This window comes from Lineus longissimus, chromosome 6 (assembly GCF_910592395.1).
Source record: "Lineus longissimus chromosome 6, tnLinLong1.2, whole genome shotgun sequence".
NCBI classification, from domain to species: Eukaryota; Metazoa; Nemertea; class Pilidiophora; order Heteronemertea; family Lineidae; genus Lineus; species Lineus longissimus.
In genome coordinates this window covers 10,753,698-10,825,786 of record NC_088313.1, presented here as the reverse complement: position 1 = coordinate 10,825,786, position 72,089 = coordinate 10,753,698, and the positions used below count along the sequence as shown (strand labels likewise).

General features: G+C 36.6%; 1 protein-coding gene across 7 annotated transcripts; it reads right to left on the bottom strand.

Moving 5' to 3' along the window:
* Positions 1–25,797: 25,797 nt before the first annotated feature.
* LOC135489278 (uncharacterized) lies at positions 25,798–70,587 on the bottom strand. Of its 7 annotated transcripts, none has more exons than XR_010447124.1 (11): positions 70,511–70,587; positions 59,306–59,369; positions 58,879–58,954; positions 58,605–58,675; positions 55,034–55,095; positions 54,398–54,466; positions 52,811–53,492; positions 52,129–52,244; positions 29,406–29,506; positions 28,576–28,701; positions 25,798–25,896 (listed from the first exon to the last, which is right to left on the bottom strand). XR_010447124.1 is itself a non-coding variant. In XM_064774563.1 (9 exons), the coding sequence occupies exons 6-9, from the start codon at positions 53,003–53,005 to the stop codon at positions 28,682–28,684; spliced, it is 432 nt and encodes a 143-aa protein (XP_064630633.1). In that variant the 5' UTR covers positions 53,006–53,492; positions 54,398–54,466; positions 55,034–55,095; positions 58,605–58,675; positions 58,879–58,954; positions 59,306–59,584; the 3' UTR covers positions 28,252–28,681. The 7 variants fall into 7 exon arrangements, 1 of the variants encoding a protein (XP_064630633.1); XR_010447123.1 differs by lacking the exon at positions 70,511–70,587 and adding an exon at positions 69,219–69,666; XR_010447122.1 differs by lacking the exon at positions 70,511–70,587 and adding an exon at positions 68,996–69,018.
* Between the last annotated feature and the right edge of the window lie 1,502 nt (positions 70,588–72,089).

Here is a 72,089-nt window from a genome sequence, read left to right as displayed (position 1 = left end):
ATAATTTTAACACTGATAACAATAATGTATTTATGGTACAGGATGTTGAATAACGGATGTTGGTTATGACTTTTGAACACCGCATTCTTAAGTGTAAAAAAAATATTGATCAAATTGGAAGCAAAGAAATTTGACACTCATTGGAAAGACAATAATTATAAAATCGTTCATCATATCTCAATTTTATACACTTGTTGAGCAATTGAAATACCAGATAAATACATGAAATAGAAATAGAAAACCTAATTTTCGATTATTTCTGGTCAGGAAAAAATATTGTTGATACAGTCGAACTGTGATTTCATTAGTTTTAAACTTAAAGATAATCCTTCTCAAAGGACATATTGATCAAAATTATTCATCAAAATTAATCAAAGAATGATCTTTTATAAACATTGGAAGAAAGTAGTGATAAATTATCTTTCAGATTTACTAAGACCAGACAAAACAGTGATACCTTTTGAATCACTGGGACTAAAATCAACCGAATGGTTTCAATGGAGAGGGTTAATGGATTATAAGATTTGGGGTTATAATTTTAACACTGATAACAATAATGTATTTATGGTACAGGATGTTGAATAACGGATGTTGGTTATGACTTTTGAACACCGCATTCTTAAGTGTAAAAAAATATTGATTAATATGCAAGCAAAGAAATTTGACTCTCATTGGAAAGACAAAAATAATTATAAAATCGTTCATCATGTCTCAATTCTTATACACTTGTGGAGCAATTGAAATACCAGATGAATACATGAAATAGAAATACATGAAATAGAAAATCTAATTTTCGATTATTTCTGGTCAGGAAAAAATATTGATTTAGACATTTTGATACAGTCGAACTGTGATTTAATTAGTTTTAAACTTAAAGATAATCCTTCTCAAAAAACATATTTATGGAACAATAAATTAATCAAAATTAATCAAAGAATGATCTTTTATAAACATTGGAAGAAAGTAGGGATAAATTATATTTCAGGTTTACTAAGACCAGACAAAACAGTGATACCTTTTGAATCACTGGGACTGAAAGCAACCGAATGGTTCAAATGGAGAGGGTTAATGGATGCTATTATAAATAAGATTTGGGGTTATAATTTCAACACTGATAACAATAATGTATTCATGGTACAGGATGTTGAATAACGGATGTTGGTTATGACTTTTGAACACCGCATTCTTAAGTGTTTGACTCTCATTGGAAAGACAAATAATTATAAAATCGTTCATCATATCTCAATTCTTATACACTTGTGGAGCAATTGAAATACCAGATAAATACATGAAATAGAAATACATGAAATAGAAAATCTAATTTTCGATTATCTCTGGTCAGGAAAAAATATTTATTTAGACATTTTGATACAGTCGAACTGTGATTTAATTAGTTTTATAAACTGAAAGATAATCCTTCTCAAAGAACATATTTTTATCAAAATTATTAATCAAAATTAATCAAAGAATGATCTTTTATAAACATTGGAAGAAAGTAGTGATAAATTATATATTTCAGATTTACTGAGACCAGACAAAACAGTGATACCTTTTGAATCACTGGGACTAAAAGCAACCGAATGGTTCAAATGGAGAGAGTTAATGGATGCTATTATAAATAAGATTTGGGGTTATAATTTCAACACTGATAACAATAATGTATTCATGGTACAGGATGTTGAATAACGGATATTGGTTATGACTTTTGAACACCGCAAGTGTTTGACTCTCATTTGGAAAGACAATAATTATAAAATCGTTCATCATATCTCAATTCTTATACACTTGTGGAGCAATTGAAATACCAGATAAATACATGAAATAGAAATACATGAAATAGAAAATCTAATTTTCGATTATTTCTGGTCAGGAAAAAATATTGATTTAGACATTTTGATACAGTCGAACTGTGATTTAATTAGTTTTAAACTTAAAGATAATCCTTCTCAAAAAACATATTTATGGAACAATAAATTAATCAAAATTAATCAAAGAATGATCTTTTATAAACATTGGAAGAAAGTAGGGATAAATTATATTTCAGGTTTACTAAGACCAGACAAAACAGTGATACCTTTTGAATCACTGGGACTGAAAGCAACCGAATGGTTCAAATGGAGAGGGTTAATGGATGCTATTATAAATAAGATTTGGGGTTATAATTTCAACACTGATAACAATAATGTATTCATGGTACAGGATGTTGAATAACGGATGTTGGTTATGACTTTTGAACACCGCATTCTTAAGTGTTTGACTCTCATTGGAAAGACAAATAATTATAAAATCGTTCATCATATCTCAATTCTTATACACTTGTGGAGCAATTGAAATACCAGATAAATACATGAAATAGAAATACATGAAATAGAAAATCTAATTTTCGATTATCTCTGGTCAGGAAAAAATATTGATTTAGACATTTTGATACAGTTGAACTGTGATTTAATTAGTTTTATAAACTGAAAGATAATCCTTCTCAAAGAACATATTTTTATCAAAATTATTAATCAAAATTAATCAAAGAATGATCTTTTATAAACATTGGAAGAAAGTAGTGATAAATTATATATTTCAGATTTACTGAGACCAGACAAAACAGTGATACCTTTTGAATCACTGGGACTAAAAGCAACCGAATGGTTCAAATGGAGAGAGTTAATGGATGCTATTATAAATAAGATTTGGGGTTATAATTTCAACACTGATAACAATAATGTATTCATGGTACAGGATGTTGAATAACGGATATTGGTTATGACTTTTGAACACCGCAAGTGTTTGACTCTCATTTGGAAAGACAATAATTATAAAATCGTTCATCATATCTCAATTCTTATACACTTGTGGAGCAATTGAAATACCAGATAAATACATGAAATAGAAATACATGAAATAGAAAATCTAATTTTCGATTATCTCTGGTCAGGAAAAAATATTTATTTAGACATTTTGATACAGTCGAACTGTGATTTAATTAGTTTATAAACTGAAAGATAATCCTTCTGAAAGAACATATTTATCAAAATTATTAATAAAAATTAATCAAAGAATGATCTTTTATAAACATTGGAAGAAAGTAGTGATCAATTATATATTTCGGATTTACTGAGACCAGACAAAACAGTGATACCTTTTGAATCACTGGGACTAAAAGCAACCGAATGTTTCAAATGGAGAGGGTTAATGGATTATAAGATTTGGGGTTATAATTTTAACACTGATAACAATAATGTATTTATGGTACAGGATGTTGAATAACGGATGTTGGTTATGACTTTTGAACACCGCATTCTTAAGTGTAAAAAAAATATTGATCAAATTGGAAGCAAAGAAATTTGACACTCATTGGAAAGACAATAATTATAAAATCGTTCATCATATCTCAATTTTATACACTTGTTGAGCAATTGAAATACCAGATAAATACATGAAATAGAAATAGAAAACCTAATTTTCGATTATTTCTGGTCAGGAAAAAATATTGTTGATACAGTCGAACTGTGATTTCATTAGTTTTAAACTTAAAGATAATCCTTCTCAAAGGACATATTGATCAAAATTATTCATCAAAATTAATCAAAGAATGATCTTTTATAAACATTGGAAGAAAGTAGTGATAAATTATCTTTCAGATTTACTAAGACCAGACAAAACAGTGATACCTTTTGAATCACTGGGACTAAAATCAACCGAATGGTTTCAATGGAGAGGGTTAATGGATTATAAGATTTGGGGTTATAATTTTAACACTGATAACAATAATGTATTTATGGTACAGGATGTTGAATAACGGATGTTGGTTATGACTTTTGAACACCGCATTCTTAAGTGTAAAAAAATATTGATTAATATGCAAGCAAAGAAATTTGACTCTCATTGGAAAGACAAAAATAATTATAAAATCGTTCATCATGTCTCAATTCTTATACACTTGTGGAGCAATTGAAATACCAGATGAATACATGAAATAGAAATACATGAAATAGAAAATCTAATTTTCGATTATTTCTGGTCAGGAAAAAATATTGATTTAGACATTTTGATACAGTCGAACTGTGATTTAATTAGTTTTAAACTTAAAGATAATCCTTCTCAAAAAACATATTTATGGAACAATAAATTAATCAAAATTAATCAAAGAATGATCTTTTATAAACATTGGAAGAAAGTAGGGATAAATTATATTTCAGGTTTACTAAGACCAGACAAAACAGTGATACCTTTTGAATCACTGGGACTGAAAGCAACCGAATGGTTCAAATGGAGAGGGTTAATGGATGCTATTATAAATAAGATTTGGGGTTATAATTTCAACACTGATAACAATAATGTATTCATGGTACAGGATGTTGAATAACGGATGTTGGTTATGACTTTTGAACACCGCATTCTTAAGTGTTTGACTCTCATTGGAAAGACAAATAATTATAAAATCGTTCATCATATCTCAATTCTTATACACTTGTGGAGCAATTGAAATACCAGATAAATACATGAAATAGAAATACATGAAATAGAAAATCTAATTTTCGATTATCTCTGGTCAGGAAAAAATATTGATTTAGACATTTTGATACAGTCGAACTGTGATTTAATTAGTTTTATAAACTGAAAGATAATCCTTCTCAAAGAACATATTTTTATCAAAATTATTAATCAAAATTAATCAAAGAATGATCTTTTATAAACATTGGAAGAAAGTAGTGATAAATTATATATTTCAGATTTACTGAGACAAGACAAAACAGTGATACCTTTTGAATCACTGGGACTAAAAGCAACCGAATGGTTCAAATGGAGAGAGTTAATGGATGCTATTATAAATAAGATTTGGGGTTATAATTTCAACACTGATAACAATAATGTATTCATGGTACAGGATGTTGAATAACGGATATTGGTTATGACTTTTGAACACCGCAAGTGTTTGACTCTCATTTGGAAAGACAATAATTATAAAATCGTTCATCATATCTCAATTCTTATACACTTGTGGAGCAATTGAAATACCAGATAAATACATGAAATAGAAATACATGAAATAGAAAATCTAATTTTCGATTATTTCTGGTCAGGAAAAAATATTGATTTAGACATTTTGATACAGTCGAACTGTGATTTAATTAGTTTTAAACTTAAAGATAATCCTTCTCAAAAAACATATTTATGGAACAATAAATTAATCAAAATTAATCAAAGAATGATCTTTTATAAACATTGGAAGAAAGTAGGGATAAATTATATTTCAGGTTTACTAAGACCAGACAAAACAGTGATACCTTTTGAATCACTGGGACTGAAAGCAACCGAATGGTTCAAATGGAGAGGGTTAATGGATGCTATTATAAATAAGATTTGGGGTTATAATTTCAACACTGATAACAATAATGTATTCATGGTACAGGATGTTGAATAACGGATGTTGGTTATGACTTTTGAACACCGCATTCTTAAGTGTTTGACTCTCATTGGAAAGACAAATAATTATAAAATCGTTCATCATATCTCAATTCTTATACACTTGTGGAGCAATTGAAATACCAGATAAATACATGAAATAGAAATACATGAAATAGAAAATCTAATTTTCGATTATCTCTGGTCAGGAAAAAATATTGATTTAGACATTTTGATACAGTTGAACTGTGATTTAATTAGTTTTATAAACTGAAAGATAATCCTTCTCAAAGAACATATTTTTATCAAAATTATTAATCAAAATTAATCAAAGAATGATCTTTTATAAACATTGGAAGAAAGTAGTGATAAATTATATATTTCAGATTTACTGAGACCAGACAAAACAGTGATACCTTTTGAATCACTGGGACTAAAAGCAACCGAATGGTTCAAATGGAGAGAGTTAATGGATGCTATTATAAATAAGATTTGGGGTTATAATTTCAACACTGATAACAATAATGTATTCATGGTACAGGATGTTGAATAACGGATATTGGTTATGACTTTTGAACACCGCAAGTGTTTGACTCTCATTTGGAAAGACAATAATTATAAAATCGTTCATCATATCTCAATTCTTATACACTTGTGGAGCAATTGAAATACCAGATAAATACATGAAATAGAAATACATGAAATAGAAAATCTAATTTTCGATTATCTCTGGTCAGGAAAAAATATTTATTTAGACATTTTGATACAGTCGAACTGTGATTTAATTAGTTTATAAACTGAAAGATAATCCTTCTGAAAGAACATATTTATCAAAATTATTAATAAAAATTAATCAAAGAATGATCTTTTATAAACATTGGAAGAAAGTAGTGATCAATTATATATTTCGGATTTACTGAGACCAGACAAAACAGTGATACCTTTTGAATCACTGGGACTAAAAGCAACCGAATGTTTCAAATGGAGAGGGTTAATGGATTATAAGATTTGGGGTTATAATTTTAACACTGATAACAATAATGTATTTATGGTACAGGATGTTGAATAACGGATGTTGGTTATGACTTTTGAACACCGCATTCTTAAGTGTAAAAAAAATATTGATCAAATTGGAAGCAAAGAAATTTGACACTCATTGGAAAGACAATAATTATAAAATCGTTCATCATATCTCAATTTTATACACTTGTTGAGCAATTGAAATACCAGATAAATACATGAAATAGAAATAGAAAACCTAATTTTCGATTATTTCTGGTCAGGAAAAAATATTGTTGATACAGTCGAACTGTGATTTAATTAGTTTTAAACTTAAAGATAATCCTTCTCAAAGAACATATTGATCAAAATTATTCATCAAAATTAATCAAAGAATGATCTTTTATAAACATTGGAAGAAAGTAGTGATAAATTATCTTTCAGATTTACTAAGACCAGACAAAACAGTGATACCTTTTGAATCACTGGGACTAAAAGCAACCGAATGTTTCAAATGGAGAGGGTTAATGGATTATAAGATTTGGGGTTATAATTTTAACACTGATAACAATAATGTATTTATGGTACAGGATGTTGAATAACGGATGTTGGTTATGACTTTTGAACACCGCATTCTTAAGTGTAAAAAAAATATTGATTAAATTGGAAGCAAAGAAATTTGACACTCATTGGAAGGACAATAATTATAAAATCGTTCATCATATCTCAATTCTTATACACTTGTTGAACAATTGAAATACCAGATAAATACATGAAATAGAAATAGAAAACCTAATTTTCGATTATTTCTGGTCAGGAAAAAATATTGTTGATACAGTCGAACTGTGATTTAATTAGTTTTAAACTTAAAGATAATCCTTCTCAAAGAACATATTGATCAAAATTATTCATCAAAACTAATCAAAGAATGATCTTTTATAAACATTGGAAGAAAGTAGTGATAAATTATATTTCAGATTTACTAAGACCAGACAAAACAGTGATACCTTTTGAATCACTGGGACTGAAAGCAACCGAATGGTTAAAATGGAGAGGGTTAATGGATGCTATTATAAATAAGATTTGGGGTTATAATTTCAACACTGATAACAATAATGTATTTATGGTACAGGATGTTGAATAACGGATGTTGGTTATGACTTTTGAACACCGCATTCAAAATTAATCAAAGAATGATCTTTTATAAACATTGGAAGAAAGTAGGGATAAATTATATTTCAGGTTTACTAAGACCAGACAAAACAGTGATACCTTTTGAATCACTGGGACTGAAAGCAACTGAATGGTTAAAATGGAGAGGGTTAATGGATGCTATTATAAATAAGATTTGGGGTTATAATTTCAACACTGATAACAATAATGTATTCATGGTACAGGATGTTGAATAACGGATGTTGGTTATGACTTTTGAACACCGCATTCTTAAGTGTTTGACTCTCATTGGAAAGACAAATAATTATAAAATCGTTCATCATATCTCAATTCTTATACACTTGTGGAGCAATTGAAATACCAGATAAATACATGAAATAGAAATACATGAAATAGAAAATCTAATTTTCGATTATCTCTGGTCAGGAAAAAATATTGATTTAGACATTTTGATACAGTCGAACTGTGATTTAATTAGTTTTATAAACTGAAAGATAATCCTTCTCAAAGAACATATTTTTATCAAAATTATTAATCAAAATTAATCAAAGAATGATCTTTTATAAACATTGGAAGAAAGTAGTGATAAATTATATATTTCAGATTTACTGAGACCAGACAAAACAGTGATACCTTTTGAATCACTGGGACTAAAAGCAACCGAATGGTTCAAATGGAGAGAGTTAATGGATGCTATTATAAATAAGATTTGGGGTTATAATTTCAACACTGATAACAATAATGTATTCATGGTACAGGATGTTGAATAACGGATATTGGTTATGACTTTTGAACACCGCAAGTGTTTGACTCTCATTTGGAAAGACAATAATTATAAAATCGTTCATCATATCTCAATTCTTATACACTTGTGGAGCAATTGAAATACCAGATAAATACATGAAATAGAAATACATGAAATAGAAAATCTAATTTTCGATTATCTCTGGTCATGAAAAAATATTTATTTAGACATTTTGATACAGTCGAACTGTGATTTAATTAGTTTTATAAACTGAAAGATAATCCTTCTGAAAGAACATATTTATCAAAATTATTAATCAAAATTAATCAAAGAATGATCTTTTATAAACATTGGAAGAAAGTAGTGATCAATTATATATTTCGGATTTACTGAGACCAGACAAAACAGTGATACCTTTTGAATCACTGGGACTAAAAGCAACCGAATGTTTCAAATGGAGAGGGTTAATGGATTATAAGATTTGGGGTTATAATTTTAACACTGATAACAATAATGTATTTATGGTACAGGATGTTGAATAACGGATGTTGGTTATGACTTTTGAACACCGCATTCTTAAGTGTAAAAAAAATATTGATGAAATTGGAAGCAAAGAAATTTGACACTCATTGGAAAGACAATAATTATAAAATCGTTCATCATATCTCAATTCTTATACACTTGTTGAGCAATTGAAATACCAGATAAATACATGAAATAGAAATAGAAAACCTAATTTTCGATTATTTCTGGTCAGGAAAAAATATTGTTGATACAGTCGAACTGTGATTTAATTAGTTTTAAACTGAAAGATAATCCTTCTCAAAGAACATATTGATCAAAATTATTCATCAAAATTAATCAAAGAATGATCTTTTATAAACATTGGAAGAAAGTAGTGATAAATTATATTTCAGATTTACTAAGACCAGACAAAACAGTGATACCTTTTGAATCACTGGGACTAAAATCAACCGAATGGTTTCAATGGAGAGGGTTAATGGATTATAAGATTTGGGGTTATAATTTTAACACTGATAACAATAATGTATTTATGGTACAGGATGTTGAATAACGGATGTTGGTTATGACTTTTGAACACCGCAAGTGTTTGACTCTCATTTGGAAAGACAATAATTATAAAATCGTTCATCATGTCTCAATTCTTATACACTTGTGGAGCAATTGAAATACCAGATAAATACATGAAATAGAAATACATGAAATAGAAAATCTAATTTTCGATTATCTCTGGTCAGGAAAAAATATTGATTTAGACATTTTGATACAGTCGAACTGTGATTTAATTAGTTTTATAAACTGAAAGATAATCCTTCTCAAAGAACATATTTTTATCAAAATTATTAATCAAAATTATTAATCAAAATTAATCAAAGAATGATCTTTTATAAACATTGGAAGAAAGTAGTGATAAATTATATATTTCAGATTTACTGAGACCAGACAAAACAGTGATACCTTTTGAATCACTGGGACTAAAAGCAACCGAATGGTTCAAATGGAGAGAGTTAATGGATGCTATTATAAATAAGATTTGGGGTTATAATTTTAACACTGATAACAATAATGTATTCATGGTACAGGATGTTGAATAACGGATGTTGGTTAGGACTTTTGAACACCGCATTCTTAAGTGTTTGACTCTCATTGGAAAGACAAATAATTATAAAATCGTTCATCATATCTCAATTCTTATACACTTGTGGAGCAATTGAAATACCAGATAAATACATGAAATAGAAATACATGAAATAGAAAATCTAGTTTTCGATTATCTCTGGTCAGGAAAAAATATTGATTTAGACATTTTGATACAGTCGAACTGTGATTTAATTAGTTTTATAAACTGAAAGATAATCCTTCTGAAAGAACATATTTATCAAAATTATTAATCAAAATTAATCAAAGAATGATCTTTTATAAACATTGGAAGAAAGTAGTGATCAATTATATATTTCAGATTTACTGAGACCAGACAAAACAGTGATACCTTTTGAATCACTGGGACTAAAAGCAACCGAATGTTTCAAATGGAGAGGGTTAATGGATTATAAGATTTGGGGTTATAATTTTAACACTGATAACAATAATGTATTTATGGTACAGGATGTTGAATAACGGATGTTGGTTATGACTTTTGAACACCGCATTCTTAAGTGTAAAAAAAATATTGATTAAATTGGAAGTAAAGAAATTTGACACTCATTGGAAAGACAATAATTATAAAATCGTTCATCATATCTCAATTCTTATACACTTGTTGAGCAATTGAAATACCAGATAAATACATGAAATAGAAATAGAAAACCTAATTTTCGATTATTTCTGGTCAGGAAAAAATATTGTTGATACTGTCGAACTGTGATTTAATTAGTTTTAAACTTAAAGATAATCCTTCTCAAAGAACATATTGATCAAAATTATTCATCAAAATTAATCAAAGAATGATCTTTTATAAACATTGGAAGAAAGTAGTGATAAATTATATTTCAGATTTACTAAGACCAGACAAAACAGTGATACCTTTTGAATCACTGGGACTAAAATCAACCGAATGGTTTCAATGGAGAGGGTTAATGGATTATAAGATTTGGGGTTATAATTTTAACACTGATAACAATAATGTATTTATGGTACAGGATGTTGAATAACGGATGTTGGTTATGACTTTTGAACACCGCATTCTTAAGTGTAAAAAAATATTGATTAATATGGAAGCAAAGAAATTTGACTCTCATTGGAAAGACAAAAATAATTATAAAATCGTTCATCATGTCTCAATTCTTATACACTTGTGGAGCAATTGAAATACCAGATGAATACATGAAATAGAAATACATGAAATAGAAAATCTAATTTTCGATTATTTCTGGTCAGGAAAAAATATTGATTTAGACATTTTGATACAGTCGAACTGTGATTTAATTAGTTTTAAACTTAAAGATAATCCTTCTCAAAAAACATATTTATGGAACAATAAATTAATCAAAATTAATCAAAGAATGATCTTTTATAAACATTGGAAGAATGTAGGGATAAATTATATTTCAGGTTTACTAAGACCAGACAAAACAGTGATACCATTTGAATCACTGGGACTGAAAGCAACCGAATGGTTCAAATGGAGAGGGGGTTAATGGATGCTATTATAAATAAGATTTGGGGTTATAATTTCAACACTGATAACAATAATGTATTCATGGTACAGGATGTTGAATAACGGATGTTGGTTATGACTTTTGAACACCGCATTCTTAAGTGTTTGACTCTCATTGGAAAGACAAATAATTATAAAATCGTTCATCATATCTCAATTCTTATACACTTGTGGAGCAATTGAAATACCAGATAAATACATGAAATAGAAATACATGAAATAGAAAATCTAATTTTCGATTATCTCTGGTCAGGAAAAAATATTGATTTAGACATTTTGATACAGTCGAACTGTGATTTAATTAGTTTTATAAACTGAAAGATAATCCTTCTCAAAGAACATATTTTTATCAAAATTATTAATCAAAATTAATCAAAGAATGATCTTTTATAAACATTGGAAGAAAGTAGTGATAAATTATATATTTCAGATTTACTGAGACAAGACAAAACAGTGATACCTTTTGAATCACTGGGACTAAAAGCAACCGAATGTTTCAAATGGAGAGGGTTAATGGATTATAAGATTTGGGGTTATAATTTTAACACTGATAACAATAATGTATTTATGGTACAGGATGTTGAATAACGGATGTTGGTTATGACTTTTGAACACCGCATTCTTAAGTGTAAAAAAAATATTGATTAAATTGGAAGCAAAGAAATTTGACACTCATTGGAAGGACAATAATTATAAAATCGTTCATCATATCTCAATTCTTATACACTTGTTGAACAATTGAAATACCAGATAAATACATGAAATAGAAATAGAAAACCTAATTTTCGATTATTTCTGGTCAGGAAAAAATATTGTTGATACAGTCGAACTGTGATTTAATTAGTTTTAAACTTAAAGATAATCCTTCTCAAAGAACATATTGATCAAAATTATTCATCAAAACTAATCAAAGAATGATCTTTTATAAACATTGGAAGAAAGTAGTGATAAATTATATTTCAGATTTACTAAGACCAGACAAAACAGTGATACCTTTTGAATCACTGGGACTGAAAGCAACCGAATGGTTAAAATGGAGAGGGTTAATGGATGCTATTATAAATAAGATTTGGGGTTATAATTTCAACACTGATAACAATAATGTATTTATGGTACAGGATGTTGAATAACGGATGTTGGTTATGACTTTTGAACACCGCATTCAAAATTAATCAAAGAATGATCTTTTATAAACATTGGAAGAAAGTAGGGATAAATTATATTTCAGGTTTACTAAGACCAGACAAAACAGTGATACCTTTTGAATCACTGGGACTGAAAGCAACCGAATGGTTAAAATGGAGAGGGTTAATGGATGCTATTATAAATAAGATTTGGGGTTATAATTTCAACACTGATAACAATAATGTATTCATGGTACAGGATGTTGAATAACGGATGTTGGTTATGACTTTTGAACACCGCATTCTTAAGTGTTTGACTCTCATTGGAAAGACAAATAATTATAAAATCGTTCATCATATCTCAATTCTTATACACTTGTGGAGCAATTGAAATACCAGATAAATACATGAAATAGAAATACATGAAATAGAAAATCTAATTTTCGATTATCTCTGGTCAGGAAAAAATATTGATTTAGACATTTTGATACAGTCGAACTGTGATTTAATTAGTTTTATAAACTGAAAGATAATCCTTCTCAAAGAACATATTTTTATCAAAATTATTAATCAAAATTAATCAAAGAATGATCTTTTATAAACATTGGAAGAAAGTAGTGATAAATTATATATTTCAGATTTACTGAGACCAGACAAAACAGTGATACCTTTTGAATCACTGGGACTAAAAGCAACCGAATGGTTCAAATGGAGAGAGTTAATGGATGCTATTATAAATAAGATTTGGGGTTATAATTTCAACACTGATAACAATAATGTATTCATGGTACAGGATGTTGAATAACGGATATTGGTTATGACTTTTGAACACCGCAAGTGTTTGACTCTCATTTGGAAAGACAATAATTATAAAATCGTTCATCATATCTCAATTCTTATACACTTGTGGAGCAATTGAAATACCAGATAAATACATGAAATAGAAATACATGAAATAGAAAATCTAATTTTCGATTATCTCTGGTCATGAAAAAATATTTATTTAGACATTTTGATACAGTCGAACTGTGATTTAATTAGTTTTATAAACTGAAAGATAATCCTTCTGAAAGAACATATTTATCAAAATTATTAATCAAAATTAATCAAAGAATGATCTTTTATAAACATTGGAAGAAAGTAGTGATCAATTATATATTTCGGATTTACTGAGACCAGACAAAACAGTGATACCTTTTGAATCACTGGGACTAAAAGCAACCGAATGTTTCAAATGGAGAGGGTTAATGGATTATAAGATTTGGGGTTATAATTTTAACACTGATAACAATAATGTATTTATGGTACAGGATGTTGAATAACGGATGTTGGTTATGACTTTTGAACACCGCATTCTTAAGTGTAAAAAAAATATTGATGAAATTGGAAGCAAAGAAATTTGACACTCATTGGAAAGACAATAATTATAAAATCGTTCATCATATCTCAATTCTTATACACTTGTTGAGCAATTGAAATACCAGATAAATACATGAAATAGAAATAGAAAACCTAATTTTCGATTATTTCTGGTCAGGAAAAAATATTGTTGATACAGTCGAACTGTGATTTAATTAGTTTTAAACTTAAAGATAATCCTTCTCAAAGAACATATTGATCAAAATTATTCATCAAAATTAATCAAAGAATGATCTTTTATAAACATTGGAAGAAAGTAGTGATAAATTATATTTCAGATTTACTAAGACCAGACAAAACAGTGATACCTTTTGAATCACTGGGACTAAAATCAACCGAATGGTTTCAATGGAGAGGGTTAATGGATTATAAGATTTGGGGTTATAATTTTAACACTGATAACAATAATGTATTTATGGTACAGGATGTTGAATAACGGATGTTGGTTATGACTTTTGAACACCGCAAGTGTTTGACTCTCATTTGGAAAGACAATAATTATAAAATCGTTCATCATGTCTCAATTCTTATACACTTGTGGAGCAATTGAAATACCAGATAAATACATGAAATAGAAATACATGAAATAGAAAATCTAATTTTCGATTATCTCTGGTCAGGAAAAAATATTGATTTAGACATTTTGATACAGTCGAACTGTGATTTAATTAGTTTTATAAACTGAAAGATAATCCTTCTCAAAGAACATATTTTTATCAAAATTATTAATCAAAATTATTAATCAAAATTAATCAAAGAATGATCTTTTATAAACATTGGAAGAAAGTAGTGATAAATTATATATTTCAGATTTACTGAGACCAGACAAAACAGTGATACCTTTTGAATCACTGGGACTAAAAGCAACCGAATGGTTCAAATGGAGAGAGTTAATGGATGCTATTATAAATAAGATTTGGGGTTATAATTTTAACACTGATAACAATAATGTATTCATGGTACAGGATGTTGAATAACGGATGTTGGTTAGGACTTTTGAACACCGCATTCTTAAGTGTTTGACTCTCATTGGAAAGACAAATAATTATAAAATCGTTCATCATATCTCAATTCTTATACACTTGTGGAGCAATTGAAATACCAGATAAATACATGAAATAGAAATACATGAAATAGAAAATCTAGTTTTCGATTATCTCTGGTCAGGAAAAAATATTGATTTAGACATTTTGATACAGTCGAACTGTGATTTAATTAGTTTTATAAACTGAAAGATAATCCTTCTGAAAGAACATATTTATCAAAATTATTAATCAAAATTAATCAAAGAATGATCTTTTATAAACATTGGAAGAAAGTAGTGATCAATTATATATTTCAGATTTACTGAGACCAGACAAAACAGTGATACCTTTTGAATCACTGGGACTAAAAGCAACCGAATGTTTCAAATGGAGAGGGTTAATGGATTATAAGATTTGGGGTTATAATTTTAACACTGATAACAATAATGTATTTATGGTACAGGATGTTGAATAACGGATGTTGGTTATGACTTTTGAACACCGCATTCTTAAGTGTAAAAAAAATATTGATTAAATTGGAAGTAAAGAAATTTGACACTCATTGGAAAGACAATAATTATAAAATCGTTCATCATATCTCAATTCTTATACACTTGTTGAGCAATTGAAATACCAGATAAATACATGAAATAGAAATAGAAAACCTAATTTTCGATTATTTCTGGTCAGGAAAAAATATTGTTGATACTGTCGAACTGTGATTTAATTAGTTTTAAACTTAAAGATAATCCTTCTCAAAGAACATATTGATCAAAATTATTCATCAAAATTAATCAAAGAATGATCTTTTATAAACATTGGAAGAAAGTAGTGATAAATTATATTTCAGATTTACTAAGACCAGACAAAACAGTGATACCTTTTGAATCACTGGGACTAAAATCAACCGAATGGTTTCAATGGAGAGGGTTAATGGATTATAAGATTTGGGGTTATAATTTTAACACTGATAACAATAATGTATTTATGGTACAGGATGTTGAATAACGGATGTTGGTTATGACTTTTGAACACCGCATTCTTAAGTGTAAAAAAATATTGATTAATATGGAAGCAAAGAAATTTGACTCTCATTGGAAAGACAAAAATAATTATAAAATCGTTCATCATGTCTCAATTCTTATACACTTGTGGAGCAATTGAAATACCAGATGAATACATGAAATAGAAATACATGAAATAGAAAATCTAATTTTCGATTATTTCTGGTCAGGAAAAAATATTGATTTAGACATTTTGATACAGTCGAACTGTGATTTAATTAGTTTTAAACTTAAAGATAATCCTTCTCAAAAAACATATTTATGGAACAATAAATTAATCAAAATTAATCAAAGAATGATCTTTTATAAACATTGGAAGAATGTAGGGATAAATTATATTTCAGGTTTACTAAGACCAGACAAAACAGTGATACCATTTGAATCACTGGGACTGAAAGCAACCGAATGGTTCAAATGGAGAGGGGGTTAATGGATGCTATTATAAATAAGATTTGGGGTTATAATTTCAACACTGATAACAATAATGTATTCATGGTACAGGATGTTGAATAACGGATGTTGGTTATGACTTTTGAACACCGCATTCTTAAATGTTTGACTCTCATTGGAAAGACAAATAATTATAAAATCGTTCATCATATCTCAATTCTTATACACTTGTGGAGCAATTGAAATACCAGATAAATACATGAAATAAAAATACATGAAATAGAAAATCTAATTTTCGATTATCTCTGGTTAGGAAAAAATATTGATTTAGACATTTTGATACAGTCGAACTTTGATTTAATTAGTTTTATAAACTGAAAGATAATCCTTCTCAAAGAACATATTTTTATCAAAATTATTAATCAAAATTAATCAAAGAATGATCTTTTATAAACATTGGAAGAAAGTAGTGATAAATTATATATTTCAGATTTACTGAGACCAGACAAAACAGTGATACCTTTTGAATCACTGGGACTAAAAGCAACCGAATGGTTCAAATGGAGAGAGTTAATGGATGCTATTATAAATAAGATTTGGGGTTATAATTTTAACACTGATAACAATAATGTATTCATGGTACAGGATGTTGAATAACGGATGTTGGTTATGACTTTTGAACACCGCATTCTTAAGTGTTTGACTCTCATTGGAAAGACAAATAATTATAAAATCGTTCATCATATCTCAATTCTTATACACTTGTGGAGCAATTGAAATACCAGATAAATACATGAAATAGAAATACATGAAATAGAAAATCTAATTTTCGATTATCTCTGGTCAGGAAAAAATATTGATTTAGACATTTTGATACAGTCGAACTGTGATTTAATTAGTTTTATAAACTGAAAGATAATCCTTCTCAAAGAACATATTTTTATCAAAATTATTAATCAAAATTAATCAAAGAATGATCTTTTATAAACATTGGAAGAAAGTAGTGATAAATTATATATTTCAGATTTACTGAGGCCAGACAAAACAGTGATACCTTTTGAATCACTGGGACTAAAAGCAACCGAATGGTTCAAATGGAGAGAGTTAATGGATGCTATTATAAATAAGATTTGGGGTTATAATTTTAACACTGATAACAATAATGTATTCATGGTACAGGATGTTGAATAACGGATATTGGTTATGACTTTTGAACACCGCAAGTGTTTGACTCTCATTTGGAAAGACAATAATTATAAAATCGTTCATCATATCTCAATTCTTATACACTTGTGGAGCAATTGAAATACCAGATAAATACATGAAATAGAAATACATGAAATAGAAAATCTAATTTTCGATTATCTCTGGTCAGGAAAAAATATTTATTTAGACATTTTGATACAGTCGAACTGTGATTTAATTAGTTTTATAAACTGAAAGATAATCCTTCTGAAAGAACATATTTATCAAAATTATTAATCAAAATTAATCAAAGAATGATCTTTTATAAACATTGGAAGAAAGTAGTGATCAATTATATATTTCAGATTTACTGAGACCAGACAAAACAGTGATACCTTTTGAATCACTGGGACTAAAAGCAACCGAATGTTTCAAATGGAGAGGGTTAATGGATTATAAGATTTGGGGTTATAATTTTAACACTGATAACAATAATGTATTTATGGTACAGGATGTTGAATAACGGATGTTGGTTATGACTTTTGAACACTGCATTCTTAAGTGTAAAAAAAATATTGATTAAATTGGAAGCAAACAAATTTGACACTCATTGGAAAGACAATAATTATAAAATCGTTCATCATATCTCAATTCTTATACACTTGTTGAGCAATTGAAATACCAGATAAATACATGAAATAGAAATAGAAAACCTAATTTTCGATCATTTCTGGTCAGGAAAAAATATTGTTGATACAGTCGAACTGTGATTTAATTAGTTTTAAACTTAAAGATAATCCTTCTCAAAGAACATATTGTTCAAAATTATTCATCAAAATTAATCAAAGAATGATCTTTTATAAACATTGGAAGAAAGTAGTGATAAATTATCTTTCAGATTTACTAAGACCAGACAAAACAGTGATACCTTTTGAATCACTGGGACTAAAATCAACCGAATGGTTTCAATGGAGAGGGTTAATGGATTATAAGATTTGGGGTTATAATTTTAACACTGATAACAATAATGTATTTATGGTACAGGATGTTGAATAACGGATGTTGGTTATGACTTTTGAACACCGCATTCTTAAGTGTAAAAAAATATTGATTAATATGGAAGCAAAGAAATTTGACTCTCATTGGAAAGACAAAAATAATTATAAAATCGTTCATCATGTCTCAATTCTTATACACTTGTGGAGCAATTGAAATACCAGATGAATACATGAAATAGAAATACATGAAATAGAAAATCTAATTTTCGATTATTTCTGGTCAGGAAAAAATATTGATTTAGACATTTTGATACAGTCGAACTGTGATTTAATTAGTTTTAAACTTAAAGATAATCCTTCTCAAAAAACATATTTATGGAACAATAAATTAATCAAAATTATTTAAAGAATGATCTTTTATAAACATTGGAAGAAAGTAGGGATAAATTATATTTCAGGTTTACTTAGACCAGACAAAACAGTGATACCTTTTGAATCACTGGGACTGAAAGCAACCGAATGGTTCAAATGGAGAGAGTTAATGGATGCTATTATAAATAAGATTTGGGGTTATAATTTCAACACTGATAACAGTAATGTATTCATGGTACAGGATGTTGAATAACGGATGTTGGTTGTGACTTTTGAACACCGCATTCTTAAGTGTTTGACTCTCATTGGAAAGACAAATAATTATAAAATCGTTCATCATATCTCAATTCTTATACACTTGTGGAGCAATTGAAATACCAGATAAATACATGAAATAGAAATACATGAAATAGAAAATCTAATTTTCGATTATCTCTGGTCAGGAAAAAATATTGATTTAGACATTTTGATACAGTCGAACTGTGATTTAATTAGTTTGATAAACTGAAAGATAATCCTTCTCAAAGAACATATTTTTATCAAAATTATTAATCAAAATTAATCAAAGAATGATCTTTTATAAACATTGGAAGAAAGTAGTGATAAATTATATATTTCAGATTTACTGAGACCAGACAAAACAGTGATACCTTTTGAATCACTGGGACTAAAAGCAACCGAATGGTTCAAATGGAGAGAGTTAATGGATGCTATTATAAATAAGATTTGGGGTTATAATTTTAACACTGATAACAATAATGTATTCATGGTACAGGATGTTGAATAACGGATGTTGGTTATGACTTTTGAACACCGCATTCTTAAGTGTTTGACTCTCATTGGAAAGACAATAATTATAAAATCGTTAATCATATCTCAATTCTTATACACTTGTGGAGCAATTGAAATACCAGAAAAATACATGAAATAGAAATACATGAAATAGAAAATCTAATTTTCGATTATCTCTGGTCAGGAAAAAATATTGATTTAGACATTTTGATACAGTCACACTGTGATTTAATTAGTTTTATAAACTGAAAGATAATCCTTCTCAAAGAACATATTTATCAAAATTATTAACCAAAATTAATCAAAGATTGATCTTTTATAAACATAGGAAGGAAGTAGGGATAAATTATATTTCAGATTTACTAAGACCTGACAAAACAGTAATACCTTTTGAATCACTGGGACTGAAAGCAACCGAATGGTTCAAATGGAGAGGGTTAATGGATGTTATTATAAATCAGATTTGGGTTATAATTTTAACACTAATAACAATAATGTATTCATGGTAAAGGATGTTGAATAACGGATGTTGGTTATGACTTTTGAACACCGCATTCTTAAGTGCAAAAAAAATATTGATTAATTGGAAGCAAAGAAATTTGACTCTCATTGGAAAGACAATAATTATAAAATCGTTCATCATGTCTCAATTCTTATACACCGCATTTCTAAAGTGCAAAAATATATTAAATAATTGGAAGCAAAGAAATTCGACTCTCATTGGAAAGAAAATAATTATAAAATCGTTCATCATGTCTCAATTCTTATACACTTGTGGAGCAATTGAAATACCAGATAAATACATGAAATAGAAATACATGAAATAGAAAACCTAATTTTCGATTATTTCTGGTCAGGAAAAAATATTGATTTAGACATTTTGATACAGTCGAACTGTGATTAAACTAAAAGATAATCCTTTTCAAAGAACATATTTATCAAAATTATTAATCAAAATTAATCAAAGAATGATCTTTTATAAACATTGGAAGAAAGTAGTGATAAATTATATATTTCAGATTTACCGAGACCAGACAAAACAGTGATACCTTTTGAATCACTTGGACTAAAAGCAACCGAATGTTTCAAATGGAGAGGGTTAATGGATGCTATTATCAATAAGATTTGGGGTTATAATTTTAACACTGATAACAATAATGTATTCATGGTACAGGATGTTGAATAACGGATGTTGGTTATGACTTTTGAACACCGCATTTTTAAGTGAAAAAATATATTAAATAATTGGATGCAAAGAAATTTGACTCTCATTGGAAAGACAATAATTATAAAATCGTTCATCATGTCTCAATTCTTATACACTTGTGGAGCAATTGAAATACCAGATAAATACATGAAATAGAAATACATGAAATAGAAAATCTAATTTTTGATTATCTCTGGTCAGGAAAAAATATTGATTTAGACATTTTGATACAGTCGAACTGTGATTTAATTAGTTTTTTAAATTAAAGATAATCCTTCTCAAAAAACATATTTATGGAACAATAAATTAATCAAAATTAATCAAAGAATGATCTTTTATAAACATAGGAAGGAAGTAGGGATAAATTATATTTCAGATTTACTAAGACCAGAGAAAACAGTGATACCTTTTGAATCACTGGGACTAAAATCAACCGAATGGTTTCAATGGAGAGGGTTAATGGATGTTATTATAAATAAGATTTGGGGTTATAATTTTAACACTGATAACAATAATGTATTCATGGTACAGGATGTTGAATAACGGATGTTGGTTATGACTTTTGAACACGGCATTTCTTAAGTGTAAAAATATATTAAATAATTGGAAGCAAAGAAATTCGACTCTCATTGGAAAGAAAATAATTATAAAATCGTTCATCATGTCTCAATTCTTATACACTAGTGGAGCAATTGAAATACCAGATAAATACATGAAATAGAAATATATAAAATGGAAACCCTATTTTTCGATTATTTCTGGTCAGGAAAAAATATTGATTTAGACATTTTGATACAGTTGAACTGTGATTTAATTAGTTTTAAACTGAAAGATAATCCTTCTCAAAAAACATATTTATGGTACAATAAGTTAATCAAATTTAATCGAAGAATGATCTTTTATAAACATTGGAAGGAAGTAGGGATAAATTATATTTCAGATTTACTGATACCAGACAAAACAGTAATACCTTTTGAATCACTGGGACTAAAAGCAACCGAATGGTAGATAACATCATACATTCTTTTTGGGACTGTCGGGGTATTCAGGAGTTTTGGGGAAATATTAAGGGCTGGCTTCAGCCATTATCAAACCAAATTACAAAAATAAATATTTTTTGGGGGTGAGGGATGAACTATTGTGCACAGTCATTTTTTCGGCCAATATTCACAACAGAAGATTAGAAAATTCTCTTAAACATATAGAATTCGCAATAGCATGTAAAAATAACAAAGTAGATTTATTCAATGAGAAATGGGAACCAATTCAATACTTACTGTTAAATTTGGGGGGTGGGGTGGGGGGGGGGGCTCAGTTGTCTTGTTTCAATACCAAAAAACTCATCAAATGTATGTGAAGTATTAATATTATAGGTCAATTAATTGTAAAGGAGCATGGTGGTGTAATTTGCCAGCATGTTCCCAGCAAAAGTTCTATGTAATGATGTTTGATTAAATAAAAAAAAAAGAAGACTTTTGAACACCCACTTGTCTAGTTTTCCCGATAGGGCGCCACTGTCTAATCGTGAAAAATGTAATAAGCCCATCAGTTGCTGAAGTATGCGCCAACATTAATTATGGCACGCCAAAGTGGAATAAATGCAAGACTTGAAAATTTTATACAACATTTTGAAATATACAGGCAAGACTTGAAAATTTAATACAACATTTTGAAATATACAGGCAACACTTGAAAACATGCCAATATTTCAAAAACTTATTAAAATAACTTGAAAATATGATGCAAAATTTCCTGAAAATGTAGGTCAACTTGTTTTCAAATATATGCGGCAACCCTTGAAAAAAACATGGCAACATTTTGAATAAAATCTTGCAACATTCACGTGACCGAACAATACCATGTGATCTTCCTTTTCCACTGATGAACAAGATTTATTTTTTACACACCAGGCAACGCCATTTTGTTTCCCATATTTGGCACATGCGTCATAATTTATTCATACGAATTCTGTATCCACTCGAGATTGAAGAACTAGTTTTTCTGCCAACCTGATCACCACTGGCTTATCCGCGAATAGAGTAACAATAGGGAAACACTGAAATACGGGAGACACTGACCGATGACACACTGAAACACTGAAATACTGATCCACTGTCGTTGTGCGTATATCCATAAGGAGGAGACTTTAGGATTGACATTCACTGCCGGCTTTGGACATTGGCTGATGTCAGGGAGATGATGGAACAGCAATAATCGTATTCATCTGAAAGAACAAGGAATTAAGATATGTTTACACCTATGACCTATTACACCTATTCTCTTAATCTACTATGAACCGTCCTTTCATGGCAGCCTGGATGACATGATTAGACCCCCGAATGGACACGCTATTTGGGCTCAAATTACGAACCTTTAGTTCTGGCGAAGACGTGGCATGTTCAAAAGTTCTGTGGATTTAACTCTTGTGTTTTTTGCAGTCCACACAACATTTTGCCTTGCATTCTCAAAGGCGTCTCCTGGTGTAAGGAGTGAAAAATGTGCAGAAAAACTAATTGTCTGATTGAATAATCCGGTTATATGCATGGGGCACAAACAGACCCTGATCCCTTCAGAGCTTGGGTCTAACATGATCACACCCAAGCTCAATAGGGATCAAGGTCTGTTTCTGCCTGTTATGCATATAACAGGATTATTTAATGAGACAATTAGTTTTCCTGTACATATATATTATCATCCTAAGAAAATCAGGGGTTAATGTTAATACCCCCCCCCCCACGAGATATTCAATTTAAAAAACGATATCCAAACTCGCATTCACTCTCCGACATGATTATAATATAATGTATGATTATGATATAATGGGCGGGCAAGAAATCTTTTGGAGGATGACATCAATAGACCCCTATTGGACAAGCTATTCTTCATGTTTATAAATTATCAAGAACTACCCTCACAAGCCCTTGTCTGACAACTTAAACTACCTTCTTGCAGAGAAGCCCATGTCCCAACACAGGTGCCTTCAGAAAGACTGATTGACTGTGTTGACATTTAACCTTACAAGAATGCCAACACAGAACTTATGCAGGGACTTGAGGATTGGGCCAGTTTATGCCATCTCAGTCGCCTGCGTGGTTTCATTAGTAAAGTTGTTGTTGCCATTAAATTAATTGATGTTGGTTGTAGTGTTGGGGGGGGGGGGGGGGGGGGTCCAATTGCGTCATTTTGCATCACCAGTGAGATCACCAAGTGCCACAAGGACCCTACTTTAGAATACAGTGGAACCTCCCTTAGCATACACCTCTCTAAAAGGACCTTCTCTCTTTTAGGACACTAACTTTGATTGTCTCCATTCAATTTAAACTCTCTAATCAGTACTCCTCTCTTGTAAGCACAGCACTTATCAGTCTTGAGGATGTGCTTAATAGAGTAGTTCTACTGTGATCACATCATCCCCCCCCCCCAAGTTGCTACCCAATAACTTTTTCCTTTGCTAATCTCTTCTCTTCTTGGCCCAATGTCATTGAAATGCCCTGTCCTGGAAAGCTGATACTCCATGCAAATGTACCAGCATTGACCAAGAGAGTTATTTTACAGCTGTTAACACTTTAGTGGAGCTCCCACATTAATCAACGTCAAACACACTTAGGGCTTCGAGGAACAACGACGTGAATTAACGTCCCATTTTTCACCTCGGGGTAATGGTTTTCCATTTGAATTTCATTCAATCGGGTGGGTGCTGACAGAAAGACTTTTGAGGAATCTTCTGTACCCAGGCGGCTGCAATCATATGTGAATAAAGTTGTTGTTGTTTTTTGTTACCATTCAAAGCTCAACCTCACTGATATCTCAAACCTAAAACAATCATGCTGTACCACTTTCAACTACAACTTTTTCACAGTACTGTCTGAAATTCCGAAGGGGGAAAAGTAGGTTATCTTTCTAGATATTGATTTGAAACCTGCACCCTACGGTGTTTTGAGCATTTCCAGACCTCTGGTATCAGGGAACCCCTGAGGCTTGACACGTTAAAGGTTGTGTTAGGCCTCTTTATGTTTGGCCAGACTTCATGAAATCACATTACTGGCAATGGCCATGTTCAACTACTGCTCATTTAGCAGTTCGGGACTCTTTCTTAGTGTTACATAAAGCTCCAGTTGATAAAAATGCTTTGCTTTTGATATTCATGCAACCAGCATAACCAAGTTGTTTATGAGAGTGAGATATCAGTGGGTTACCAAGTGATTTTCTGTGATGGCATATTCAGAATCAATTAGTTCAATAGAACATTTAAAGAGGCAAACGTGAGAGGTCATCATCACCGTGGGTTTGATGAAAATGGCACTGTAATTGGTGTCGCTAAAACAACGTTGGAAAATTATTCTTCAACAGAGAGCTCACCATCTCTAGAGAGCTCACCATCTCTGAATCAGGCCAATGGTTAACACCTTATCAAGGACATCTGAAAAACTGAAATTGATTTGTTTACATTACCGTGTGATGGCACCCTTCCAAAAGTATGAGATAGGCTGTCCTCATGGTGGCTGCAGGATATCATGTCAGGGCTCTATGTCCGTAGCTTTCCCCAAGTCCAGAGAGTCCCTTTGGAGTTGGATTGTCATTATAGTTTATTAGAATGACAGACATTTCGGTGTCCAATCCATCCCCACAGCAAACAAGTTCCCTTTCTGATCTCAGCGAAGGTTATTGAATTGTTGAATTTTTCTTTTAATTCTTTAATTGTTCTGTCAAGGCATCGTTTGCTGAGCTGTGGTTCGTCACTCCTGCACATGGCTATCCCTCTGCACAACCATTCGATTCACTGAATCCACTCGACTCTCGGTCGTCTGCCCGTATCTGTGAGCGACTGGAAAACAAAATTTAAGGTTACTCTCAGTCTCAATTTGTCCTTACGGTCATCTCGATTCTGTATAACTAAAATGAGCGTGATCGGTCGTAACGAGCGCCATCGCCGACGGACTATCATCGCCAGCAGGCTACATTGCTCCACCATGATTAATGCACTTGTGCAATAGGGTCTTTCATTCAGTTTCATCAAATTCACCGAAGTAGTTTATGATAAAATCACAACCCTTAAATCCTACACCGTTAAATTATTACTTAAGTGCCATATATCAAGGTTTTTTGCCATTTTCTGCTGTAAGACGATTTCAAAAGTGTACCTAACACTTTATACAACACAGAAAACCAAATGCAATTAGCTCCATTCATTTTGAAGATATAGCCAATTATTTGTTTGACAACTTCATTACCTAATCAGGCTAGCAACTGGCTTGTTAGAGCCAGGCGGCGGGTTCAGCAAAAGTTGTGATGTAGATCAGGTTATCTGTACATGTCATGCAATCATTAAAGCAGGAGGGCCTTAATTAATTATGCACACCTGGAAGTAATGTGTTTCATTCACTATGGTGTATTGTGTGGCTCCGAATTGTGTCAAGGATAGCACAAAGAACAATCGAATGACGGATGGGACCCATTTTCATGAATTTCCAAAGCCAGTTGAACGAGAGAGGAGGAAGCTGTGGATTCGGAAGTGCAAACGTTTGGAGTGTTGGAAGCCTGGGCCTTCGGCCAAACTTTGCAGTGATCACTTTATCGATACGGATTATCGCATGAAGCCGGATATCTGCATCCAACTGAATATTAAATGCCACTTGTTGAAAACAGCTGTTCCAATCATGTCAATTGCATTTAATGCCCGAGGCTGCTGAGGTCGGTTGTTATACATAATGTGTAGGCCCTATTGGGGCCTGTGATACCGCATAGTGTCTTCTTGTGTTCCAGCCATAGCAAGGTGACAGCGACACAGGTCAGTGTCAGTGACAGCCACTGTCAATGACAGATTATTGTCATCTGACATCTAGGCCTATCTAACGTTGCACGGCATTATATCGTCACGTCAAGATGATTGTGCATAATACCGTCACTTTTCAATAGTAGTTCAGCATCATGACATAACTGGCGATACAACACTGACGAGGCGAAACAATATTGTGCAACATTAGTCTGTTCAAAAATCATACATGTTATGCATCTGCAACCGTCTATCAATGTCTTCTTTGCTATATCGGCAGGTCTGCCATGCAAATTGATTAACCACAAATTCTTATCACTTTCGTCCGAATGATCACTCTCATTATGATCTAGTGATATTAATGGCTCGAACATGTACGGCTCAACGTTTAAATATCCTTCTGTATCGACCAAAACATCCTCAAATTCACTGCTCTCACTCTCTGAACTGTATGCGGAAGCCATCTTGCTTTGTTCTGACTGACCTGATCTACGTCATCAAAAAATCCCTAGCGGCCACATGTGGAACTAATCTAAAGTTGTGTGTGGTGGGAAATTCAAATAGTTTAAAATTGAAAATTGAAATAACTAAATAATGACTTTATTATTAGAATTTTTTTAATGTCTGGGATCTTGTTTTTTTAACCCTCAACATATTTCATGAGTATCAAGCATGTTTTCAAACCTTGATATATGGCCTTTAAAAAACGAGAAGTTTGTAACTGAATTTGAAATTTCCAATTGCACAAATATGTACTAAATATAGATAATATCTGTTCTACAGCATTATGTATAACTGCAATTCTATTTTCCTGGACCACCAGTAATTATGAACAGCGTACCCCTTAAGTTCAAGCCCTCACTCGGCCCCTTATCTCATCGCGTCTTGATATCTTGTCTGTCCCAAAAGTATAACTTGCAAGTTTCGGGTTTCTAGTCTCGACATCAACAACGTTTGAAATTGTCACCCTACTTTTAACTCTTACTCCGGTCTATGCTGAGAGCTTTCAGTGGAACTGGAATTCAGATTAGCTGCCCAATCAGTACTACAACCTGAGAATTTTCAACTGGTGAGCCTGGGAGCTCATGACCACTTGTCAGAGACCCAAACAACTGCACAACTGCGGCTCTTTCACTTTTATTTTTGACACAGTTTGTGTTTAGTAAGGAGCAATGCAGTGACAAAACCATGGATGGAAAATCTAATAGCCTGTCTATTTTCAGTCCAGCCACAGAACATATGGAATATTTATTGGCACACCCTGTAAATACACTTTAGGGATGAGTTCATTCGGTTTCACGAGTATGGCATATGCAGGTCCAAGGTTTCCCAATCAACGTGCGAAATCTCCCTGAAGTTGCTGAAGTCTTCAAGCAATATATGGGGGTATCGTCAACATAGCGCATCTCTGCTCGAATAATCAGGTCGATCAAAACAAGGCGGCTGAAGTTGGTTTTTCAAAAATCATCGCTAGTATCTGGAAGGGGTTGGATGTTATTTAAGAAATGTGTTCTTGTCTTAATTTTCTAAAAGCCTTAATACCGACGACCACAACGCTTTACTAATTGACACTTGATCTGCAATTCAATTCCAAACTGAGGTTGCTTGTACAGTTTGAGGATAAAATCCACCATTTTGCGACTCTACTTTACTCCGGAAATGAAACGAACTCAGCCCATGGCGTGTTCACCCATTTCATGATATACTGTCTTGTCATCTGTTTATATTTACCATATATGTATTGGATTCCTTCGTCATCCAAAATCTTTTGAGAGTCACATCTACCATAGCACGAATTGTAGATCTTGGTTGAGTGGTTGGGTCTTCTCGACAGCCATCATCTCAATCTGCAGAGGGCTAGATAACAGGAAAAATACATTCAATGACCTATCTCAAAATGAATAGATTGAAACCAAAAGATTATTTGTTTTCATTTGAGTGAGATGGTTGTTTCTCGCTTTAAGAATTCGATTCCAAATGTGGCCACCAGGGGGCAAAGGTTAAAAATGATCAATGAAGTCAAAAGCACCCATCATGTCCAAGTCCATTTTTTTCCCATGTCGACAGGTGAGCACAATGGCCCTGGCCGTTTCATTTTATAAAGTGGCACTGTTGGAAAGATGCTCACGGGCCATTTTCTGGATCAAGTGAAGTGAAGATGTCTTTGGTTGGCAGCATTTTCTTGTGGAAAAATGTTGATCGGCCACACTCTTTGCTCGATTCACTGCTTCAATCCTTGCCCAAGTGGCAATAATGCCTCAGGCCAAATTGCCTTGGATTTTTATATCCATCCTTACGTCTGATATTACTAATAACCATATATAAAATGTAACTCATGATTTGTCCAACTAATCAAGATCATCGAGGTCATGTTGCCCATTTGGCTGTTAACTTGAGCACTCTCGGTCAGGTGGTCTCACTTGGGGATAAAAGTTCATGACTTGGCCACCAGGGTGCAGGTTCGGAGACATGAAATATGATTTTTTTCCCTCCTGGTTGGACAGTAATGAACTTTGTTTCATGAGTAGATATAATATCAACCAGGACTATGTGATGCTCACCCCGCAGATTGCAAAATCGTCTTTTGTGTCCCTTGTCCTTGTGTCCCTTGTCCTTGAGGCCCTGGACCTTGTGGCCCTTGTACAATGTTGGCTCGGGCTGCCTAAAAATAATCAAACTTTTCGTTAAGGGGTTTATCTTTTTTCTGAGCGTTTCTACAGCATGCTACTTTCACACTGGATCCAATTAAAAACTGTTTTCCAGAGAGCACTCTCCGGAATACGAATTGGCTACACCACACTTGGTCTAATCAGCATGCAATTTGATTTGAAAAGTGCAACTCTTGCTGCGTATTGTAGTAACGTGCCTTTCGCGTATGAATGTCTTGTCCCTGCCCTTTGTGGTAATTAGAAGATAATCAAGACACTAGACAGGAACAAGCTAGTGACCTGCAAGCCCCCTGCCAATGAATAGACTGTTTTAATAAGTATTAACGCCAACACTACACCTTTCAATGAGAATCAGTTAATGCGAATTCAATACAGCACATTCTATTGTATTCTGGAACCAAATTGGTTGAAGCGGTTTCAAATCTGTATGAACAGAATTGAGTGAGGCACCCCAATATGTATAAAAATTGAAATCGCACGTCAGATTTATACTTTTTAACATCATTTTAACATCTTTGTAATGTTTCTTTTAATCCAGACGTAACTGACAACTAAGTGATGCTTACCCTGTATGGCTCCAACATTGGCAGCAACATATTCTTTAGGTCCATCCAGTGTCTTCTCGGCTCTCGAGTTGGAGGCCGGCTCTCCTTCTTCATCGCCGTCTTGTCGATTTCAGCGGGTATATATACGTTAGCTTTGAGAGGCACAAGGAGGTTGAGAACACTGTTGTTATTCAAAGGACCCAAGGTCTTCGTCATTAGTACTAAACTGGTTTAGCACAAGTCCCACACAGACACGCCTGACATTTCATCCGACGAAATTCCGCAGGTTAACAACAGGCCTCTAACCCGAGTCATTCCATCCCCCTCGAGATCAGGTAGGGGATCGCTGGCCAGCTATTGCTTACTGTTGTTAACAGTCGTAAGACTTGTCCCGCCAACACTCTTCAACAGGGGATATGGTGAATGACAAGCGACACGCAATCGTTAATTTCCCTCATCAATCAACCACAATGACTCAAGGGGAACACGTACTTTGAACCTAAGTCCATGTCATCACCATCGAAACTTAGATGAGGACCGCAGAACAAAGTGGCAAGCATGCCTGGGACCCAGCCACCGTGCTTTGGACGTGAGTTAGACTCAGTCGCAAGACACGATAACCGAATACACCAAGCGTATAGCTTGAATCGAACCCGATCTATCATCGTCATTGGTCACCTGGCCTGGCCTGGACAACTGAAAGCTGAATAGGTTAAATAGATGATAAGCAGGAACCAAAAGAATTACAACTATTATAGCTAGATAACTACGATAGCTAGATAACTACGATAACTACTCTAACAACTAGAATAACAACAAGATCTACAAAATGAGCAAGACAGTGATCAGACACACTTCCAACTCTCACAACGGTCACCATACTCCATAGGCCCCCCCCCACATGACCTCCCGCACCCTTTTCCTATCCCATCTCAAACACACACACCCACACACACATCATATACTGTGGATACGACTTTCGAACATCCACTGGCATGAATTGCTGATGGAGGCGTCACTGTCAATCTATATAAAATGTTCAAAACTTCATGTAAATTGTAGCAGTGGCTTTATTTGTGCATTTTATAAAAATATAGTTTTGAATCCTTGTTCTCTCAGAAAATTGCACATGAAAATGTCCTTGCAATTGGGATAAAAGTTGTATGTGATTTGCGATATTTTTTAAATTTCAGTATTAGTTCATATACTTCATTGACAAGGCTTGGTCTTTGACAAGTGTTTGACTTGCTTATTGGTTTGTTATATCTTTCACTGGTCATACTTACAATATTCAACTGTCAGTGTATGGCAGTGTCAGTGTATTTTTCAACACGTGATATTGCTTTGAAACCAAAGCACTGAATGCAGGCAAATCTGCCATTAGCATTGTCAGTTAATGCTTCAGCTTGCTGGCAGATTGCTGTAACTTAGAGTGACACATTTGGGGATTGACTTTTCACTTGAGGCCTTCAATAGCTTTGTTTTACTATTTCACTGTTTGAATATTTTATTCTAAAAACGGTTAAAGAAAATTGACAGTGGCAACCCAATCAACAATTTGGGCAAGTTGTTACTTGATGCATACCCTTCATCTGATCGTCTTGCGGTTCATTCAAAAATCCTCGGTTGCAATTGCGGACAAGGTTTGTGGCATCTGTAATGATAAATTGGAACAAATGCATAATGCACGATTACAGCAATTCTAGTGTTTTCAGTCATGAAATTACTGCCTAAATATGATGTTGAAATACATCATTTTTTGCCATGAATTACGTTTCCTTCATGAAATTGATGGACTTTATTCCTTTTATTTCATACAAGTTTGCCATTCTTACGACTAGTTATAACAAGGATTTATGCAATTTTGGGAATTAGGGAGTTGAGATTGGTGTTGGGGAAGGGTTAGGGTTTGGGTTAGTGCTAGGAGGAAGGGTTAGGGTCTGGGTTGGTTTAGTGAATATGACTGTCGTAAGAATAGCCAGTAGATTGTATGTAAAATCCAATGGAACCATCATAACAACAGCTGCGGCCTTGTACTATTTAAACAATGTGAGCTAGTTCATTTCTCAAAACTCGTGATCAACCCTTAACTAGCAACCAATGAGATGGCATCACCGCTTCAAATATGGCCTCCTGATTTAGTGACCCGATTGTACTCTCCAGTTCTTTTGCGCAAAAGCATGAATTGGAAAGTAAAAATCTAATACTATATTATACATACCTACATGTAACCCTTCACCTTGAAAACCATACCAGCGAGAATCTTTCGTTGCAATTGCGGACAAGGTATGCGTCATCTGTAATGATAAATTCGCACAAATTCATAGTTTCAAATTCCTTAAGTTGAGAGCATTTTTTCATTTTTGGTTCAAGTGACCTATAGTAGAATAGCTGTCCTAAGGGGCACAAATTGACTAAAATTTTGTGAACTTCATTTATTTTTCATTTCAAGCATTTTTACATATTTCTTGGGTTCTATTATGATCGGGGTTGTTGACTTGACCAACCTCTCAAGGTCACAGGCCGACAGGGTTCAAATTTTATTATTTCACAAATTGGTCGTATGTTTTGTCATTGTTCAATTGAGATGGTTCTTATTTGGTTGAATGATGAATCTAAGTCCCTCTATGTGTACGCCAAATTTCGGCAAGATCAAAATTCAAATATGGCACTAATCACTTAAATTTCATATTTTGTATATACCGAAGGGTGTTTGTTCAATTCCACTTCCAGATACCGACAGCAAATTGATGCTGGGCAGTTCATGTTTTGGTAGTATGATGGGTCATAGGCCTAGTGCCATTGTGCTTTTTGGCAACCCTTAAAATGGTTCTTGGAAGTAGATTCTTTCTCTGCCTTTGAAAAATACAAGGGGAAAATACAAAGACAAGTTACCCTCTTCAAAAATCCATTGGGCCCACAAAAATAAAACATGAATAACGTCAAGATTCCTTTAGACAGAAGGTGATACCCACCTTGTAGAAGATTTGTGCTAAACACAAGTTATTTTGCTATTTCAGTCTTGAAATAAGTCAAAATTCGAGCAAAAACCATGTGCACCTTGCTGCAATGAATGTTCAGCCTGCACTACAGGCGAAGCATAGCAAGCATTGGAAGGCATAAAATGTGACAGGTAGTGGTTTTATGTAACACTCTCACACATTCTTTTGAGGTTGGCTATGTCTTTTGTCGCTCCAAACAATCAAACAAAGGTGTCAGATGGCCAAGGCTAATCCAAGTTGGTAATGTGATTGGCCATAAGGAATAAATATTTGGGTGGGACTGATTTGGAAATAGTAAAGGGCTAGGTGTCGTTAGTTGTGTTGTTGAATATTTTTTCATATATAATTTGTTTTTTGCTTAAACAGTCTCTTGCAATAAAAACCAAAAGAAAAAATGGTGCAAACCTGAATGATACTAGACATTCATTCACACTTTTCATTGAACAATTTATTTTTTAAAAAGAATTCAGTGAAAAATTAGCAGTACTACTCAGTACTTGATGTGGTTGGTTTGATTTGTTTGTTTAATACAAAATGATACAGCTTTTATTCCATTAAAGATTCTCTTGGGGATTAATATCTTGGATCAAAAGATTTCATGAACAATTTAGAATAGCAAATCCAAACAAAAATAGAATACATGTTTGCAGACTTTTCACTTGATTTTCTTGATTGGGGGTAAAATTATGACCATGAGAAATTTATGAACATTCGGGGGGGGGGGCAATGCAAAATGATATCCGGTCAGAGATAAAATCAATGGTTGACAACATGTGATTTATTTCAGTCAAATCTCAAGTTAATGTGATCATCTCAGGGATGAATTAATATTGGAGATAAACCAGAGTTCACATTGAATAGTTTAACTCTAGCATGAATCCATCACTGCTCTGATTACTAAAATAATTTGCGATCACATTGAATGGTTTATTTCCAGCTTGAATCCATAGATCCATCCCTCAGATGACCACATAACTTGAGTTCCCATTGAATGACTTATCACCAGTATGAATTCACATCCCTCAGATGACCACATTAACTTGAGCTCCCATTGAATGGTTCATCACCAGTGTGAATCCACATCCCTCAGACAACCACATTAACTTTAGTTCCCATTGAATGGTTCATCACCAAATATGAATCCACATCCCTCAGACGACCACATTAACTTTAGTTCCCATTGAATGGTTCATCACCAGTATGAATCCACATCCCTCACACAACCACATTAACTTTAGTTCTCATTGAATGGTTCATCACCAGTATGAATCCACATCCCTCAGATGACCACATTAATTTGAGTTCCCATTGAATGGTTCATAATCAGTATGAATCCACATCCCTCAGACGATCACATTAACTTTAGTTCCCATTGAATGGTTCATCACCAGTATGAATCCACATCCCTCAGACAACCACATTAACTTGAGTTCCCATTGAATGACTTATCACCAGTATGAATCCACATCCCTCAGACGACCACATTAACTTTAGTTCCCATTGAATGGTTCATCATCAGTATGAATCCACATCCCTCAGACAACCACATTAACTTTAGTTCCCATTGAATGGTTCATGACCAGTATGAATCCACATCCCTCAGATGACCACATTAATTTGAGTTCCTATTGAATGGTTCATCATCAGTATGAATCGACATCCCTCAGACGACCACATTAACTTTAGTTCCCATTGGTTGGTTCATCACCAGTATGAATCCACATCCCTCAGATGACCACATTAACTTGAGTTACCATTGCATTGAATTGTTTATCACCAGTATGAATCCTTATCTCACATGATGATCACATTAACTTGAGTTCACATTGAATGGTTTATCACTGAGTATGGGCGGTCATCCTAAACAGTGTCCACCAGCGTTTTACTAGCGCCCACCAGCGCCCACCAGGTTTAAAGTCAGGTATAAAATCATCAAAATAAAATTTAGTAGCCATAAACGAAATAAGCACAACGTAAAAAACACATTTTCTGAAAATTTCTTGACATTTGGGTGTAATTTGTTTTCCAAAGTTGATGTTAGGCTGCTTGTAGGGGGATTTGTGCTCAGATATCATGCTGGAGCATTTTTTACATGCGAGATGGGTCATAGCAGATGTTGATGCTAAAAGATGAATTGGAACTTAGCCAGGTGAACCATGGGGATGAAGAATATCCTGGGGACAAAGCTGACCCATGTTACAACAGGAGTAGCAGGTCACGACAGCTTTTAGACTTGTGACCCGTGCTACGACAAGAACAAAAGTTTAAATCAATTAGGAGCTCATAAATCTCATGGCCGAATCAGTCCTGGCTGCTCCATCGTGTTGACAACATAATGAGAGAGATGAGGCAGTCACAGCCAGGCCAAATCAGTCCTGGCTGCTCCACCGTGTTGACAATATGGTGAGAGAGATGAGACGGTCACAGCCAGTCCAAATCAGTCTTTGTAGCTTCACCGTGTTGGCAACATGATGAGAGAGATGAGACAGTCACAGCCAGGCCACATCAGTCTTGTTGGCTGCTCTGCCAAGTTGTCAACATGGTGAGAGAGATGAGACAGTCACAGCCCGGCTGAATCAGTCCTGGCAGCTCCATCGCCGTGTTGACAGCATGATGAGAGAGATGAGACAGTCAGGCCACATTAGTCTTGGCTGCTTTGTCAAGTTGTCAACATGGTGAGACTGAGAGGTACGAGACGGTCACAGCCAGGCCCAAACAGTCCTTGCTGCTCCACCGTGTTGACAACATGATGAGAGAGATGAGAGTGAGACAGTCACAACCAGGCCATATCAGTCCTGGCTGCTCTGCCAAGTTGTCAACATATGGTGAGACTGAGAGGCTTACTGGACTTTGCGCAATATTTCGCCAAAAAGGTATTCTACGCAACGGTCCCTAGGTGACTTTTCCTATTCATTATACACAGCCTGTCCATCCTAGATCGTGGTTACATGGGGAGTAATCGTTGTAAAATTAGGCCAAACGCAAAGACAGTTTACCCGAATACCACTATGTTTACGATGTGAACAAGCCGTGTAAGCCATTATCCAGCATTTTTTTCATTGAACATTTGCAGGTACAGCGTCACAGGGAGCAACATTGAACGGTAAACAGGTTCACAACTATTCGCTTGCTGAGAGTATACATTACGCGCATACATTACATTCAGACATTTGAGCTTCCAAGCTTTGAGAAATAACAGGTCATGTGCGAATTTGGCATGTAATTTTGGTAATTTACGTGAGTACATTTTCAACCCCGAAAAGTGTGATGAAGTTATGCTTTTATTTAGTAAAAATCGGTAGGCATGTCCAACAAGACATGTGTTTCAGCTGCCTGGGTGGGTGTGGGTCATCACTCAAAAGTCGTTCTCTGCAATGCATGCAAGCACTGCGTGTGTGTTTGATTTGTATATACAATGTACGTTACCCTCTCTACTTCAAATGAATGAACCTCATAAGGGTTTGATTAATTAATTGTTTGTCGTACCATCTTCGATGGAGGTCCGAACAAATTTTCAGGCTAGAGTACCGGGGTAAAACATAATGGTCGCTCCCCCATTTCGCTCGTTTCGTTTCGTTGCGCAAAGTCCAGTAAGCCAGACTGAGAGAGATGGATCAGGGTTCGCCAGTCTACCTCTCTGGCTGGGCACCACCTCCACAGCTAGGAACCTCTCTGACCAGGCACCACGGATGCGCATGCTCCGTTTGGATCTATTCCGTTTCCGTTTTGATCACTTCCGGTAACGCAGGCGCATTGAAGTTGAGGAAAATATTAACTTAATATCGTATCCGTATTTCGCGTAGCTAATGCCTGAAATGCAGTGGCAGTGCCCAATCATGGCATAGTGATAGTAGTAAGGTGGATGCCTCATAGACATAGACAGTCATAATATGTACTGTAACGTAAATCATGAAATACAGGCCACAGGCACAGCACAGGGCGTCTCCAAAAAAGGTAATCCTGACAGAACAGAGAAGGGGTCAATACTGATTTGATTGCATACTTTTAAATACGGGAAGCTGATTGCCTATACTGCAGCACAAGAGACCAACTTGTCACCGAGCAGTCCGAACCTGGAACCAGCTTCCAGAAGCAACAAGATCAGCTGAGACTGCCGAGGAGTTCCTGCCGAGTGCTCCTAGCCTCCCATCAGTAGACAACAAGCACGCCTTTTTTAATCAAGACTTTTTTAACCAAGACTTTTTTATCATCGCACCCAAGATTTTATCTCTCCGCACCGTCTACTCATGGGCAAACAACAACATGGTTCACAACGCGCAAGACTATGCCCAACCCGGCAGATGATGATGATGATACTGACAATTCAATGCTTGTTTATTTGTTTACCACAAAATGGGATCTCATTTATACTGTCGAATGGTTTGTTTGGTGTTTCCCAGGCTGCCAAGCACAGTACAATCCAGGGGCATAGCGCGTATAGCGTATAGCGTGATGTTGCAGGGGGGGGGGGGGGGGTTCATTCGCCCCTTTCTTGAGCGACAAAGTCGCAAAAATGCGAGTTCGGCGCAAAGCCCCGCGAAATGGAGACCAAACTCTGGCAGTTTGGCACTACCGTAATATACAGATGTAGGACTGTATTAAGGGTTTGCTATAGGCACCACCATTTTGGCTGGAGCTTAAAATCTTGGAGCAACTAGAACTCATTCAAAATGCAGTTAATCCCAATTTCAAGGCTGGTATGCAATTCCCTGGAAAACAAAGAACTGCATACCATTACCATCCTTGAAATTTGAATTCAATTCATTTTGAACGAGTTCTAATTGCTCCAAGATTTCAAGCTCTAGCCAAAATGGCGGTGCCTATAGCAAACCCTTAAGTCGCTCTATAATACAAAGGCCCATGTTGATCTAATCATGGTGTTTCAAAACGCAGTAAGAATGTATTTTTGCATCTCCTGAGCGGATCATTCGAACCCCCCCCCCCAGCCTACGCCCCTGCAATCTACATGCAACGATTGGCCACCTGAATGCGAATGTTCCAAAGATAGGACTAGGGTTTAGGGTGCTGAAATGAAGTCGATGGCGGCCTGTCCTGAACATCACAGCTTTTCTGTGGTGTTGGTTCACTGAACATCTGCCCGTTCCTCCTATTGGGAATAGTTTTACCCCAATATGAGACTTTAATCTTTTAGAAGCAACAGCAAAGCTGAAATAATTTTTACATGTGTTCAATTCCTTTGTAGAGAAAGAAAAAGACACGGAAGAGAAGAAACATAAGAAGGATGATCTTGGTGCATTCCATAGTTGGCCACATTACATAAAGCTCTATGACAAGGGGGCTTACTCTAATTACAAGGTAAGATCTCATGAAAATGAGGGCATGTCTTCCTACCAATGGGTCCAACTGTATCAGTTTCAAGCTCAGAACAACCAGATGCCAAGTGATTCTATCAGGCTAAACAACTTCTCATTATTCTCCTCTCACTTGCAGATTTCGCTCGACCTGAGCACCACAGACAAATTCGGTTCCCCCTCAAGGCCATCTTAGAGGTCCTTTCCCAAATTCTCGAGATTGCTGGTTTGCGCGAAATTGGAGAACAGCCTAACATCAAGGTCTGTCAAGCGTGAAAATAAACACGAGGTCTTGTTGTATTTTATCGATTGAAATCCTCCATGCTACAAATGGAAAACTACTTGGACATGTTGGAGAATAACACTTCCAATGACACATACAGTACACTGAAGAAAAAGTCGAGTTTTTCCTTCACTGCAGTGTTGTTTAGAATGACTATACTAAGGTGTGGACAGATATTTCATCAGCATCCCTCCCTTTGGAATTGCTGGCTATCTCCATGATCTGCTCCTCTAATTTTTCACTTCAGCATGTCAAGTTTGATCACTGGTCTGATGCCAATAAGCCTTGAGGATGCTGCACATGCAAGTCATAATGCCAGTGTTTCTGCCAGAAATAAATTCAAGGGGGGGCAAAACCATAATTTTGCAGAAAATCCTGGTCAAAACAACAAATTTTGCCTGTTTTTGGACAATTTAGGGGGGGGGTAACTGCCCCCCTTGCCCCCCCTCTGGGGAAAACCCTGAATGCTAGTCCCAATCACTTTGCCCAATACAAATATTCTGTGAATTGAATGTTTGAATGTGATTTATTCCAAGGTGTGTTTGAAGTGTCTCTGCGATCTCCTGAAGAAGTTTCTGCAAAGTCGCCATTGGATACGGACACCCAGTGGCCTAGTCTTGGTGATAGGACACTGGTGCCTCTTGCAGATAAGCTACTGCTTCATTCAGCGAGGTAAGCAAGATGAACAAAACTTGAGGCCTGCAGAGAAAACTTGGCTTCATTGAACAAACTTGTGTTATGTGACCTAAACTCGGATGGGTAGTTAGTCTGAACATGGATGAATCATTCAATAGATTAACTCAGTGTTGCTCAAACAGGTAATCCCACACCTTCTAAGCCAAACTAACCTTCATAGCACTGTCTAATGGTCATGATTTTGATCTAATTGAAGAAGTCCTGTAAAACTACTCATCCAAGCTGCTGTACCATTTCTGTCAAGTTATTGTCATTGTTTTCCTTTTCAGATTATTAAACATTTGTTACCACGCGATCGCTGAGCGACATCCTGGCCTCCTGGCCCCTAGCCCAGCAAGGCGTCGCTACCATCGCTGCCGAATGCTCCGACTCTAAGCCCCATCAAGATCAAGACGAAGGGCAAGGAGGCAGACGCGGCTGGGAGCCAGCCAAGTCAAGGCACGGAGATGAAACAACCTGGACGACCAGTCAGAAGTCTCTATGTGATCATTGATTGCCTGCCTTCATTATTCAGCATCTGAAAGTGCGGCTGGAAATCGACAGCCCCACTCCGCAATGAGAAGCCCATCATGTTGTCACACTACCCCGGCGGACATGAACCTGACCCGTATGAGCAGGCGAGGCTGGGTCGCCGTGTCTGGAATGTCTGGCTGCTATTCTATCAGGCATGCCAGGAATATGTAAGTTAGGTTCAACTCAAATTGATGAGGAAAAGTCAATGTAAAGTTCATGGTGCTTATACTGTGAATCAGTCTGGAGGCATATTGCACTTGGTTTGGCATGGAGTCTAAAATGTTACAAACTTAAACCTTACACCATCATGTCATTCGTTTACTGTATTGTTTCCTTATGAAGTTTCATAGTTTGTTCAGTGTCACCAATCATATTTTTCTGGAATCTGCTTATCATTATCATTATCATTTTTAGTTAGAAGCCCTTGGCCATGAGACAGCATTTTCGAAATTTGATGACATTTGACCGTGTATGCTGGGTATAAGTAGTACTGTTCAATGGATGACTCTCTTTCCCTTATTGCAGGTGTCCTTGGAGTGAAAAGCCGTCAATAACTGGAAGACAGCCAAACAACCACAGCTCAGTGTATTCAGTGTGGAGCCGAGTTCACCTCTACCAGTGGATATTTTATCCAGAGTGGTTGCCTCAAATTTTTTTCCACTGCAACCGAGTTCTGCTCCATTCGATGTGAAAATATGTAAACAGAACATTTTATAAATATAGTAACTAATTATAACTATGAAATGTTCTGTTATTAACACAGTTTGCCCAATATTGAACAGATTCAAAGTTTTATTTGTCCCAAGTATTCAATTGTTGAAGGCCAGGGAAACATACACTGCTTTTATAACTTGGTGGTGCCTGGCTGTGGAGGTAACCTGCTCTCGACCATTTCAAGAGAAAAGACTATGAAATGTTCTGTTATTAACACAGTTTACCAAATATTGAACAGATTCAAAGTTTTATTTGTACAAGTATTCAATTGCATAAGGCCAGGGACACATACAATGCTTTTTTCACTTGGTGGTGCCTGGCTGTGGAGGTAACCTGCTCTCGACCATTTCAAGAGAAAAGACTATGAAATGTTCTGTTATTAACACAGTTTACCCAATATTGAACAGATTGGGTTATTGATCAGTTTGGAAGAAACTTCTTTGAAATATTCAATATTGGGTGGATTGTGGTAATAACTTTATAGTCATTTTACTTAAAAAGTCAAGAGTGGAATTCATTGATTGTAGCCACAGTGTAAAATGTTCAATTCTCATCAGGAGGTTTTTATTAATAGATATGCGAATGTGTCCACTGAACAAAATTGTTGTAATTCAAATGATGTCTATTGATTGATTAATAAATACATCTTTAAAACTAAATCGTGTGGTCATTTCATTACTTGGACCCTTCAGCCTGGAAATTCTTCTTTGTGTTCATTTCCATCTAACAGACTCTCCAGACTTACTAGTAATCAGAAGCGGAGTTGGTGTTCGTCAGCCGGTCAAGTCTCCCTCCTCACTACGCTGCAAGCGTTGGGCATCTTCCCAGGATGTGCTCTACAGTATTGGCTCGATCTGGGGGGTGTCGCTATCTCCTTACTCCTAGACAGAAGCCTGGAACAAGCTGGACATCGGGCAGCAAACCCAATATTAATGTGCTCAGAAAACTTCTCAAGTAATTAGTGTTTCAGAGTGATCTATAGCCTATACCTAATACAATAGTGATGGTTTCGGGCAGGGCTTAGAGGAGGTTTAGAGTAACGAGACTAGTATATAGCAGGCCCGGGAAAGCAGGGGCGTAGGTAGCAGAGGGGGGGGGCAAATGCCCCCTCCCCCCGAGGTCACCAAAATATGTGTTTTTGGCCAAAATGTTTCATAAAGGGTCATTTTGTCCCCCAGAGAGCCTTTTGCCCCCCCCCCGCCAGACCAAAAAGCTAGCTACGCCCCTGGCCCTGTAGGTGTATAGTATAATTTACTCTAAGTAAGGGCAGGGCAATAAGGAAAGGTGCTATGCTGCATGTAGGCCCTATTATAAGCCCCCCTTTAGGAGGGGCTCTTAAGATACACGTGTGTGTGGGAGTATATACTGATTTGATGAGAAATAAAGAGAGTAAATATTGTATATCCTACAAACAATTTTTTTTGGTATTTTTCTGAATTAACTCCGTTGAGTTTACCGATTTCTCCGCGATCTTCCGGTGGTGGTTGCTATCCCATTGATTGAAATTAATTTAAATCTTCATGGGAATTCGCTACATCATATGCCTAAGAAATTGGCCGATTATATTAATATCTTTATTAGAGAAATATCCGTCCTAAATAATGACAGAAAAGGGTGGTTTATTTCAATTTTGTGTCGACATGATCGAGGTCACGTGACATAAAAACAAAACAATCGCACACACCCGTCCAAAAAAGGCACTTTAAGAAAAACAAATACGTTTTTCCAGCTTAAAACCACACTGACGACTAAGTTATATTGGTCTTCTGCCCAAATCTGAAGTATCAAAATGAATCACAAACTAGAACTAGCTCTATTTAGCAAAAGTTGCGTGAAAAATTCGGGTGAGCGACATTCTGCACCCTAGCGGCCAATAATTAAACTACTTTTAGCTGTCCGCTCCGGTCTCGTTAGGGAGTTTTTCCCAAATGTACGCGATGATGACGTGCCCCATTAACAGGACGTAACATCTATTTTAAAATGCGTTTCCAAAGTGAATGCATGAGGACAACCTATTTGTGTCGTATCACTGGAAACGCCCGATTCCCGTGAATAAGGACAATCACAATGTATTACATTACCAAAACAAAAATGTGTCGGAAGGAACTATATGGATGGTCCCATCGCACCCCCCCCCCCCCCTCCAGCAGTATGACACAGAAGGGCTAGTTGACTGTCCACCGGGGGGGGGGGGGGGGGGGTTTGGGGGAGCTTCCCCCCAACGCACTGGTAAAAACCTATGTCGACGGAGGGGGGTTTGGGGGGTGTCCCCCCATTGTAACAGCTGTAGTTGTTAGAGCTTGCACTTAACATATGCTCGTAGGGGGGTTCGGGGGAGCTCCCCCGACCTAAAGGGGGGCTCACTAAGTCCTTGACTTTACATATTATTCTATGACAAAGAAACCCAACATATGATTTAAAGGTGCCGGTGTAATAGAATCAGATGCCCCCTGATATTAAATGCCCTCAACAATAGAACACCGGCACCATTCAATAGGACTCTAACCCTTAAACCGCCAGAGGCGACGATCGTCGACATAAGGGGGAAAGCGCCAGAGGCGACGATCGTCGACAGCAGACATTTAGTTCCACCTGTCTGCTAAGAGATGGCAGTGAGTGTGCATGTACGCTCTTTGGTACTTCGACAGTGATGCTTAGCACAAAATGGCATCGAACAAATTTCAAGTTTCTATACAAGCTTTTGAGTATTTTATCAAAAACTTGAAGCCCCATTTTCGCGGGAATGACGTCATCAGGAGTAATTAGCGCTGCTACGACTAATTAGACGGATGCTTCGACCAGGAATCGGATGGAAACGATGTATTTAGACCCAGACTTCATATTAAAATACCAAGGGAGGTATAAAAAGCTGATGGAGGTATGTTCTGGCCATATTTTTGTTGATTATGGGTATTTGCACTAATTAACCCCTAATTAGTAAATTTTGGCGGGAAATGTCACAAAAATCGACGGGAATTACCATTTGTATAAAATCATCAGTACATTCCATGGTGTTTGTAACAAAAATAACGTTGTTATTAATCATTTTCAAAAATGCTCGGTTAATTCGGCGCTCAGGGGTAATATGATTTTGTTAATTCGGCGCTTTAAGGGCTAAAGAGGCCAAGACCCTTCATCCGAAGAAGAACAATACAGGCGGGCATCAGGAAAGGGAGGGCATTTGATTCTATCACAGCGGAACAATATATCTCCCTTTTCCCACAAGAACTAATATTCCTCACAAAGGAATTCTAGACTGGACTTAGATTCATGGGGACCAGCATTTCTTTTACACCCGCACGCGGAGCATGAGCCGAGCTACTACTGCACGCCAACATATCAACCAACAGCACCGCCATTTCTTCAAACGGTTGGAAGTGATACTACCAGTCACGTGTGGTTCCTGGTCAGAGAGGTTCCTAGCTGTGGAGGTGGTGCCCAGTTAGAGAGGTAGGCTGGCAGAGGGTGTTGGAGAGATGGGACAGTGGTGCCGCCATCTTGGATCAACGAAAGTTGGTCTGAGAGAGGGCAACTATTTTTGCCTACAACTGAATGATACTGTCATTGTCATTCAAATAAAAGTAGTTTTTGTGATAGAATATTATTTGGACTAGTTAGAAATATCACAGTTTCAACAAATTCTTTGATAATTAGTCCACATTTGGACACTAGACATCGCATTTCCCCGTCCACGACAATGTCAAAGGCCACTTCAAAAACCTTCAAAAAAGGGGCAAAGGACATCACCAGGCAGAGAATTACAAAGAAACACTTCAACACGAAGCAAAACCGAGGGGTAATTCCTACTGAATAAAATACTCAAAACAAAACAACATATTCCTACCCCAATCCCATATCTTTGGTGTGTAATCAATCCATCAAGAAAGTTAAAGAATATCGAAACGTGGTAGTGATGCTAGTCTCGGACAATGCTCGAATCCGCAACGCACTGATTGGGAAGTGTGGTAAGAGCAAGACTACCTATCTATTAATAGCTGGCAGCACAGTCATGCTGGTACTATTACTGTAAAATCGGTAAGGAAACGTCATGACTTTGGCATGTATCTACATGTAATAAGATTGACTGTTCTTCTTTCCATTGTTCAAGAGCAATAAACCCATTAAAGAAATTATCAAAATTATATATTTGACTGTACCTATTCCCAGAGGCTTGATATAGGAGGCCTCCCTTGTACCCTTCAACGAAATATAGGTGTGGCAACTGATATTCAATTTAGATTAACAACCTCCAAGGCTATTGTTATTTAGCGGTCCATTTAGCGGTCCATACTGATACTCAATTGCATTGCAAATTGGCTTGGGCGACGGTGGGCCAAATGGTATTTGGCTAGCACGTAGTAAATTAAAATTTGTGTCACGTGCTTTTGTTTACAAATAAGCCACCCACCGGTGACCTGAGGCACCGGTTGTCTTTGGTGGTGTGCAAACAAAGTGACACTTTCCGCAAATAATTTAGTTTTTCTGCGTAATTCAATCCGTCCAAGATGTCACAAGGAGATAGTTATCATCTTAAGTTTGGCCCCGTTGAAAGGTTACTGTAAATCAGTCAGGAGCTATACTAGTCAGTTTCACTAAGACAAGTCATACTGTAAAACAGATCAAAATAATGTTTTTTCTTTTTTTCTTTTGCTGACCCATTAAAAAGATTATAATGCATAATATACTGCAATTTATTTTAAATATATTGAAAGACAAAGAAATGCCAGCCCACCAAATTAGAGAGCCGCTGTCCACACTTTCGTCCACAGTTTACACCTACCCGATTTGTTACATACTCGATGTGCACATCGCGTCGAGGGATGTCGTAGTTTCATCCAATAAATAACAGGTGGCGCCACAATTAGTACATAACGCGGGAAATACGAATGTAGGTGTGGCGAATGGCAGTCCTCGAGGTTTTCCATATAGGTTCTGTCACTTTTAAAGAAGGGGGGGGTGTTGTTCCCAGCAGCCATGGGCTTCTGTTCAGGATTCTTACTCGTGATAAACCATTCAATAAGAACTCCAGTTGATGTGGTCATCTGAATGATTCATACTGGAGATAAACCATTAAATGTGATCAGGGGGGGGGGGGGTCCTAGCAGCCGCCCTTGGGCTTCTGTTGGCAAGGATTCATACTTGTGATCATCTGAGAGATATGGAATTATACAGGAACAGACGACGACGACGGATGACAGACACTGCATGCGCAGAATTCATACTGGAAATAAACCATTCAATGTGAACTCAAATGATTCCAACAATGAGCCAGCCACAATGAGCTAGCAAGCACCCTACATGCACTCATCATGCTACATGCTATTTGTTGCATTTGCATATCAGTCTACTCAATTACATTAAGGACATGTTCCTGTTCACAAAATTTTCATATCAAATTTCAAATTTCAAATTTTCAACAGACTGCGTAGGCCTTCGATTTGGTGTGATTAAGGCAACAATGTCAGCAGGCAATGCATTAGACAATACATGTACTGACCTGCTGGATAGACAAATTATGACCAATATATAATTTCCCCATTCAGGTCGCCAGGTTGTTGGTGTAAGTGAACCACTACACCACCCAACCTGGAGGGTAAAGAAAAATAAATTCAAATCATTATCTTTTGAAAATCTTTTTTATTGTTGTACATCCCAAGAATTATCGTAATGGCAATTTGGAATGTCGTGCAGGAGGAAACCCGTCCCCGGGAGAAAACCTACGCGATCGGAGGGAGCTGCCGACTCCATCACACAGGTGACAGGCTTCAACGACTGAGTTTTTTAAATGACATCAGACATGTACATTTAAGTACTGCGCCACTCCGAAAGCCCATAACAGGAGAAAACCAGAAGATAGTAATACTATCACACATGGTCTACTCCTTTACAAGATGTAATGTTCAAGAAAGACATTGCTAAATAGAGATCTTACACTAGTCAGACTCCACAACTTCAACTCTGCATGCTAATAATATGTTCATTTACTATTCATGCATGCATTAAACCTATTGTGTATGACTGCAGTTGAGCCATTTCAGCTAACAATAGGTCAGGTCAAGGCTGTCATCACACCATGACTAAACAGCTTAAGGGCCCAATTTAAATAACAAAAGGACCACATTTCTCATGGCCACTCCACCTTGAGGCTGCCGCTTTGCATCACAAAAGGTTGAGAGGTGACATGTTATTTGCATGACAAAAGACGTAGCTTTCGACATGGCAAGACCAGACAGAAGTGGGTATGCCAGTTTTTTGGCAAGTTGGAGTCTAAGATCTCTTTATTTTACTAACAAGGTCTACATTTATTACATGCCGGACAAATGAAACGTCTTACAAAGTTGACGTTTTAATTACACTTTTCTCAAACCATTCAGTACCATGTCTAATCCAATTCTCAGTGGGGCAAAAGACCGTCTTCATAATCTGCAGAGCATGATAAATATGCCCTCGCAAGATTTCGAAGCAGTCGATTCTGTCGTCAGGAAATCTTTTGATATTCTCACAAATATCAATAAAATAATGAGAGTGTTTTCAACTATATAAGTTGAATGTGTCTTTTCATCAATACCTGGTTCCCAGGTATTTGGTAAAAGTGATTGAGGGAACGCAACTTCTTTAACTTCTTTGTGTAGTTGGTCAGTTGTCTCTGGTATTATATGATACCAAGCAACTGAGCCAGCCAACGTTAGAAGGTCTCGGCTTAACTGCTCAGACCAATGCCCGTGGATTCTATGGTACTGGGGAGGTCGAGAAACAGTAAAAAAGGCCTGCGTTCCATCGCAGACACATATGTTCCTTTTTTGCCTGGGGTTTAAGCAAGAAAGAAATCATATGAACCCCATGTCTCAAGTGATGGAGATATAATAATGAAATATCTGATAAAGTTGGTGATTATTTCAGGAGAAAACCATTTCAAGCAGTAGGGTCCTGATGTGCCCTAGGCTATTAGCTTCTGCCTTCATCAGCTAAAAATCAATTTTGCTTAAGACTTATTTGTTTGGGTACTGACATGCCCTATTGGCTCTCCATAAACGCCCACTCCACATTTCGCTTTCTTTCAAAAGATTTTGCCAGAAAATTGTTGATCTCTTGGATCATGGTGCCCCTGGTAACCAAAGAAACCCTCCTCAAAAATGTTATTCCTTCTTTATACGTGCATTATTTTTAAACCATGACAACATATTGTCATTGCCCTAAGAAGGTAAATATATGCCTTCTCCGATCAGAAATTTTAGGATTTTTATCAATAAAATCACCTTTCAATCAGATATTTCAATAAAAACAATAGGTCTATGGTGACAAAAATACATCGTTAGGATGTGCTGGTCAGCAACATCCATCTTTCTCCTGTCGGATGCTTCTCCATTCTGAAAAGAAACAAATTACATACAGTAAGGTTTATTGGTGCAAAATATCATCAGTGAAATATTCATTGTGCAGGGACATGTTCGTCTTGACCCGCAATGTTTTGAGATCGCTCTATCACTCACAAGCTCGATGTTGGTGATGCAAACACATGAGAGTCAAGATGGAACATGTTAAGTTCCTGCAATAATGAGGTTAAGATTTGATCAGAAACAAGAAACAACAACTGAACAGCTCTATACCATAACTGTTAGAAATTACTTTTATTGTGTTGACATTTAACCTTACAAGAATGCCAACACAGAACTTATGCAGGGACTTGAGGATTGGGGCAGTTTATGCCATCTCAGCCGCCTGCGTGGTTTCATTAGTAAAGTTGTTGGTGCGTTTAAATTAATTGATGTTGGTTGTAGTGTTGGGGAGGGGGGGGTCTAATTGCGTCATTTTGCATCACCAGTGAGGTCACCAAGTGCCACAAGGACCCTTCTTTAGAATACAGTGGAACCTCCCTTAGCATACACCTCTCTAAAAGGACCTTCTCTCTTTTAGGACATAACTTTGATTGTCTCCATTCAATTTGAACTCTCTAATCAGTACACCTCTCTTGTAAGCACAGCACTGATAAGTGCTGTGCTTTTAAGCACATCCTCAAGACTGATAAGTGCTGTGCTTTTAAGCACATCCTCAAGACTGATAAGTGCTGTGCTTACAAGAGAGGTGTAGTTCTACTGTGATCCCATCACCCCCCCCCCCCCCCAAGTTGCTACCCAATAACTTTTTCCTTTGCTAATCTCTTCTCTTCTTGGCCCAATGTCATTGAAATGCCCTGTCCTGGAAAGCGGATACTCCATGCAAATGCACCAGCATTGACCAACAGGTTTTCCATTTGAATTTCATTCAATCGGGTGGGTGCTGACAGAAAGACTTTTGAGGAATCTTCTGTACCCAGGCGGCTGCAATCATATGTCAATAAAGTTGTTGTTGTTTTTTGTTACCATTCAAAGCTCAACCTCACTGATATCTCAAACCTAAAACAATCATGCTGTACCACTTTCAACTACAACTTTTTCACAGTACTGTCTGAAATTCCGAAGGGGGAAAAGTAGGTTATCTTTCTAGATATTGATTTGAAACCTGCACCCTACGGTGTTTTGAGCATTTCCAGGCCTCTGGTACCAGGGAACCCCTGAGGTTTGACACGTTAAAGGTTGTGTTAGGCCTCTGTATGTTTGGCCAGACTTCATGAAATCACATTACTGGCAATGGCCATGTTCAACTACTGCTCATTCAGCAGTTCGGGATTCTTTCTAAGTGTTACATAAAGCTCCAGTTGATAAAAATGCTTTGCTTTTGATATTCATGCAACCAGCATAACCAAGTTGTTTATGAGAGTGAGATATCAGTGGGTTACGAAGTGATTTTCTGTGATGGCATATTCAGAATCAATTAGTTCAATAGAGCATTTAAAGAGGCAAACGTGAGAGGTCATCATCACCGTGGGTTTGATGAAAATGGCACTGTAATTGGTGTCGCTAAAACAACGTTGGAAAATTATTCCTCAACAGAGAGCTCACCATCTCTAGAGATCTCACCATCTCTTAATCAGGCCAATGGCTAACACCTTATCAAGGACATCTGAAAAACTGAAATTGATTTGTTTACATTACCGTGTGATGGCACCCTTCCGTAGGTATGAGATAGGCTGTCCTCATGGTGGCTGCAGGATATCATGTCAGGGCTCTATGTCCGTAGCTTTCCCTAAGTCCAGAGAGTCCCGTTGGAGTTGGATTGTCATTATAGTTTATTAGAATGACAGACATTTCGGTGTCCAATCCATCCCCACAGCAAACAACTTCCCTTTCTGATCTCAGCGAAGGTTCTCCTTGAATTGTTCTGTCAAGGCATCGTTTGCTGAGCTGTGGTTCGTCACTCCTGCACATGGCTATCCCTCTGCACAACCATTCGATCCACTGAATCCACTCGACTCTCGGTCGTCTGCCCGTATCTGTGAGCGACTGGAGAACAAAATTTAAGATTACTCTCAGTCTCAATTTGTCCTTATGGTCATCTCGATTCTGTATAACTAAAATGAGCGCGATCGGTCGTAACGAGCGCCATCGCCGACGGACTATCATCGCCAGCAGGCTACATTGCTCCACCATGATTAATGCACTTGTGCATTAGGGTCTTTCATTCAGTTTCATCAAATTCACCGAAGTAGTTTATGATAAAATCACAACCCTTAAATCATACACCGTTAAAAAACGAGAAGTTTGTAATTGAATTTGAAATTTCCAATTGCACAAATATGTACTAAATATAGATTTCAGCTCTGGCACTGCCGTTGCATAGAAATACAAATACCAGAAGCACCCAGTTTCAGCAAACACGTATGCATAATATCTGTTCTACAGCATTATGTATAACTGCAATTCTATTTTCCTGGACCACCAGTAATTATGAACAGCGTACCCCTTAAGTTCAAGCCCTCACTCGGCCCCTTATCTCATCGCGTCTTGATATCTTGTCTGTCCAAAAAGTATAACTTGCAAGTTTCGGGTTTCTAGTCTCGACATCAACAACGGTTGAAATTGTCACCCTACTTTTAACTCTTACCCCGGTCTATGCTGAGAGCTTTCAGTGGAACTGGAATTCAGATTAGCTGCCCAATCAGTACTACAACCTGAGCATTTTCAACTGGTGAGCCTGGGAGCTCATGACCACTTGTCAGAGACCCAAACAACTGCACAACTGCGGCTCTTTCACTTTTATTTTTGACACAGTTTGTGTTTAGTAAGGAGCAATGCAGAGACAAAACCATGGATGGAAAATCTAACAGCCTGTCTATTTTCAGTCCAGCCACAGAACGTATGGAATATTATTTGGCACACCCTGTAAATACACTTTAGGGATGAGTTCATTCGGTTTCACGAGTATGGCATATGCAGGTCCAAGGTTTCCCAACCAACGTGCGAAATCTCCCTGAAGTTGCTGAAGTCTTCAAGCAATATATGGGGGTATCGTCAACATAGCGCATCTCTGCCCGAATAATCGGGTTGATCAAAACAAGGGGGCTGAAGTGGGTTTTTCAAAAATCATCGCTAGTTTCTGGAAGGGGTTGGATGTTATTTAAGAAATGTGTTCTTGTCTTAATTTTCTAAAATACCGACGACCACAACGCTTTACTAATTGACACTTGATCTGCAATTCAATTCCAAACTGAGGTTGCTTGTACAGTTTGAGGATAAAATCCACCATTTTGCGACTCTACTTTACTCCGGAAATGAAACGAACTCGGCCCATGGCGTGTTCACCCATTTCATGATATACTGTCTTGTCATCTGTTTATATTTACCATATATGTATTGGATTCCTTCGTCATCCAAAATCTTTTGAGAGTCACATCTACCATAGCACGAATTGTAGATCTTGGTTGAGTGGTTGGGTCTTCTCGACAGCCATCATCTCAATCTGCAGAGGGCTAGATAACAGGAAAAATACATTCAATGACCTATCTCAAAATGAATAGATTGAAACCAAAAGATTATTTGTTTTCGTTTGAGTGAGATGGTTGTTTCTCGCTTTAAGAATTCGATTCCAAATGTGGCCACCAGGGGGCAAAGGTTAAAAAATGATCAATGAAGTCAAAAGCACCCATCATGTCCAAGTCCATTTTTTTCCCATGTCGACAGGTGAGCACAATGGCCCTGGCCGTTTCATTTTATAAAGTGGCACTGTTGGAAAGATGCTCACGGGCCATTTTCTGGATCAAGTGAAGTGAAGATGTCTTTGGTTGGCAGCATTTTCTTGTGGAAAAATGTTGATCGGCCACACTCTTTGCTCGATTCACTGCTTCAATCCTTGCCCAAGTGGCATTATTCCTCAGGCCAAATTGCCTTGGATTTTTATGTCCATCCTTACGTCTGATATTACTAATAACCATATATAAAATGTAACTCATGATTTGTCCAACTAATCAAGATCATCGAGGTCATGTTGCCCATTTGGCTGTTAACTTGAGCACTCTCGGTCAGGTGGTCTCACTTGGGGATAAAAGTTCATGACTTGGCCACCAGGGTGCAGGTTCGGAGACATGAAATATGATTTTTTTCCCTCCTGGTTGGACAGTAATGAACTTTGTTTCATGAGTAGATATAATATCAACCAGGACTATGTGATGCTCACCCCGCAGATTGCAACATCGTCTTTTGTGTCCCTTGTCCTTGTGTCCCTTGTCCTTGTGTCCCTTGTCCTTGAGGCCCTGGACCTTGTGGCCCTTGTACAATGTTGGCTCGGGCTGCCTAAAAATAATCAAACTTTTGGTTAAGGGGTTTATATTTTTTCTGAGCGTTTCTACAGCATGCTACTTTCACACTGGATCAAATTAAAAACTGTTTTCCAGAGAGCACTCTCCGGAATACGAATTGGCTACACCACACTTGGTCTAATCAGCATGCAATTTGATTTGAAAAGTGCAACTCTTGCTGCGTATTGTAGTAGCGTGCCTTTCGCGTATGAATGTCTTGTCCCTGCCCTTTGTGGTAATTAGAAGATAATCAAGACAGGAACAAGCTAGTGACCTGCAAGCCCCCTGCCAATGAATAGACTGTTTTGATACGTATTAACGCCAACACTACACGTTTCAATGAGAATCAGTTAATGCGAATTCAATACAGCACATTCAATTGTATTCTGGAACCAAATTGGTTGAAGCGGTTTCAAATCTGTGTGAACAGAATTGAGTGTGGCACCCCAATATGTATAAAAATTGAAAACGCACGTCAGATTGATACTTTTTAACATCATTTTAACATCTTTGTAATGTTTCTTTTAATCCAGACGTAACTGACGACTAAGTGATACTTACCCTGTATGGCTCCAACATTGGCAGCAACATATTCTTCAGGTCGATCCAGTGTCTTCTCGGCTCTCGAGCTGGAGGCCGGCTCTCCTTCTTCATCGCCGTCTTGTCGATTTCAGCGGGTATATATACGTTAGCTTTGAGAGGCACAAGGAGGTTGAGAACACTGTTGTTATTCAAAGGACCCAAGGTCTTCGTCATTAGTACTAAACTGGTTTAGCACAAGTCCCACACGGACACGCCTGACATTTCGTCCGACGAAATTCCGCAGGTTAACAACAGGCCTCTAACCCCAGTCATTCCATCCCCCTCGAGATCAGGTAGGGGATCGCTGGCCAGCTATTGCTTACTATTGTTAACAGTCGTAAGACTTATCCCGCCAACACTCTTCAACAGGGGATATTGTGAATGACTAGCGACACGCAATCGTTAATTTCCCCCATCAATCAACCACAATGACTCAAGGGGAACACGTACTTTGAACCTAAGTCCATGTCATCACCGTCGAAACTTAGATGAGGACCGCAGAACAAAGTGGCAAGCATGCCTGGGACCCAGTCACCGTGCTTTGGACGTGAGTTAGACTCAGTCGCCAGACACGACAACCGAATACACCAAGCGTATAGCTTGAATCGAACCCGATCTATCATCGTCATTGGTCACCTGGCCTGGCCTGGACAACTGAAAGCTGAATAGGTTAAATAGATGATAAGCAGGAACCAAAAGAATTACAACTATTATAGCTAGATAACTACGATAGCTAGATAACTACGATAGCTAGATAACTACGATAACTACTCTAACAACTAGAATAACAACAAGATCTACAAAATGAGCAAGACAGTGATCAGACACACTTCCAACTCTCACAACGGTCACCATACTCCATAGGCCCCCCCCCACATGACCTCCCGCACCCTTTTCCTATCCCGTCTCAAACACACACACACACACGCACGCACACACACATCATATACTGTGGATACGACTTTTGAACATCCACTGGCATGAATTGCTGATGGAGGCGTCACTGTCAATCTATATAAAATGTTCAAAACTTCATGTAAATTGTAGCAGTGGCTTTATTTGTGCATTTTATAAAAATATAGTTTTGAATCCTTGTTCTCTCAGAAAAGTGCACATGAAAATGTCCTTGCAATTGGGATAAAAGTTGTATGTGATTTGCGATATTTTTTAAATTTCAGTATTAGTTCATATACTTCATTGACAAGGCTTGGTCTTTGACAAGTGTTTGACTTGCTTATTGGTTTGTTATATCTTTCACTGGTCATACTTACAATATTCAACTGTCAGTGTATGGCGTCTATCATTTTTCAACACGTGATATTGCTTTGAAACCAAAGCACTGAATGCAGGCAAATCTGCCATTAGCATTGTCAGTTAATGCTTCAGCTTGCTAGCAGATTGCTGTAACTTAGAGTGACACATTTGGGGATTGACTTTTCACTTGAGGCCTTCAATAGCTTTGTTTTACTATTTCACTGTTTGAATATTTTATTCTAATAACGGTTAAAGAAAATTGACAGTGGCAACCCAATCAACAATTTGGGCAAGTTGTTACTTGATGCATACCCTTCATCTGATCGTCTTGCGGTTCATCCAAAAATCTTCGGTTGCAATTGCGGACAAGGTTTGTGGCATCTGTAATGATAAATTGGAACAAATGCATAATGCACGATTACAGCAATTCTAGTGTTTTCAGTCATGAAATTACTGCCTAAATATGATGTTGAAATACATCATTTTTTGTCATGAATTACGTTTCCTTCATGAAATTGATGGACTTTATTCCTTTAATTTCATACAAGTTTGCCATTCTTACGACTAGTTATAACAATGATTTATGCAATTTTGGGAATTAGGGAGTTGAGATTGGTGTTGGGGAAGGGTTAGGGTTTGGGTTAGTGCTAGGAGGAAGGGTTAGGGTCTGGGTTAGGTTTTGTGAATATGACTGTCGTAAGAATAGCCAGTAGATTGTATGTAAAATCCAATGGAACCATCATAACAACAGCTGCGGCCTTGTACTTATTTAAACAATGTGAGCTTTCATTTCTCAAAACTCGTGATCAACCCTTAACTAGCAACCAATGAGATGGCATCACCGCTTCAAATATGGCCTCCTGATTTAGTGACCCGATTGTACTCTCCAGTTCTTTTGCGCAAAAGCATGAATTGGAAAGCAAAAATCTAATACTATATTATACATACCTACATGTAACCCCATACCAGCGAGAATCTTTCGTTGCAATTGTGGACAAGGTATGCATCATCTGTAATGATAAATTCGCACAAATTCATAGTTTCAAATTCCTTAAGTTGAGAGCATTTTTTCATTTTTGGCTCAAGTGACCTATAGCAGAATAGCTGTCCTAAGGGGCACAAATTGACTAAAATTTTGTGAACTTCATTTATTTTTCATTTCAAGCATTTTTACATATTTCTTGGGTTCTATTATGATCGGGGTTGTTGACTTGACCAACCTCTCAAGGTCACAGGCCGACAGGGTTCAAATTATATTATTTCACCAATTGGTCGTATGTTTTGTCATTGTTCAATTGAGATGGTTCTTATTTTGTTGAAGGATGAATCTAAGTCCCTCTTTGTGTACGCCAAATTTCGGCAAGATCAAAATTCAAATATGGCACTTAAATTTCATATTTTGTATATACCAAAAGGGTGTTTGTTCAATTACACTTCCAGATACCGACAGCAAATTGATGCTGGGCAGTTCATGTTTTGGTGGTATGATGGGTCATAGGCCTAGTGCCATTGTGCTTTTTGGCAACCCTTAAAATGGTTCTTGGAAGTAGATTCTTTCTCTGCCTTTGAAAAATACAAGGGGAAAATACAAAGACAAGTTGCCCTCTTCAAAAATCCATTGGGTTACAAAAATAAAACATGAATAACGTCAAGATTCCTTTAGACAGATGGTGATACCCACCTTGTAGAAGATTTGTGCTAAACACAAGTTATTTTGCTATTTCAGTCTTGAAATAAGTCAAAATTCGAGCAAAAACCATGTGCACCTTGCTGCAATGAATGTTCAGCCTGCACTACAGGCGAAGCATAGCAAGCAAGCATTGGAAGGCATAAAATGTGACAGGTAGTGGTTTTATGTAACACTCCCACACATTCTTTGGCGGTTGGCTATGTTTTTGTCGCTCCAAACAATCAAACAAAGGTGTCAGATGGCCAAGGCTAATCCAAGTTGGTAATGTGATTGGCCATAAGGAATAAATATTTGGGTCAGGGACTGATTTGGAAATAGTAAAGGGCTAGGTGTCGTTAGTTGTGTTGTTGAATATTTTTTCATATATAATTTTTTTTTGCTTAAACAGTCTCTTGCAATAAAAACCAAAAGAAAAAATGGTGCAAACCTGAATGATACTAGACATTCATTCACACTTTTCATTGAACAATTTATTTTTTAAAAAGAATTCAGTGAAAAATTAGCAGTACTACTCAGTACTCGATGCGGTTGGTTTGATTTGTTTGTTTAATACAAAAAGATACAGCTTTTATTCCATTAAAGATTCTCTTGGGGATTAATATCTTGGATCAAAAGATTTCATGAACAATTTAGAATAGCAAATCCAAACAAAACTAGAATTCCGAAATTTGCTGGTAGCAAATTTGACAAGCCTATCGGCGTCTGATTCACAATGTGGTTTGTGAGGAGTGTCATAGTCGTCAACAGTGTAGCTTACGTATTTCGAAGACCAGTGGAATTGGCGGCGTCAAATTATTAGTGAAATTTATAATTTACAAATTACAAATCGTTTATTGAAACCGTGTATGATGAAAGTACAATGACCATAAGCATGATGAACTAAATAACTGGTGTGACATTGTTGTGGATTTGGTGGTGTGCAGCTGGAGGAGTGGACAATGTCACAACCAGGGTTCCTACATTATATACAGTGGAACCTCCGTTAGTAGACACCTCTCTATTAAAGACAACCTTTCCAATAAGGACACTAGTTTTGGTTCCAAATTGGTTGTTTCCATTCAATTTTGACTTCTCTAATCAGTCTTTGGGTGTTCCGAATGCTTGACACATTTCGAACATGTTTTGGTTGGAAACAACCCTACAGTCTTACACTTATGGCTGAATGAATGACAGTGCATTTTCGTGAAAGCTCGGTGACGAAATGCTGCGACACTATTCGTCACCAACATGTTTGATGGGTGGTGCCATCTGCACAAAGGACGATGAATTAAATAACTGATGTGACATTGTCGCTGCATTTGCAGGTGTCCACATCGAGGAGTAGATGATGTCACTACATGTACCAGGGTTTGTACTTTCATATACAGTGGACCTACTTTTTGTGGACACCTTTCAATTGAGGACAACCTCTTTAATAAGGACAGTAGTTTTTGGTTCCAAATTGGTTGTTTCCATTCAACTCGACTTCTCAGTTTAGGACACCTCTCTGTTAAAACAGCACTTTTCAGTCCCTGGGGCATTTCTGGAAATTTCATGCTATAGAGCAATTGGTTCAGCTAAGTGACAAGAACAGTACTATAAGACGGTTTTAAAAAGTTGAAAATTATTTATTTAAATGACATATGAATGGTTCAGCAGTAATTGGCAGTGTGCATTATGTAATGAAATATGATTTACATAATATAACATTTTTGTGACAAATAGTACAGATGATGGATAAATCGATACAGTGGATAGCTGTTAGAATATGCAATACATGCAATAGCATTTGTTTTTATTGAGATTTTGCGAGAACCAAGTGGTATTTTGACAAGATAATAGAAAGCCAATAACACTACAAGAACATGACTTCAATACATTGACATTGTAGTACTTGGTATACTAAAAATATTCAAAGATGGGTATCTTGAGTTAAAGTACAAGATGTATGAATGAAGGAGGCACTCTGGTAAGAAATGGTGTCGCTAATGAAAGATTAGAACAGTCCGTCTCAACCTGCCAAGCTCAGAGCGACATGCGCCTGGTTTTGCTGTGACGGGTCACATATACAAAGTTTACATAAAACAAGATTCGTATGTTTATTTAGGAGGAGTACAAAAGTTGTATATAAAATGCCGACTTCATTATGATTTATAGGACACAAAATTTGACATGACAGCATTTTATAAAATATGAATAATCTATAATGAGAATAGTTTTGTAGCACCAATGATTTGAAAATACTGAATTTATTTATTGCATGAATAGAACACAAAAAACAGGATGATTACATGATTGTCACATGCGTGAAATATATTGTCATGGATGGGCATTGGGAACAAAAAGAATTGCTGTTATCAGCTGCATTGGTAGCGATTGCTTTAGCTGATTTTCAGAAACTGACAGGAATGAGAATGTTGATATAGTGTTGAAAAAATATTTTTATAACATACATTGCATTCAAATAACACTAAGAAGTAGACGAGTACTAATTTCGCACACTTGAAAATATTTGGACATTGACTGCCACTGGTAGTGGTAGTAGAGTAATTACATGCCATCAGCAGCACTAATTCAGACAGTTTTCGCTGTGCTTCAGTAACTGACTGGAATGACTAAGTTTGATTGTGCTGAAATGATACATAATAACGTACATTGCATAAACAAAATGATTACAAGATTTGTACTGTCTTGAAATATATGGACAGGGACAGTCACTGGAAGTTTGACATGCCATCAGTTGCACTGCTCCCGACAGTTTTCACTGTGCTTCAGTAACTGACTGGAATGACTAAGTTTGATTGTTCTGTATTTGCCTCCATTTGGATTTTGTGAACAAAAGTTACTAACCTTGTGTAATTGAAGTGTCGAATTCGCCTTGGTCGAATTGATAATACAGTAAATAAATCTATTGAATGTTGCTGAAAAGAAAACAGTACGTTAGAAGCCATGTACATGATAACACCACCACCACCATTATCAATATCATCACAAGTCAACTGGGGAATATGTGTGATATTTGTTCAAAACTTGCGTATATGGTATTTGCAGGTCTATTGTATTGTAACATATTTTTCACTTTCAAAATTAACTTTTTTACTAGAAATTATGAATCAATACTAACCGTAAGAAGCGTATGAAATTACAGAAGGCCTTCGTCGAAAAATGTAATGTACTTGTACTCATTCGTGTCATTAAACCTGAAAGCAGCACAGCATAACAGTGAAATTACCGTGACATCAATGGATGTCAAACTAACGTAGTGACGTAAATTTGAATTCGAAGTGCACAAATTCACAATTAAGGTTTCGAACACATTGAGAACTGAAAAACTTCATACAAATGCTTTCACACCAATGATATGATTGTGGCGCTCCTGATGAGGTATCGCCCTCTGCTAAGCAGCTTTGGTCGTAACTAGGGTAAATGTTTTTTTCAAGTGATATGAGCGATGCAATACCTTAGTTTCCACCAGCGCCACGTAGCAGTCAATGAAGTTGTGCTGGTACTCCATAAACGTCATGCTTCAAATTTGAAGAAATTAATATTACCTTCATCAAGTACGTAATAATATTACACCAGGCCTTTGTCGAAAATGTAGATCTCGAAGTCTAACTGTAATGAAAGAAAACATCAATGTGACAATATGGTCTACTATGTATGAGGGGGAGAACGGGTATTTTCGGGACACTGGGATGGGCCGAAAATAACTGTCGGGATTCGGGATAGACACCCTTATTTTAGCGGGATTCGAGACAAGCCGTGTTTTGCGTCACGATTCGGCTAAAATTGCGTATTGGGAAACGGGATAAGCCTTTTTTCCTAACGGGACGTCGAGACAGTTACCCCCCCTTCCCCGTTCCCACCCTCATGACATGTAGCATTGTTTGTAGGCCTATTGTTACTCACAATCTATTTTTTTGTAATTGATACTGGTAGTATCAATGTGAAATATGCCACACGTTGGGAGCATGCAAGGCCTAGTACAATACACCATCATCACAATCAAATATTTCAACAAGAGGCCCAAGGGCCTGGCGCTCAGCTGAAATGGCTAGGTGAAGGCAAGGGCCAAGTGTGTGTCGGTACCGTTATTATGAGGCAACGTGAAGCTATAACGTCTAGCACGCAGAAGTGCTGATGCGAAAGACCTTCTTGCTATATCAGTGCATGCTGAAGTACTGAGTTGACGTCACCCTGCTATTATGACGTAAAGTCATTTCTATTGCCGTTGCAGTAGTTGGGTGTGTGATGACGTCAAGGAGTTGTGTGGTACGTGATGTCAAATAGTGGAGTCATTGTCTTCATGCAGCGTAGGTGGAACTAATAACATGCACATGGACACAAGGTACATAATTATTACAGTGTATTTTGTGAGGTGGGGCCTGGTGCTTTACAATGGTCAAATGAACCGACTGTTGTCTGGACATTGATGAAGTGGATGCAGCCAAATGTTTGGGACGGTCTTTTTTGTATGTGAAGAAAAGAAGATAAAGAGTTGGTTAACAAAATGAACTTTATTGGTGCGGCAGATATTTGATGCCTTTCGGCAGATATTTGAAGCGCCTTGCGGCAGATATTTGTTGCCTTGCGGCAGATATTTGATAACGCTCTCCGGGAATGGAAAGCAGTAAAACGAGTAAGCACACCTAACTCTGAATGTGGGAACAGCAAGTGCTTTCCTGGACTTGAAATGTGCCAACGACTCCTCTTGCAATAACCAACAACAGTTAATCTGTAAAAAAAGAGAAGAGAAATTAACACTGACTGAATAACAAGAGGCCCAAGGGCCTGGCGCTCAGCTGAAATGGATAGGTGAAGGCAAGGGCCAAGTGTGTGTCGGTAACGTTATTATGAGGCAACGTGAAGCTATAACGTCTAGCACGCAGAAGTGCTGATGCGAAAGACCTTCTTGCTATATCAGTGCATGCTGAAGTACTGAGTTGACGTCACCCTGGTATTATGACGTAAAGTCATTTCTATTGCCGTTGCAGTAGTGGGGTGTGTGATGACGTCAAGGAGTTGTGTGGTGACGTCAAAGAGTGGAGTCCTTGTCTTCATGCAGCGTAGGTGGAACTAATAACATGCACATGGACACAAGGTACATGATTATTACAGTGTATTTTGTGAGGTGGGGCCTGGTGCTTTACAATGGTCAAATGAACCGACTGTTGTCTGGACATTGATGAAGTGGATGCAGCCAAATGTTTGGGACGGTCTTTTTTGTATGTGAAGAAAAGAAGATAAAGAGTTGGTTAACAAAATGAACTTTATTGGTGCGGCAGATATTTGATGCCTTTCGGCAGATATTTGAAGCGCCTTGCGGCAGATATTTGTTGCCTTGCAGCAGATATTTGATAACGCTCTCCGGGAATGGAAAGCAGTAAAACGAGTAAGCACACCTCACTCTGAATGTGGGAACAGCAAGTGCTTTCCTGGACTTGAAATGTGCCAACGACTCCTCTTGTAATAACCAACAACAGTTAATCTGTAAAAAAAGAGAAGAGAAATTAACACTGACTGAATAAAAAAGGGTGACATAGACGGGGAAATGTACACCACCGGATACAGTCTGTGCTTGATCAGGCATCGGTCAGATGATATCCTGAACAAGGCATCTATGGAAGCAAATCCAGAAAGAGACTTTACCTTCGAAGGGCACACTTATTACTCAGTGAAAAGTCAGTCCTGTGGGCTGTTTTCCAATTCAAAATAAAAGTGTAACCTCTTTAAATTAGTCTCACAGACTGAACCATAACACTCAACAGCCAACCGTGCCCACATGATGTGAGCCGAGAGCTGGGCTTAAAGATGAGCGAGTGGTGTACTACATTTTGAAAATTGTCTATCGTCTACGACATGTGACAGAACAGGATCTAGTGGACTTAATGATGAGGTACTATCAAATAAGGTGTCCATCAAATGAATCATGAGGGCCTGTTTGTTGAGTTATACTCTAAGCCTGTCCTAGGGCTAGGCTATGGTTTTTGTCTTTTTTACAGCTACAGTACAGCCATGCACAGCGCAGTGTAGGCCTACAGACAGTACAGGATTGCAAACCAAAAACATGAGCATTGCTGCGTAACGAAACTGCAGTGGAATTCATACTACGATGTCATAATGTGACTTTCAAAATAATTGTAAACAAACGCAGCCTAAATGGCGAAATTTGTTGCAAAATTGCCAACCACAACATCTCCGGGACCGTAGCCAAAATGGCCGACGGCGAATTCTCCGGTCGCTAGCGCAGTCCATAAACAAGCATCAATTTCACCAACTTTGGGCGCAAGCTTGGTCATCAAAGTTACAGAACTGTTAGAAATACATCCAAACAACATATATATACAGTTAAAAGTGCATAAAAATCCCGTTTCAACCTCCGGCCGCTACCTTTTTTTCTCCGCCAGACGCCGGGCCCTACCGGTCGTTATTTAGTGCGACCGCCACCATCACGATCTTTCGCCGTTTTAATAGCGCGTTTTAGGCAGATTAATCAATTATTACATGCATGCATTATATATCACCGAAATGATAATTGCGTAGGCTATTTGAAACTAAGTTCAGATATTATTTTTGATCTTTGAATTGAATTTAGGCGAGTGATTTTTGACACCCGGTCGACATATCAGGACTTGCAAAATTCACGCGATATCGCTTGCATCATCGGCACGTTTGAAAACCGAATTTCACAAATTCCACAAATATTTATCACATACCATATGTATCACCACAAAGGTAACTCTCTAGACTATTTGAAACCAAGTTCAGATACTTATTTTCACAAAAATTCGAAGCTATGCAAGCGATTTTTCAGTGGTAGAGATCGACGGAAACAAATTTCTCGCTCTAAAATGACATGAGACGAGCACCAACTTTCGCTAATTTGTGCACAAAATTTCCGCAATATTATAAAAAACTATCGATAAATCTGAATTATATAGACTCTTTTCAGTACCTAAACAAATTTCAGGTACATGGTCATGTTGATTAAAAGAGTATCAACCGATTGAACATGAGAAAGTTCACTCATCTTCATTGAAGCAGCGACTACCGCCATTTTTAAATGGTGGCATCTCTTCTATCGATCGGCCAATCAGCGGCACTGCTTGCAAAAAGTTGAGCCACCGCCAAATTTGAAATCGCCAAAATTCAGTCAATGTGCCTGCAGCGCCAACTGGCGGTGAAAACCATATTAATTCCATTAAAAGTAAAAAATGAAAAAATATTAAAAAATATTCAGCCACATTTGAAAACAAATATTTGCTCTGTGGACCGAGGTAAAAAGGGAAAGAAATCTACACGCGAAATGACCTCATTCTCTTAATACAGGTCGGATCGCGCTGATTTTTCGTTTTTTGAGTTCACCTTGGGCAACTCCTAATTTAGCACCGTCAACGAAGTGGCTAGGCCTTCCCAATCAGAAATGTCCAATTTTGTCCACAGATGGGTCCCTAGATGGATGGATTGCAGGACGGACACCATTTGAACAGCTATTCTACTAGCTCCGCTGACTTTGTCAGCTGAGCTAAAAAAGGGTGACATAGACGGGGAAATGTACACCACCGGATACAGTCTGTGCTTGATCAGGCATCGGTCAGATGATATCCTGAACAAGGCATCCATGGAAACAAATCCAGAAAGAGACTTAACCTTCGAAGGGCACACTTATTACTCAGTGAAAAGTCAGTCCTGTGGGCTGTTTTCCAATTCAAAATAAAAGTGTAACCTCTTTAAATTAGTCTCACAGACTGAACCATAACACTCAACAGCCAACCGTGCCCACATGATGTGAGCCGAGAGCTGGGCTTAAAGATGAGCGAGTGGTGTACTACATTTTGAAAATTGTCTATCGTCTACGACATGTGACAGAACAGGATCTAGTGGACTTAATGATGAGGTACTATCAAATAAGGTGTCCATCAAATGAATCATGAGGGCCTGTTGAGTTATACTCTAAGCCTGTCCTACAGCCTTATAGGGCTAGGCTATGGTTTTTGTCTTTTTTACAGCTACAGTACAGCCATGCACAGTGCAGTGTACAGACAGTACAGGATTGCAAACCAAAAACATGAGCATTGCTGCGTAACGAAACTGCAGTGGAATTCATACTACGATGTCATAATGTGACTTTCAAAATAATTGTAAACAAACGTAAATGGCGAAATTTGTTGCAAAATTGCCAACCACAACAACTCAGGGACCGTAGCCAAAATGGCCGACGGCGAATTCTCCGGTCGCTAGCGCAGTCCATAAACAAGCATCAATTTTACCAACTTTGGGCGCAAGCTTGGTCATCAAAGTTACAGAACTGTTAGAAATACATCCAAACAACATATATATACAGTTAAAAGTGCATAAAAATCCCGTTTCAACCTCCGGGCGCAACCTTTTTTTCTCCGCCAGACGCCGGGCCCTACCGGTCGTTATTTAGTGCGACCGCCACCAGAGTGTTTATCAGAATATCACGATCTTTCGCCGTTTTAATAGCGCGTTTTAGGCAGATTAATCAATTATTACATGCATGCATTATATATCACCGAAATGATAATTGCGTAGGCTATTTGAAACTAAGTTCAGATATTATTTTTGATCTTTGAATTGAATTTAGGCGAGTGATTTTTGACACCCGGTCGACATATCAGGACTTGCAAAATTCACGCGAGATCGCTTGCATCATCGGCACGTTTGAAAACCGAATTTCACAAATTCCACAAATATTTATCACATACCATATGTATCACCACAAAGGTAACTCTCTAGACTATTTGAAACCAAGTTCAGATACTTATTTTCACAAAAATTCGAAGCTATGCAAGCGATTTTTCAGTGGTAGAGATCGACGGAAACAAATTTCTCGCTCTAAAATGACATGAGACGAGCACCAACTTTCGCTAATTTGTGCACAAAATTTCCGCAATATTATAAAAAACTATCGATAAATCTGAATTATATAGACTCTTTTCAGTACCTAAACAAATTTCAGGTACATGGTCATGTTGATTAAAAGAGTATCAACCGATTGAACATGAGAAAGTTCACTCCTCTTCATTGAAGCAGCGACTACCGCCATTTTTAAATGGTGGCATCTCTTCTATCGATCGGCCAATCAGCGGCACTGCTTGCAAAAAGTTGAGCCACCGCCAAATTTGAAATCGCCAAAATTCAGTCAATGTGCCTGCAGCGCCAACTGGCGGTGAAAACTATATTAATTCCATTAAAAGTAAAAAATGAAAAAATATTAAAAAATATTCAGCCACATTTGAAAACAATATTTGCTCTGTGGACCGAGGTACAAAGGGAAAGAAATCTAAACGCGAAATGACCTCATTCTCTTAATACAGGTCGGATCGCGCTGATTTTTCGTGTTTTGAGTTCACCTTGGGCAACTCCTAATTTAGCACCGTCAACGAAGTGGCTAGGCCTTCCCAATCAGAAATGTCCAATTTTGTCCACAGATGGGTCCCTAGATGGATGGATGGATGGATTGCAGGACGGACACCATTTGAACAGCTATTCTACTAGCTCCGCTGACTTTGTCAGCTGAGCTAATAATACACTGTCAACGAGAATGAATGTTCAACCATCAATCACGTGCATTGTAGTAGTGTACATCCCCCATCCCGAGACAAGACCACTAATGAATATTCATAGGTTGGAGGGTCCAGGCCTATCTATTAGACGAGTGCATGTTTTTTACTCTCAAGTACATATTTGGAGAGGTATTGAAAAAATATTTGTTGTGGCAAGTCTACAGATATAAAGAAATTATTTGATGAAAAAATTAATTTCGAATTTTTGCTAATTGGGTAATAGGGGGCGTGTTTTGAGTTTTTTCTGCCAGTTGGCTGAAAAGAGTGGAAATATCAAAGTCTGTCTAATTTGTCGATTAAAAAAAAATTTCCGTGGTCAATCACCATTTTATTTTTCACAATTTACTTGCCCGACTGTCCGGAATAACATAATCTAAATTTCAGATTCACAACACCACGCGTTCTTTGATGCGTCGCGGTCAAACATTGACAATTTAACTGCTAAAAGGCTTAAAAAATCAATTGTGGTCTTGTCTCTATTTACACTACATTTTGGGTCAATATAGTGAAAAATTTGAATGTGCTCAAATCACTCTAATTCATTTAGAATATTGTATTGCTGATGATTTAAGGTCAAAACAAGCTAAAATAATGAGAAAAAAACTTAATTTGACCCAAATAAGAGTCAACCTAACCCCGGTCTAAGTTCGGTTTCATTTTTACAAGTCTTGTTGTGTTGCCATTCATTTTGTAATTTCTTTGAAACTACTTAGGCCTTGATTCTGAAAGTTGTGCCCTGAGCAGCAAAGATATTCCTAAATCACATCCTAAACTTTCAGCTCCATAGCTTGCTTATTCTGGCCAGGGCAGGTCTTTGAATTTGGTGCTGTTGGGTGCAAAATCATGACTTTTTGTCGATTTTGTCCTCTTTCGTCGCTTTGGCACAGTTGTACCACTCTTTGAAATGTCTCTCATTTCTCCAAAAATGTCCAGATATGACTTTCCTTTGTTGGAGAGTTGTGGGATGTCATGTACATTAGTTTGAAAAAAATCTCAAAATGTTAACCCCTGAAATGTACCTTCATTGAGACAAGACCACTAATGAATATTCATAGGTTGGAGGGTCCAGGCCTATCTATTAGACGAGTGCATGTTTTTTACTCTCAAGTACATATTTGGAGAGGTATTGAAAAAATATTTGTTGTGGCAAGTCTACAGATATAAAGAAATTATTTGATGAAAAAATTAATTTCGAATTTTTGCTAATTGGGTAATAGGGGGCGTGTTTTGAGTTTTTTCTGCCAGTTGGCTGAAAAGAGTGGAAATATCAAAGTCTGTCTAATTTGTCGATTAAAAAAAAATTTCCGTGGTCAATCACCATTTTATTTTTCACAATTTACTTGCCCGACTGTCCGGAATAACATAATCTAAATTTCAGATTCACAACACCACGCGTTCTTTGATGCGTCGCGGTCAAACATTGACAATTTAACTGCTAAAAGGCTTAAAAAATCAATTGTGGTCTTGTCTCTATTTACACTACATTTTGGGTCAATATAGTGAAAAATTTGAATGTGCTCAAATCACTCTAATTCATTTAGAATATTGTATTGCTGATGATTTAAGGTCAAAACAAGCTAAAATAATGAGAAAAAAACTTAATTTGACCCAAATAAGAGTCAACCTAACCCCGGTCTAAGTTCGGTTTCATTTTTACAAGTCTTGTTGTGTTGCCATTCATTTTGTAATTTCTTTGAAACTACTTAGGCCTTGATTCTGAAAGTTGTGCCCTGAGCAGCAAAGATATTCCTAAATCACATCCTAAACTTTCAGCTCCATAGCTTGCTTATTCTGGCCAGGGCAGGTCTTTGAATTTGGTGCTGTTGGGTGCAAAATCATGACTTTTTGTCGATTTTGTCCTCTTTCGTCGCTTTGGCACAGTTGTACCACTCTTTGAAATGTCTCTCATTTCTCCAAAAATGTCCAGATATGACTTTCCTTTGTTGGAGAGTTGTGGGATGTCATGTACATTAGTTTGAAAAAAATCTCAAAATGTTAACCCCTGAAATGTACCTTCATTGAGACAAGACCACTAATGAATATTCATAGGTTGGAGGGTCCAGGCCTATCTATTAGACGAGTGCATGTTTTTTACTCTCAAGTACATATTTGGAGAGGTATTGAAAAAATATTTGTTGTGGCAAGTCTACAGATATAAAGAAATTATTTGATGAAAAAATTAATTTCGAATTTTTGCTAATTGGGTAATAGGGGGCGTGTTTTGAGTTTTTTCTGCCAGTTGGCTGAAAAGAGTGGAAATATCAAAGTCTGTCTAATTTGTCGATTAAAAAAAAATTTCCGTGGTCAATCACCATTTTATTTTTCACAATTTACTTGCCCGACTGTCCGGAATAACATAATCTAAATTTCAGATTCACAACACCACGCGTTCTTTGATGCGTCGCGGTCAAACATTGACAATTTAACTGCTAAAAGGCTTAAAAAATCAATTGTGGTCTTGTCTCTATTTACACTACATTTTGGGTCAATATAGTGAAAAATTTGAATGTGCTCAAATCACTCTAATTCATTTAGAATATTGTATTGCTGATGATTTAAGGTCAAAACAAGCTAAAATAATGAGAAAAAAACTTAATTTGACCCAAATAAGAGTCAACCTAACCCCGGTCTAAGTTCGGTTTCATTTTTACAAGTCTTGTTGTGTTGCCATTCATTTTGTAATTTCTTTGAAACTACTTAGGCCTTGATTCTGAAAGTTGTGCCCTGAGCAGCAAAGATATTCCTAAATCACATCCTAAACTTTCAGCTCCATAGCTTGCTTATTCTGGCCAGGGCAGGTATTTGAATTTGGTGCTGTTGGGTGCAAAATCATGACTTTTTGTCGATTTTGTCCTCTTTCGTCGCTTTGGCACAGTTGTACCACTCTTTGAAATGTCTCTCATTTCTCCAAAAATGTCCAGATATGACTTTCCTTTGTTGGAGAGTTGTGGGATGTCATGTACATTAGTTTGAAAAAAATCTCAAAATGTTAACCCCTGAAATGTACCTTCATTGAGACAAGACCACTAATGAATATTCATAGGTTGGAGGGTCCAGGCCTATCTATTAGACGAGTGCATGTTTTTTACTCTCAAGTACATATTTGGAGAGGTATTGAAAAAATATTTGTTGTGGCAAGTCTACAGATATAAAGAAATTATTTGATGAAAAAATTAATTTCGAATTTTGCTAATTGGGTAATAGGGGGCGTGTTTTGAGTTTTTTCTGCCAGTTGGCTGAAAAGAGTGGAAATATCAAAGTCTGTCTAATTTGTCGATTAAAAAAAAATTTCCGTGGTCAATCACCATTTTATTTTTCACCATTTACTTGCCCGACTGTCCGGAATAACATAATCTAAATTTCAGATTCACAACACCACGCGTTCTTTGATGCGTCGCGGTCAAACATTGACAATTTAACTGCTAAAAGGCTTAAAAAATCAATTGTGGTCTTGTCTCTCCCATGACGGCTTGCGCCCCGCTGACACGACGAGCACATGGCTGAGCCAATCCATCGCCTATACACTACTTTACAAAAATCGACACCTACTGAAACTTTCACTAATTATTCTCGGAAATGTACTTTATCGTTACATCAATAAATGCACATTCGAATTTCAAAACTACCACTTATTTTTGCCGTGAAACTGACCTGAGTTATCGAAACACCGTCACTGCGAAAAGAGGAAGAAGCAGGTCCGCATTTATCGAAATATTGCTAAATATAATTGTCAAAATGTCGACCAAATTACCAATTAAATCACAATAAACTTATCAAATGTTCACTCATGCCTTTGGGTGAAAAAATACTGATTTTTCAATCATTCTCAATTTTACAAATCACCAATCACAAAAAGAAATAATGATGCAATTACCCAAAATAGATGAGATTTGACCACTGGTATAATTCCGCCATCTTGGATATCGGCATCGTCACCACCACTTCAAATTCTAAAGTCTTATTCAGGCCTAATATGTGTCACCTGCTGTGGTAAAATGGCTTGTTTTATCAATAAATAACAAAATATGATCTTTGTAAATAAAATCGGAGATCTTCTGGTGTGTTTTTATGTGAATTTATTACGAACTATCAATGCAGCGCAGGGCAGCCATCGTGTTCTCATGCGTAGTGGCGATGCGATAGCCATCCGCGGCACTGCTTTTCAAGATGGTGGCAATTGCCCAGTGCTAGAGGCGTTGTAAGGAAAATTGAGAGCAGGCCCCTAATGAATGAACTCTCAACGATATCGATATATTTTCGTAATTCCAGCACAACTGTTCACCAATGAACGTCCACCGACAATCCCACTTAACGAATATTAATATCAATTCTAAAATACCTTGGTACCGTAAAGTCAACTTTTAAATGGAAAATGCATAAGCCTCGTTCTGAGAGTGGAGTGTTTTGGACACGCAACCAAGATGCTCTACCAAAGTTCCCTCGGGTTGCACTAAAATGTGGAACCATGCACACAGCTCACTTCAGAAGTTTGAGGCTCTCAAAACACTGCTTCAAACACAAATCAGCCAAGGAAGCATCAACCACCCTAAGTTTTTTAATGAGCACTACACATATTTGCTGAGAAAAACGCTCCAAATAGCCCATTTGCGCGGATTTTAGCGTCACTTGAGCGAGCCGATCCGGACTTCCTATACGGGCTGCCGTAACATAATGTAAACAACGGCGCTACCGGCGCTCCGGGCAGGCGATGGATGGAATTTGCCAAATTCGCACATATTCAAGTTATTTCGTGTCCTATCTTTTTAAGTTTGAGGTATTTTAGAATAGAAATTGAACCCTCGGCTTCGGACCTTGGTTGAGTTACCAAGACACTCTCGGGTGGAGCTAAAATTTCGTCCAAACCCGAGCCTGTCGGCTCGGGTTTGGACTGTATTTTAGCTCCACCCTCGAGTGTCTTGGTAACTCAACCAAGGTCCTCCGCCTCGGGTTCAATTCCTTAATTCATATCATGTATCTTAAAACGCTTTTATTTCATTTTAAAAAGAGTTATCGAGTGAACGATGACCTCCTACCGTACCCTCGAAATAAACAGCCAAAATGACCACAAAAACACCTTTTTAGAAAAAAACAGCGATTTTTACGAAATAAATGTCATCAGAGACGAAACTAGACACTAATTTAGCTAGGTATGCACAGTAATAGTACCTGAAGTGATCGATTTCAAGGAGAAAATACACTGAAAACAACTTTTCAGGAACAGAAATAAGATCACATTGTGAATAATAGTCCCCAAGTAGTCGTCATGTCAACAGAGTAGTAAGCGAGAACATCCGATTTGACTGGTTAGTGGTGAAATCTGCTTTTACTTTTGCAAATTAGCATATTCGTTTTTCTAGTTCTAACGTTGTCTGAATTAAAGATGCTTTCCCAATGCTTGACTGGTCTGGCAAGAGGCATTGCCAGGAAAACGTGACGTCATTTCGGCCATTCTTCTTACCGCACGCCCTCCCTCTCCGTAAAACTTCCAGACATGGTGTGAAGTGGGAGGGCGCACAATGGGAACCACACTGCCGCGATGTTAAATATAGTTTCTTTTTATAGAATTCAGCGGCAGAGATTTTAAGCACGGAAAAAGTAGATTAACTCAGCTAATCTCAATGGAAACATCTGATTTAAGTACTGCGCTTATTAGATTTCATGTTCATGCCGAAGATTGGCCTAAAACGTGGACGAATGAGTGCATTATCGAGTGTTGGAGAGGTCACGTGATTGTAGTGTACGAGAAACCTGAGCGAAAACAATACTGACTCCAACTCCCAGAGGGAGGAGCTGGAGTCATAAAAACGCATCTAAAGCATCGAAATATTCTGAGTTTTGAAATTGAAAAATCGTTTTGCGATAGTCCATGAATCGAATTTGGTTTCTTTATAATACCTCCATCGTCCCATCGCTCGACCAACTCCTGAGAATAATGACGTCATTATGACGGGGCGGAGCTTATGCTAATGTATCAGCGTCTCGCCTCTGCGCATGTCACAGCGCATGTCAGATTGAATCGCGGCTTCGGCATGTTGGGAGAAGACGATCAGACGAATCTCAGCAAAAAATGCTTCAAAAGTATCGAAATACTCAGGATTTTTAAAATACTTTTGCGATAGTCCATAGATGGAATTGGGTTTGGTGGTGTAAGGGTGATTGATTTCTGGTTTATGTAGCCGTTTTGCTGGACTACCGCAATAAATGTGTTGGTGGAAGAAAATAACAGTTTCGAGAATTCCAGTGATAACAATATAGTCCCCAGACGGGATCTGGGGCCTATAACTAGAATTCCGAAATTTGCTGGTAGCAAATTTGATAGTCCCCATGTAGTCGTCATGACAACAGAGTAGAGCGAGAACATTTTGCGCCGTCGTATTCCGATTTGACTGGTTAGTGGTGAAATCTGCTTTTACTTTAGTTCTAACGTTGTCTGAATTAAAGATGCTTTCCCAATGCTTGACTGGTCTGGCAAGAGGCATTGCCAGGAAAACGTGACGTCATTTTGGCCATTCTTCTTACCGCACGCCCTCCCTCTCCGTAAAACTTCCTGACATGGTGTGAAGTGGGAGGGCGCACAATGGGAACCACACTGCCGCGATGTTAATAGTTTCTATTTATAGAATTCAGCGGCAGAGATTTCAAGCACGGAAAAAGTAGATTAACTCGGCTAATCTCAATGGATTTTACCCAGGAATGTTTTCAAGGCGAGAGAAACATCTGATTCAAGTACTGCGCTTATTAGATT

Excerpts from the sequence above, each read along its gene's own strand:
- LOC135489278 (XM_064774563.1), bottom strand. The coding sequence starts at position 53,005 with ATGACGAAGACCTTGGGTCCTTTGAATAACAACAGTGTTCTCAACCTC. Across the intron at positions 29,507-52,128 it reads ACGATGTTGCAATCTGCGGG|GCAGCCCGAGCCAACATTGT; the intron begins GTGAGCATCACA and ends GATTATTTTTAG. Across the intron at positions 28,702-29,405 it reads ACGATTTTGCAATCTGCGGG|CCCTCTGCAGATTGAGATGA; the intron begins GTGAGCATCACA and ends CCTGTTATCTAG.